The following is a 72,089-nucleotide window of genomic DNA, read 5'->3' on the forward strand; positions in this document are numbered from 1 at the left end:
TCTTGAGAGGGCTCAACCGTGTGGAGACGGCGGACTTCTCGTCCGCTGGTTGCTAACGTTACAGGAATTATACTTGGCTCCATCTTACTCATCCATCTTACAAACGTACCTGTATGCTGCTATACCTGTAAGTTGGTCAGTGACACGGTGCATATACGAGATTACTAAAATCGTACTGGGGATGGAAAAAACCTGATCGGTAAAAATCGACACCGGTATTTTAGTTCTGAATAACCGGTATTTTGCGGTATTTATTTGGTCCTCGTCATAACAGATGTTTTACATTTTTTTTTACTAACAACTGGGTCAAAACCAAAATATCAATTAGCCACAGCAGCAATGGTAAAATTTTTGGTTTTTAAATAAACCTTTTTTTATGAAAAACGAGTAATTTTTATTTCTAGCCCGCGGTTCTAGGCGCTTCAGTCCGGAACCGCGCTGCTGCTGCGGTCGCAGGTTCTAATCCTGCCTCGGGCACGGATGTGTGTGATGTCCTTAGGTTAGTTTAAGTAGTTCTAAGTCTAGAGAACTGATGACGTCAGATGTTAAGTCCCATAGTGCTTAGAGCCATTTGAACAATTTTTTTATTTCTAAAATTCCAATGTTTTGAAAAAAGGGGGGAAGCGATCCGCCGTATTTTAATAACAATGTCGACAGAAACGAACAACAAACACATGGCGTAAGAATTGAAAAGCAATTTCTGAGACAATAATTTACTTGCAACCACGTGGCATGGCCTGTTGGATGGTACACGCATACATGCAGTGAGCGGGACTTGTCCCATTTTGTTTATATCGTAGTTTCTCGCTGTTGTCGTTGGACATCAGTTGTATTACAGAATGGCACCATCCCTAGTTTGGAAACATTTTACAAAGTCCACTATCAATGAAGAATAATGCTCTATTTGATTTGAAACATTAAGAACGGGAAGACCCACAACAAATTTGCGACGTCATATATGCAGAAAACTTAAAACTTTACAATTCATTCATAGTTTACATTGAAAATAGAATGTAGCTGATGTGTGTGTCTACATAATACGCTTTTATCTGCTTGTAGCCCTTCGAAAATTGCAAATGAACACGAAAAATAGAGTTCTATAATCTGTTTTCGCCCTTTAGCACTGACTATTCGTAACACCCGAATAGCGGTATGCTGCTCGATTACGAGATGACTTTTGAGCAGAGTTTCAGCAAACTAGTATCACAAAATTGTTAAGGCTTTCGTGGCTACTTGTTGACAAACTGCATATTGGCGTCTGTCTCGGGTTCATCGGCCGACGTTCATCTAATGATTTTATTAGTGCTGGCGAAACGTCAGTAAAGTTATTAGCTGAACGTTGGCCGAAGAACCCGAGACAGAAGCCAATAGGCAGTTTGTCAAACTAGTAACAGTAGGGAACAGCGGTGATTTTCTGTAGTATTAAAACACATCACTTTTCTAGAAAAGCAGCCAACAGTGGGTGGGCTAAGTTTTCTTTTACTCGACTAGTTAATTTAATATTTTGATTCTATGTGTCCTGAACTTGAGGAGGTCAAGATACTTCAATCTTTGCTCGATTTCTACTTTTATTGCAAGATATAATACGAATTAATCACAGAAAATGGGTTTTCAGAAACCCATTACTTTGAGTCGTTTTGACAGTCAAGTTAAACTGACGTTCAAAAAGACCGATATAACGGAAAACCTATTGTTTCAGCGGTAACAGCCATCCCAAAGGCGCAAGCAGGAGTGTCATGGGGGCAACTTCCTCCCCCACCCCCATCCCCTTTCCCCTCTCCACCGAAAAGTGTTCTTTTTCTCGCGTCATTCCTCGCACCACTGACATACGTGTCAACACAGTGATATTTGGAGACATTCTGAACGTGTAATGTAGCCTATATTGATTAGTAGGGGGGACAGTTGAGAGAACCCTTTGCACCCATAACTCTAAACGACACAGAAGTAATCTTTTCTCCTTCCGCAAAGAATCTGGAGATAATTCTAGACAGCCACTTAGAATGGAATGAACACAAAGTGGCAGTTTGTAATAAGGCATCAGCGTCACTTCATTCACTACAGAAATATAAAAAGGTATTTCCTTTAGAGCTTAAAAAAAGCTCGTTGAGTCACTAACACTTGATTATGTTCAAATGTGTGTGATTTCCTAAGGGACCAAACAGCTGAAGTCGTCGGTCCCTTACTACTTAGACTACTTATACTAACTCAAACTAACTTATGCTAACAGCAGCACACACTGGCCCGAGGGAGAACTCGAACCTCCGGCGGGAGGGGCCGCGCAATCCGTGACATGCCGCCTCAAACCCCACGGCTCCCCCGCGCGGCACTTGATTATGGTGATACTGTTCCCCAAGCACGTTTGTATGGGAGCTCACGCCAGCTGGAACTGAAGATGAATGCTTGTATACGTTACATTTGTGACGTACGCTATTGCGACCATATCACTCCTAGATGTTCACAGTTAGGCCCTAGTATGGTTTCGTGCCCATAAGCATTAGGACTATCATATTCTATGTTTGTTGCAGCATCTTCTCAATCATTGCACTCCCTCTTATCTATCTTCAACTTACAACACTGGCTGAACAATACAGGAGAAACTCCCGTTCGCAAGAGGTGTTTAAAACCCCTTTCTGCACTATTGCATTTAAGTATCAGATGACTTTTGTTATTTGGGCAGCAAAATAACTGATAATGACTGAAGTAGACAGGATATAAAGTGTAGACTGGCAATAGCAAGAAAAGCGAACCTGAAAAAAAATTCGTTATCATCGAATACAGCTTTAAGTGATAGGGTGTCTTTTCTGAAAGTATTTTTATGGAGTGTTGCCATACATGGAAGAGAATCTGGATGATAAACTGTTTGGACAGGAAGACAACAGAAGCTTCTGAAATGCGATGCTACAGAAGAATGATGAGGATTAGGTGGGTAGATCACGTAACTAACGAAGAGGTGCTGAATAGAAGTGGGGAGAAAAGGAACTTGCTGCACAAACTGGCTAGAAGAAGGAATCGGTTGATAGGACACATTCTGAGACTTGTAGGGGTCACCAATTTAGTATTGGACGGAAGTGTGGGGGTTAAAAATAGTAGATGGAGACCAAGAGATGAAAACAGTAATCAGATTCAGAGGGATGTAAGTCGCAGTAGTTATTCGGAGATGAAGCGGTTCTGGGCAGGATAGAGTAGCATAGAGGGCTGCAACAAGCCAGTCTTGTCTGAAGACCACAACAACACACCATTATGTAACACTGGCATGTTCTCTAAATCATTTTCTGTGTCAGGAACCCGATTTGGAAGAATGTTCCTCAAAATGTCAGAGAAATTAAATTCCTTTCAAACTTAAAAAGACAGCTAATTGTTCACCTTCTAAGACAACAGGCATCTCTGCCATATACTAAACTGCAGCTCCCTCTCGTCAATCCACCCCGCCGCCAAAACTTTTCTCTCCCACTTGTCGGTAGGGTAGTCCGTTCTACACTTTCCTAACAGCCACTGCCCCTGTCATTTCAATCATCTCCTCATTTCTTATCCCTTCTCCTTCTGATAACACTAAACGTTGCTCCAAATGTGCCAAACTGATCTATATAATTCTTAATGCCCCTTACTATTATTTTCATTAATACTGTGAATTTATGGTAATATCTTTGGTACGTGATGATCTTGGATGTAACAGAGGGCTAAGAGCCAACAAATAATTAAATGAAATAACGTTTTTGATTTACTTTTACGATGCTGACACCTCTTCGGGAATGACTATGAGGGGTTGTAATGAATTACTAAACGATAGTTACTGTACATATTTTATTACTGAATGAATGCATTTATTTTTACGGTGCTACTAAAAGCTAAATAAATCCATTAAGCTGTTCCGCCTCTTAGCACACCATCTGGCGAGAACTGCAGAGAGCGCCTAGGCCTACCAGTCTCTACAGCGAAGAGATGGGCGGTCTGCTATCTAAGTGCGACAACGCTATTTGCAATGTCAGTATTGTAACTTTCTACTTTTCTAATTGAAAGCCAAACTACAAAACTACACTTCTAGTCTGCGCTGTTTATACCTAAAGCTTATATTAACCTTCTTCTTTTGACTTCACTTTTCGACACGCGGGCATGCCCACCTCACCTTCATACGCCTGCGGGCACCTGCTAGCGGCCTCGCCGTAGTACCCAAAGGCATTTGTCGTCACAGGAAAACTGTTTTAAAAAGTTTCATGGTAGGCGGGCTGTCTGAAATTATGCGTCATTCCGCGGACGTTTCCGACCGCCGTGTTAGTGCTTTCAATTCTACGAGTTTACGATTGTACTTTATGAAGTTCTGATGCACTTGCAGAACTGAAAGATTTAACACCCTGTTGATGATCTGAGATGGAAACCAGCCATGGAAGAAAGACGTGTCTGTATTTTCATGCAACTTGTATATCATGAAATCTTATAAAATCGTTTGACAAAACTATTCCGCCGTTCAGTGCTATTATTCATGCAATTGACAATGCCAAATGGCCCCAGGTTCGAGGAGCTTCCAGTAGCGTTGTATCTTCAACCGGCGATGTTTTTTCTCATGTTACTAATTGTGAGTTGGCTTTCACCTCCTGCAACTCAAATATTTCGAAATGTTTTGACCAGTATGAGGATTGTAATCTCAGGTCGGTTTTGGGAGCGGCGCAACAGAGGATGTGGTTTGACTGAATTATTTAAAAATATGTATTCTACCATTGCGATTTGGTAATCGCTGTATGCTGTATGATTGATCTGAAAAACACGGATTTCTTATCTGAGTCACTGCAGGTTCCGCGACCACAATACGTAAAACTGAACATTACAAATTAGTAACGAAAACACGTTAGTAACGGACCGGTGCTACATCGAAGTGTTGTGCCTTTCCTGCTAGAAATCCTGAAAGATAGAACTTGCAGTACAATAAATATTCAAATAAACATGTGATCTGGTGGATTAATAAGAACGAAACACATAAATAACTCATAATAAACTCGTATATTATGAAGTCATGTACAGTTACAGCCGACGATGCTTACGCTGAGACAGCTGAAAGCAGAAAGACAAGTACGTACAGCCAGGCTTTTACTAGATGCTCTCTAAAAAATTTGAAGGTTGCACCTTCTTTTATTACTCACGCATACGAAATCGTTGACATTTATATCGATACTAATATTGATACATACACACACACGGAAAATAAATTTTTTGGAAAGGTGTACTACATAGTTAATGTCAAAAACTTCTAGAAGTATGAATATAGAGATTATTCGCATGTTCTTGTAAGTTACTACACCGGCAGCAAAATAATATGTAGCGTACTAATTTCAGACAAACTATTTCCTCCCAAATCGGTATATTGTAGCTAGTAGCTACAGATCATAAAGTGGAAGCACTTACATGTTCAGTCATTAAACAATCAAGTCCTTGACTAATTTTGAGTTCTAGTTTGTAATAAATTGTGCTGCTTTTTCTTCACCTCTCCCCCTTTCACAAAACCAATGCGAGTTGCCGCCTCCCAGTTCAAACTCTGGCTGCGTGGATGGTTGTAGGACTAACCTGGTATTCTGAGCTCCGCTGAAGCCGACCAGTTCTTTATAGCAAAATACATTTTAATTCGGCTGTTTTTTTTTGTGGCCTGATAAAAGTTTGTAAAACCATTGTACAGTAAGGAGTGAGGAGGCGTAGCTGTCCACACACTTGACTTGACTTTTGGGTGTGCAGATTTCACATCACCATCTGACGATCTTCGCTTAGCTCTCCCTCAGTTGCTCTAAGTCGCTACAAGAAAGTGCCTGGATGTTTCCCAAAAAAAATGTCCAGCTTCGTTCAGGTCCAGTTAAGCAAGTATTCAGTCTTTAATGGGCTGGATGTGGCGGGATGTTCTGTAATACTTTCCCTGCCTTATTGTATGAGAATGTAACACCTGCTGTTTTATATTTGGTAAGTGGAGTTTGTTTTTGAAAAAATACCAGGGCTGCTCGGAAAGTAACGTCCGATGGATCGCGAAATGGAAACGACAGTGAAAATTCGATAACCTTTGCAGAGGTTTGCTGGGCAGTGTCTCTAGTACGGATGCCGATCGCGCCCTTTCCACAGAAAATGAGCACGTAAAGATGTCTAGAACAATAGTGTCTCTCTCCAAGTATGGTTGCCCGCTGCGAGGTTCCGCCTGATCTCACGCAACCCCACATAACATACCTGTCGTGCATTTTCCTTCTTCGTGACAATTCTAAACCGCAAAATGCAAGGACGATGAGAACGCCCGTGCAGCGTTTTCTATGGGAAGTGTTTGATAAGCCACAAAAAATGGTTCAAATGGCTCTGAGCTCTATGGGACTTAACATCTGAGGTTATCAGTCTCCTAGAACTTAGAACTACTTAAACCTAACGGACCTAAGGACATCACAAACATCCATGCCCGAGGCAGGATTCGAACCTGCGACCGTAGCGGTCGCGCGGTTCCAGACTGAAGCGCCTAGAACCGCTCGGCCACAACAGCCTGATAAGCCACCATACAGCCCGGACTTGGCTCACACTGAAGTTCATTTCTGCTCACACGAACTGCTGGCTATGCAGACAACAGTATGGCACAACGAACTGCAGACAAGCGTAGAGAAGTGGCGGATAGGACAGGCGGCAGCCTACTAATACGATTGTATTGGAAACTTGGTACAACGCTGCGACAAATGTCTAAGTCGGAGCTGCGACTGTGTGCAGATGTAGCTGGAAGCTGTAGCAAATTGTTGCAAATAAAACATTTTCGATTTTCACCTGTTTCCTTTTCGCGATCGATCGGACCTTACTTCCCGAATAGCCCTCGCACTATTATCCTACAACAGCATACACAATAATATAGTAATGGTAGTTTTACTGGTTATTAATACTGGCCCTTCTTTTGAGAACATGGCACGTCATTAAACAGGACTGACGCTAATGTTTCGACAGACATTCAGGTGATACAACCATCGTCTGTTCACACCACACCGTGATGGGTTGGTGCGATTTTAATGTCAAGGTTGTTTTTATTTTTACTGTTTGTTTCCATACGTGATATAACCAACAAAGGTAGGTTATTTGGTGCCACAAATCTCTACCATCCGCATATTATTTGCTTATATTCTACGTAATCAGCGGAGAAAACAGGCCAGATTTTCCTTACCCAAAAAATCGGTTATTTGCACACTACGAACATCCGCAGCAGAGGTAAACGCACACTATGTTTTCCGTTTTGTTTGTGTATCACATTCGGAAACAGATTGTTTAGTAAAACGATATGGGTGATACGGAGGAGAGAAAATGTTTTATAATTGCCCTAGCTATAAATCGTATTTCGGACCCGCTGTTCTCATCTCCAATTCGTGTATTGCATGATTTTTCGGAGTTCGTCATAAAGGGAAACTACATTTGTTAATGACGTGCCTTCTGGTGAAACGATTATGTAGGACTACAGTAAAGGAGGTTTGATGCAATAGTATAACGAAACTGCAACCCACTAAATCGAGATATAACGTTTTTATTTCTGTACAGAAGTTAGTCTACTTGAGAGAGACCTAGAGACCGTAAGGTGCCCTTCCATTATGACTGGCTCCCATATGAGTTTCTTGACTTTCTTAACCGCTCTCATTTTAGTCATACCTAATGCGGATGGAAAAGTACTTCATTTCATGCATATATAACACATGGTGCCTAGAAAACGTATGTTGCATCGCAAGCAGTGTTGCTACTACGTTTTTGCAGGTGGTGAACTGGTGGAAGAACTTTTAATGTGAGTGAATTCCTCAGGGACCAAACTACTTCGGTCATCAGTCCCTAGACTACTTAAACTAACTTATGCTAAGAACAACACACACACCCAGGACTCGAACCTCCGGCGGGAGGGGCAGCGCAGTCCGTGACATGCGCCTCAAACCGCGCAGCCACTCAGCGCGGCTGAAAGAAATTTGGTCACCGACAATCTGTCTGCCGGACTATTACGCAGGAAAATAGCCATCCGCCTGTATCAGTACACCGACATTCATGCAACAAGTTCGAAATGTTCATTAAACTAGGTACACCATTTCGCAGCTAATGGCGGAACACGTAAAGAAATAATTGTCGGGGTATCAGTGTCGTTGACGCATGCAAATGAAGAGAGTTCCATTTTAATAAATAAAAATAGAGCACATCAAGATGGGAAAAGCGCAGAAACTCCTCAGATGTCACTGACATTTTCATAACTGTCATAAATTCAGCAGTGAGATATCTTGCTGTTAAAAATTTGAGAAATGTAGACCACGCGTACAGTTTTCCTTTCTGGTATTTTATATGCTGATTTGTGGATGCACAAGGTCGATAAATAAATGTTGTGTTCATTATGGAACGAGTAGTATTACTTTCATGATTGCTATTTCTGTATATAAGATTGTTAATCGACCATACTAACTAAAAATCTTCAGAAGCGTTCCGGAATAAGTAGGCTGTTTCATTATTCACACAGTTTTGGACTAAGACAAAGTTATATAGTTGTACATAACTAAATATAATCTATCAAAGAGGTAAAATAAATTTTTTGTCACAACACTTTCACGACGCTGTAAGAAAGAAAAATATAATAAAAAGGTAGAACTGAATATTTACAGCCGATGTGCTGTAGATATTTAGTATCATGTTTCATATTTTCTTTGCTGCTTACGGTAATGTAACACCTTCAGTATCCATCTTCCGTATAAACTCTTTGTACGACATTTCAAGTGGTCATGCGACCTCAGACCTGTTCTTAGACGCTATGACCGAGCGGCTCTAGACGCTTCAGTCCGGAACCACGCTGCTGCTATGGTTGCAGGTCCGAATTCTGCCTGGGCATGGATGTGTGTGATGTCCTTAGGTTAGTTAGGTTTAAATAGTTCTAAGTCTAGGGGACTGATGACCTCAGATGTTAAGTCCCATAGTGCTTAGAGCCATTTGAACCATTTGAACTTATTCTTACGCCATTCTTACGAGGTACTTCCCAGACCCAGAAGGCTACCACAAAGTTTAATATTACATAGATGGTTATCAAATTTATTTCGCACGGACAACGAAGTGCAGACCAGCGTAGAGAATTGGCGGAAAGCGCAGGCGGCAGTCTGAATGTCTGTGGCGACATCAGCGCCAGTCCTGTTGCTTTCAGTCAAAGACGTATCCAGTCATATATTTATCACGTTCTTCGATCTCGATAGCCATTTATATCCTTGGAAGTTCCAGTTTTACACACATGACAAATTAAATTTTGAGATAATATTGGGCGACGTACCACTATCTGATACCATTATTCTGTACAGCAATTTTGGTGCTTCCATCACAAGCAATGTCTGAATGGCTAGTGTCTTTGTATTCACCCTTCATAAAGGAAAAGTGAATATAGTTTAAATGGTTTCGATCATTCCTTGGCGCTCTTGGAGATAATCAGTGCAACAGACCGCGTAGGTGACAGACATGAATAATATTGATTTTGGACCGTAATATTTTTTACTATTGCACTCACCCTCTGTTTTGGTGGCACTGATCTATAATACCAATTCACGATATGGACAGTTATGCACTTCAGCTAGAAATAGTATTCTCATACAAATTTCCTACCTCACTCTGGTTCAAATGGTTCAAATGGCTCTGAGCACTATGCGACTCAACTTCTGAGGTCATCAGTCGCCTAGAACTTAGAACTAATTAAACCTAACTAACCTAAGGACATCACACACACCCCTGCCCGAGGCAGGGTTCGAACCTGCGACCGTAGCGGTCGCTCCGTTCCAGACTGCAGCGCCTAGAACCGCACGGCCACTCCGGCCGGCCTACCTCACTCTGATCTCGGAACAATTTTTCCCAGTCATCTTTAGATGTTGTTAAAAATTCAACGGAGAGTCGTAATCTCGCTACTACATGACAGTCACATATGAGCAGTTAACAGCGCGCACCTTATGCGTCAGTTGTAGAACGTTACTAAGTTTTTCACAAGCTGTACCTCATGGCAATGATGATGATCCTATTTAGTGCCAGAAAGAAATTTTTGGACCAGTTCTGATTTAAATCCAACTGTACAATCTGTAATGTCTTGATTCTTACATTCTCAATAATTTAATGACAATATTACGGATTTGTTTGTACAACATTGTTTCAACATAAGCATGGCGATGACACATGGCCATCGAAGGCGTCAGGTTTTTTATTTATTATGTTACAAAAATGCGGTGCTCTGCAAGATGTTCATACATGAAACATTCATGAACTAAACAATTGTAATTGTTGTAGGATCACAGCCTCCTATAATTTTTTAAATTACTTTATATTCGCCATCGACTGTACTATTTATTTATAATATCCACTTCCACTACTCCAGTTTCCACCTTAGGCTATTTGCAAGTGGCTGTAAGTGCTGAAAACATTGCGGTGGTCAATAGAAGCAGTTATAAGGATAGGAGCATCTATGGGTCGTGTGAGCCTTTGTTACGTAGACCATCGGTGTGTAACACGTGGGATAAAAATACATGAAACTAGATTCGTGGTTACCGTATAACTCGGTAACGAACACCTTGAAACTTCTTTATTTAAGTGAGTGTGTCTGTAATTAAATTGCAGAATGACTGAGACGATGAAACATCTACGTTATTTGATTCTGAAACAGCTGAGTAAAACTGAACGTACTGAGCCTACTTTCTGTTTGCTTTCTCTTATCATGTCAACACTGACCCACAATACTCTAGCGCAACGCAATCTGACTGCTCAAAAAAAGGATAACCTGACTTCAAATAATTAATTCAAAAGCATGGCCCTGACTAATAAGAAATCCTAACAATAACCTATACATTTCATTAAGCACTTATCTCACAAAAATCTTCATTACACGAACTACTGCAATACAGCGAGCGTCAATAAAGCCAGCTAAATAAAAGATTCTAACTACTAAAGCCACTAACTACTAATAAGCATGTGGTTAGCAAAGGAAAGATTTTGTTGCAAACCAAATAATGTATTTTTTTTTACCTTAATACTGTGACATCCAGTCCAAACACGAATATAAATCATCCATGACATTTAGTACAAAGATGTATAATCATGAATAATATTCAGTCTCCAAGTCGAACATGCACAGGTCGTTAGCCTACGCTAACACTTCAAACCTCTGCCCACCATCAATGCTAACTTCTCACATCTAAAATCCATCACTGGTGGCTGTTCACCTCCACCTGCTCAACAGTACTTCCATCACTGTTGGCGACTATTTTCCAACTGCCCAACACTACTGGCGATTAACTTCCAACAACGAGTCCAAGCAGACACAGAGTCTGCAGTCAGACATCCAACGCAAAGCGCTACACAGCGTTGCCAACACAGAAGCAGCCCACTTACAACCGTACTGATTTCCTTGGAGTTTGTTACGGCGTTATACAGAGTAGCAATGAAACAACGGTAAAGTAATGGCGTATTTGTTGCAGTTGTTTAGAACTGAGTCATACAAGAAACAATTATTCAAAAGAATTTAACTGTATAGTCTTCTTGATGTCAATACATTCTATCAGTGACATAATGAATGATGGGGATCAAACACAAAACGGGGAGATGTGGGCGGTGTGGGTGAATGCGCGAAGTGTAAGTCTGCGCTCCTGTTACACTAGTTGTGCGGATATACAACTCTTTTTTTTATTTGCTCGGCTATAAATTCAACAGCATTTAGATCGCTTCGCTGTATCCCCAACGTTAACGTGCCATCAACCATGGCGAAACGACTCCTTAGCTAATCCTACACTGTGCCTGGGTACACAGCAACTTGTTACGACCCCCTTGTGGACACTCGTGCGATGAGGGGCACACATGCTCTGGATCCCCCTGCGACACGCATGGACCACGCCTAACGCCGCGCGGCCTCTTCTGTAAACAAGGAGCTTCCCCGCCCTTCACCTCCCCACCGCCGCTCCGCCCCCGACCACTGCCAAACAGGAGCGGCCGCCGCCACCGCCGCCGCCGCCACAGACTGCAGCCGCGAAACATTGACGTCGCCGGGTGTCGACGCCAAATACGGGCACGACGCGCTGAGTTCATTCGACTACACCATGCGAGGGATAGTCATAACGTTCCAGTCATCATCTCGAAAAATCAATGTGCAAGTGTGAACTTGGTGAAGCTGTCCACACCGGGCGCGCCTTGCTTGTGTCTAGGCGCCTTGCGACTGGCCAAGCGACTCACCGCGCTAAACAAACGCCAGTGGACTTGGATAGCGGCTGCACTGAGTCCCGGGTGTTCAAGATAGTTGCAAGGCGCGTCACTAGATGAACGGTCGTATTGGTCCTTGCTGACCTCCCGTCTAGGGGCTTCGAAGATTATACTATTTGATAGGCACTGCTGACTACGTCATTTGATTTATTTCCATTTGTAATGGTACCTGAATTACGTAACCATTACGGCACCTCACCTCAATCTCTCGATACCAGCAATATTCTACTGTGTTTCTGTAAAATAGTTAACATATTTCTGTGACAACATTCAGATTTGATTTCATTAATGTAAAGGTAGTTCGATACATCGATATGTATATATTGCATGGATATTATTCTTATGTGTAATCTTTCTTTTGTCACTATGATCTTTGACGTACTTGTAACTCTGATTCTTGGGCGCGTAAGCGGTTATTAGAGAGTCAAGCTTTGGTCGTCATGTTAAAAAGACGCAAATTGTAGTCATTTTATGAAATGTGAACTTTAACGATGAGGAAGATATTTTCAAGTATGTTTTATATTGTGAAGTGATGTTTTGGAACGAGTTACGTGATATTGCAACAAAAGTAATAAAAAAGAACTGTAACTTAAATTTGGAGTGCTGATTACTTTTTTACATCACCATTGTGCTAACTTGCAAAAGTTTAATCTTCAAGAATGGTTTATGAAACACATCTATAAAACTTTTGAATATCGCAGAATAACACCTAGGCCTCTTTGCATCCGAGCTTGGAATCATTACTACCTAGATTTTCGACGATGGAGCCATGAGTTCACAACGAGACCAGCGTGGGAAACACGAAAAGATGAGTGCCTAGTTTATCCATTATTTCAAGAAATGACTTTATTAACTGTGCTCTTATGACACTTGCCACATAATATAACTTTGTTGTTGCCCGAAAATGCAATATTTAGCAGCGTGAGCAACACTACAATCATAATTAATTTTTGAACTTTGTTGTGGTAGGGTTGTTAGACATTCTACCGTTGATGACGAAGCAATAATATCGGCAGTTTTCAAAAGTGAAATGACATCTTAAACCGATCCAAGTTTTGCAAAAATTAAATTTTGGATTTTACTTTATAGTGTAAGATTTTGCAAAGTGGAATTTCAGCCATATATGCGAACAAACGCTGAAAGAACAGAAGATTAATATTTTAGCTCCTATCCATGTCCTGTCCCAGTATTTTAATTTTCTTTTCGGTCAAGATCGAACAGCTACATTCCTTTGCTCGTAGACATTTTTCTTTTCCTCTGTGGCTCAGATGTGTTAACTGTTTGAGGAACATCTGGCAATTGCTGTGACTGAACGTCTTGAAACAGAGTAGCACTTCCATCTGTTGTTGACAGGCTTTCGCTTCCTAAAATACGAGAATTTCTCTGTTCGGGGTCCATTGGAGTATTTTTTTTTTTAAATTGTAACTATTTACAGAAAGTACGAAGAGCTTGTGGCAATGTCGTCAACTCCGTTTCCACTTCGTGCAGATATACCCACAAGGGAGACTTCTCACCGCACGTCCCTCAGATTTAGTGACGAGATGGCCCAGTGAGCAGCCCACCAAAAAATGTTCACACAGATGCGTGAAAACTGGAAGAAGGTGTACTGAACTGTGAAAAAAAGAAGGAAAATCGAAACAGTGAAAAATCTAATAGCAACCATGTGGTATTTGTGCGGTCACGGTGTTAGACTGCAAAGGGGGACAATGGTGTTCAAATATCCCTCGTGCCATGGGCTCTGAAACGCATCCCTTAAGAGCTATGAGCAATTCTTTATCTTCGATACTGTGAAACAACTTCTACTATAAGCTCTTTGCTTTCCATATTCTGGGAAGTGGTAGTATGGACCGAAACAAGAAAAAAAGTTTAGTGAACATGTGGTATAAAATGCATGCCCTAACAGCTATGGGCGCTTGTCCATCTTCACTAGTTTCAAACACAACTCTTCTAATGAACAAGTGCTCATAGCTCTTAAGGTATGCGTTTTAGACCATATGTTCACTGGACATTTTTTTCTTGTTTTGGTCCATACTACCATTTTCCAAAATATGGAAAGCAAAGAGCTTGCAGTAGAAGAGATTTGCTTCTCAGTATCGAAGATAAAGAATTGCTCATAGCTCTCATGGTAAACGTTTTAGACCCCATGTTTGCTTGAATTTTTTGTTTCGAATGATCATTCCTGTCGTACCCCTGAATATTGACCATCACTTCTCAGAAAATTGTTAACTGTCCGTCCGGTCATTCACGTGTTTGTTCGCAGTATTCAAATTTGTGTCTGTGTCGTGTTTTAACGCCCGTTTACAACAGCGAGTTTTAAGGAATGGACCTCCAGACGTACCTCCTATTTGTTCTACATAAATACCACATGTTATGACTCTTGCGTTCCATATTGAAAGCTTTCACTCTTGAGTTCCTTTACTGTAAAGAAGTACACACACGATTGTTTGCAGTTTGTATTTCTGTGAGAGGTCTATGCGACATATCACTTTCACTTACGACGATAACATGTTGTTACCACATGACTCATATTCTATAACCAGTGTATAATATGACGAATGCCAAGACTACAGAGGGAGAACAGAGACGTCAGTGACCGGACACAAAATTCATAAATTTGTGTGAAAATATGGGGCATGAACGAGATTTGAATACGAATCTCCCGCTTTGCAGTCCAACACCGTGAGAACACAACCACGACACCGTGGTTCTCGCAGTTCACTCGATGTTGCAGATCTTGAGCTGGGATCATTCACTGTTTCTGTTTTGCTTCTTTTTTTTTCACAATTCAGTTCACGTTTTTTCTGTTTTTATGCTTGATCTGTGTTCAGTCTTCGACGAGCTATTCACTGGGCCATCTTACCACTAAATCTGAGGAAGCTGAGATGGGGAGTTTACTTTGTCAGTAGGCATGTAGGCATACTAGCTCTGTAATTAGTATTTGGTATCTGTAGTTTTTCTGTGTTTGTCGATTTCGTAAATAACCTAAAAATGTGTCTTGAAATTCTTTAAATCGTTTGTACAACATATTGATTTCATGACGTTCGCTTTCCTCGCAATTAATACTATGCACCAAATATGACGGTAGTTTCTGCAACAGCTCATATTTGAAAGAAATATTTTCTGCCAGAAGCTTGTTCTCAGCAGTGGGAGAGACACATCAACAGTGAAAGCGAGCAACACACCTATGGAGACTGGCATCTGTGCTTCAGTGTGGCCACAAAGTATCCAGGCTCTTGGCGCCAGACGAATGGCGAGGTAACTAGGCGCCAAGCGAGAAGCATCCGGCGTGGCGGTAGCTTCAGTCTTTTTATATATAATCACCTTTCAGAACGACACGCTTTTTCCGACGAGAGAACTTGGTGCAGGAAGACATTTTGGCTGTTCATGAAACGCCCCACCTCGAGAATCACCGCGTCTTCAAACGGATATGCCTGCACGCGTGACGTGCTCCTTCAGTAGGGATTACATTCTCAGTGACGTGTCAACTTTACAGATACCTCTCATTCTGAACAAAACTGAAAGCAGTCATACCCACAGTGATAAATTATAAAATCTACTACTTACCCCGTTGTATGTTGACTTCTTTATCTTATTCAGGTAATGGTTGTTGGAGTAAGGCTTTGTCAGTTCCAAGAAGCTACTTGCAAAGTAGGTCCCATAATTTTTTGTCTTCTGTAATTTCCACTATAAACAAGCAAACTTTCACAATGAAAAACCAACTTGCACAGAAATGTGATACATGAATATAGACTACACATACTTGTCCCTCTTTTACAACAGTCCAAACGTGTCTGTCTATTAGGCCTAAACCCGACTACAGCTAACACAGTGACACAATATCTCTTCTCGTCATAGAAGAACGGAAGTACTACAGTTTATAGCGGAAAGTATTTACATAGCTGACGGCAAAAGTATTTAAATTTACTTCACGCAGGTTTTTGCACAAATATCACAAAATTTTGTGAGAACATTATTTTAAACTACTCTGCGACATTACCATATTTTTTATTTTTGTTAATTAACTACATAATCTTTCAGTTCCGATCAAAAGAAAACAATAGTTCACAAAGAATATTGCTTAAATAGAAATCGATTTACACAAAGAATAGTCTATTTTTTATGAATAAAGTGATCAATGCCAACTGGTTTCGTAGATTTTTTAATGTTCTATAAACTTGATTACATCACACACAAAACTGTTTCTTCATTCGATGAAACAGGTTTAAATCGTTGGGAACTACGCCCAGAGAATAGGCATGGAGAGGGGGGATGGGGGGGGGGGGACGAAGCAAAATTTGATAGCCCGTAGTAGAAGTATGTGCGATTGCGTCCTGTACAATATGCACCGGGGCCTTGTCGAAGGGCAAAAACACCGCCTGGGACAGCTTCCCATCATCATTCGTCTCGTCAGCTCGTCAGCTTCCCGCAACCTCATCAGGGTTGTCAGTGGTATGCTCTTGTTACTGTTTGCCGTTATCAGAGTAGTCTGTTAGCAACGCACCCCCACCCCTCCCCCAAGAAGAAAAGACACTCTGCATGCTTGGGTTGTCGACTTTTTCGACAACGGCGATTCAGTGGCACCCCCCTCCCCCCCCCCCCCGAAAAAAAAGACACTGTGCATGCTTGGGTTGTCGACTTTTTTGGCGATGGCGATTCAGTGTGTTTCCACTGAATACGTTATTCTGTTCTCTCGGGATCACAGTGGTATACCGATACATCCAGAAATCATCCATGGTGATCAGGCGGCTGAAGAACTTATGTGGATTAGCCTGACATCCACAACATTTCCGCAGCTGATTCGATCCGGGGGAGTTTCTGGATGGTTGTGAGCAGTCGTGCAACAGAGCAGGAGTAGAACTTCGTCACATTCAAAATGTTGTGCAAGATGTTGAAAACTGATCTATTATTGATTTTCGTTTTTTTTTCACTATCGCTTCGCTTGTGATAATCCGGTCTTAGAGCACCAGAACTTCCCGTTTTCTTGCGATTCCTGTTTCTTCACAGAGAGATGGTCTGCCATATCGTTTTCGTCATTCAGACCTGTTTTGACAACACTGGAAGCGTCCGTCTCATACGACGATGCACTGTTTTCGTACGCTTACACCAAATCAGCCCGGGTTCTTGCAACGTTGTTTCTCTTGAAATACAGAAAACGAATTACCGTACGACAGCCCACTCTATCAGTAGGCTGTATCATATTGTCTCGGCTCCCCCAACGGCGTGCTACGGTACAGTGGCGTGCGGATTCGAAAGCGTACCAAGACTTCAGACATGTATTCGCAAACATATAAGAAATGAATTACGTAACTTCATGTCATCGTAGGATCCAAATCATCACTGTTGGAATTAACTCCTTGAGAAAAAAATTCGGCCCGCTGGTCACGGTAAGCAACTTCGTCCTGTGGATTAGTTTTAATCAGTTTCAGGAATTAGGGCAGTTAAAAACTTGCAACTCTAGAACTGTCCGTTTCACATGGTTGGGCTCACGTACAAAACACCTGTAGCACACCCAGTTAGTTTACAATCGATTCTTTTTTATTTTTTCATTCCACAAAAACATTTTAATAGTGTCCTATATTTAGGTAATGTGGCATTACATTTAGTGAACATTACTCAGAGACCTGGACTGTAACATGAACAGTAATAATATAGTGAAAACAAAATTCTTGAGTAGCATATGAGACCCCTGGTGAACTTGAACGTCACTAGAGTCGAGACACATCTGCATCTTAAAAGACTCTGAAGCTCAATACCAGACCTTAATAACGAAGAACTGTGTGCACTTGAAAAGTCTATGAAGCTCAATATCAGACCTTAAGAATGAAGAACTATGAACAACTAATCGTGAAAATGACTCGAAGCGATACGTGTCGACCTTATGGGATACATTCCGAAACCAGCTATCACATAAAATCATCGTGCCCAACGTAGAGGAAGAGTGGCCATATGAACTGATGCAATATATGTGTTCATAGCTTTACTAGCGCATAAGCAGATCCCTTAGAGTACTAGACCTTTGTACTGCGTTACTTATTGACTATAAACGGGTACTGTATGTTGTGATGAGTTGTAACGTATGAACACACAGCTACAGTAGCACCGGCATAGTTGATCGTCAGGCCGAAAGGTGGCCATGCGTAGTAAACGAGCGTTGTTCCTGCATCATGCGAATGCTAGAAAATAAAACACCTCAAACTAAACTTAAGCGCAGCGAACAAAGACGCCATTCGTTTGCGACAGGGGAACACTGAGATCATATCCGTCACAATCCTACGGTGCTGCGAGAGTGTAGGAAAGAAAATACCATAAAAATACCGTAGAATATCTGAATCGCATTAAAATCCTGCAAGTAACATATACTGACACCCAAAACAAAACAGTCATAGCGCTTAAAATAATAATGACAGTAACAACATTACTTCAAAGGTATTAACTGTACATGACAGCCGACCGCGGTGGTCTAGCGGTTCTAGGCGCTCAGCCCGGAACCGCGCGACTGCTACGGTCGCAGGTTAGAATCCTGCCTCGGGCATAGATGTGTGTGATGTCCTTAGTTTAGTTAGGTATAAGTAGTTCTAACTTCTAGGGGACTGATGACCACAGATGTTAAGTCCCATAGTGCTCAGAGCCATTTTTTTGTACATGACAAATGGCAATCAAGGTTGACTGGATCAGGTAAGACTTCTGACTATTGACGTAGAAATCAACGTATCCTAAAATCCATTCATTTTAGTAACAGGCACAGTTAAATGGGTCTCAAGCACTCTTGCTGTGGAAGTAAAATTTTTCCAAGAGACACTAGCTTCAGTTCTTTCATAAGCAGGTTAAAAATTAAATTTCAGAAAACTTGTCCTCATAAGAGCGATACCTGGAATTCTCGACATGTAACAGCTGTTCCTTTCAATATGTGCTTGATGACAACAACATTTCTCAGGGACTCTATGTTTATTAAACAGAGGCCCCCGTGATGTCCACTAAGTGTCGCCACAAATGGTCCAAGTGACAAGCTGTTGAACTAAAAATATTCTTTGCGCCTAGGCTGAATTGTACAAAAATACTAATCCATGTCATCCGAGACTAAAATTACGCAAAGTATACCACCTTAAGTGTATCACGGGTACGTGTGCTGTCAGTGGGAAATTATTCTGATAGAATAAAAGTAGCTAAGTTTAACTTCTATGCGAAGTCATGAACATGTATCTCTTTAAGCGGTTTCCCTCTGTACTGAATCCAAGAAGTCGGCTTTTTGTCTTCCATTTCACTTATCACGCCAGTATTCTACACGAACAGAATGTCACTCAAACAAAATTATATTTGAGGATGTGAATATATTCCGTTTTATTCCAAGTGAGAGACGGTCTATTAAGTATGAATGTGTAACTAATTTATTCCAATACAGAATCCGGTTTATCACTCGGTTTCTTTATTCAAAACTTCAAATTTGCCTTGTGTGTAGGTCACAAGTAAAATGTAATCGGAAAAGTAGCAAAAGCTATGTCTTTTTTTACGTTCATCCTATTTGCAGACAATCCATTAACAGACTAATTCCGTGTATATATCAGTTTTGTAATCTATTGCAAGAGACGTTGTGGTGTTGAAATGTTAATTATGGAGAAAGCATATTATCTTGCTCCCCTTATGCCTATAAAAAGGACATGCACTACGTTATGATTCGCGCGTTTTATTTTAATCTTATTATGTCACAATTCGTTTCGAAAACCTCGGCTCACAGTACTCCCCTCTTAACAATATTTCTCTAGCACCCGCATTTGGAAATGCAAGTGGACACTGTTTCTGTAGATTTAATGGTGGTACATGAAATGAGTAAGTTTCCAGATGCGTTTGTTGTATGCTGTTATTCACTACAGTGGGCTCCTTCGAGTCTTACTGATAAAATAAACCAGTGTCTAATGCTTCCCGTACGGGTCAGGCTTTTTTATTTGTTGCCACTTCGGCGATTGATGTGTCAGTTTCATTGCTCGTATTCAAGCAGATTTTCATTTGGCCTCACCAGTCTTAATGAGCCCCGTTCCAGACCTCACAACCCGGTACAATCCAAGGTGGTCACCGAGGTATCTAGTGAAAAAAATTCCATAACGATTATGAAATAAGATTCAAGAAAGTCCGTGTCGTAATGATCGTTCGTTATTGGTCCGAATTCCACCGAAGATATAACAGTCGGTCACTTTCGTAGCCGCCATCAAAATTTAGCATTTGAGGCGCTGAGAATCGTAAGGACCTAAGGCATACTGTCATCAATTTTGAGACTTAAGTATATATACATGCTCCTGACATCTTTTGACCTTACGATGAACCAGATTTATTTATATCTGCAGGCTCCACAGCATGTGTGAACATCCATGACAAGCTATGTCAAGTGCTTCTCGGATATTCATTTCCACACAGGCACAAAGCAAAAAGGATAATTTTGTTGCTCTGCACTACTCAGTTGTTACGTAGGGTTAGAAACGTAATTTAGTGCCCACATAATGGACACGGTAGTAGCATTCCTAATCCGAGGCGTATCCGCATTTTTACGTGGACTTGAAGTCACAGAATGTGCTTGACGAAAATAGTGATAAAGAGGACCGTGAAATGTTGAAATAGGTCATAATTGCGTGTTTGGTATATTTAGTAGCTGTTTCTTTTGTTCTGACTATAGTTTCACATTAATTGCAAAGTTTTTTAACTCGAGAGACACTACTACCACGAGCCCATACAGGAAATTTTGTAAATTAAAGTTAATAATAAACGTGGTGCCAAATTTTAATTAATATTTCATAACATCAAGTGGGTATATTATTTTTTGTAGAAAATATACGTCGCTGAGACTTGGTTAATAAACAAGTCAGTCCTGTGAGATTGATGATTTCTTAACAAAATTATTACAAACATGTTTTTCTCAAATCTTTGTGTCTATGCTTTGGTTCTTTATGATTCTCTATGTTTCTTTTTTTTTTGTGACGAGAAAATGAATGGCGTATAATAAATCTAGAGAACTCTTTTCAGCGATCATTTTGTCATCTCTGCAGTGACGATACCCATGTTTACAGTGCATTTGAGGTTGTGTTAATAGCCTCGTTTTCCTGCGTAGATGTGCTTCTTCAGTCGGATTATTAATCACGTACCCTGCTTCGTACGACTCAGCGAGTTACTTCGGCCGAAACATATAAATAGCTATAAGGGGCAGTGTATAAATCCCAACTGCGCAGTCTGTGGATTAAAAATGTGCAGGTAACTACGTCACTTAGGGCTACATAAGCCACTATCCGCACAGGATGATTAATCACATTTTGTCTTTACTGTTCTTGATAGTACGACAGAGGTAAATCAAGAGTGTTTTGAAATCATAGCCCAATAAGAACGATTTTCTTTTTCTTTCAGTAGCTTATTGGTTCCAAAATTCGCCATTTAACACAACGCATATACGTTGTTAACTATTTTTTACTTGTTTAAAAATCTCGCACTTCCATAATCCACTAACTTCTATCTGTTTATAACTGTGATTGTTAAGGTTATTGATAGGTTTTAAATACGTAAATGAAGTTCGGATATTAAGAAAAAAAGCCGTTAAGAACAATGACCAGACCCATGAATCGAATCAGTAATGAGGTCTGACTGCGAAGTGTTTATATAGAAAACTACCTAAATATTGAATACTTTTTGCACAACGATGTGCAGTGGACATAGCAAACTAAATTTAAGTAAACGTGAGCAGTCGCACCAAATGTCTCACCAAACATAATGATGTGCAAAGCAACGTGGCTTATAGACCCATGACACGCAGTGGGTATGCCGACCCAGTCTGTTATAACAACTCACAGATTCGTGGCATCAAATAAGCACAGTTTCTATCGAATAAACACTGCGTCTTTGAATACTGTGTCAAATCTAACGTGTATTTTTTCTGCTGAAAACGATACAAATAACACGCGAAATATAATGTTTTTACTGATTACTGCTCTTGTTATTATTAACTGCAGTAACAAAACCGTAAAGATTCTACCAGTTGTCGAAGGCGAATAGGACGTTCCACAACAAGTTATCATATTCCAACTGCTGACTTAAGCCGGAGAAAAAAATCAGTGTCGAAAGGATAATGGCGTTCAATAAAGCACAAATGGAACATTTTTAAAAACTTGGAGACTCTGGAATCTAAATATAACTTTACGTCCCATCGAGTCTATAATGAAGACGAAACGAGAATACAGACTGTACAGGGAAAATTGCCGAAAAGTGTCGCAAGAAAAGGCCGAAGATGTATAAGTAAAGTAGTGGCGGCTGGTAGAGGTGCAACAGTTTCTGTGGCTTGCTGAATGAGGGCCACAGGATATTACCTATCGCTGATATAAATCTTCAAAAAAATGGGGAAAAAAGGAACGCAGCGCTAATCAATGGTGCCTCTCCAGGTTCAGTAACGCAAGTGTCAGAGAAGGGGTACATGACAAAAGGCCGTTTTTATTGGATGAGTCCAGCATTTCCGGAAATATGTGAACGCTACCTCAGACAATCCAGCGTTACTAGTTCAGCCGTATCACGGTTTATATTTATCAGTGGAGGAGTCCGCAGCTCGTGGTCTTGCGGTAGCGTTCTCGCTTCCCGCGCACGGGGTCCCGGGTTCGATTCCCGGCGGGGTCAGGGATTTTCTCTGCCTCGAGATGACTGGGTGTTGTGTGTCATTCATCATCATTTCATCGTCATTGACTCGCAAGTCGCCGAAGTGGCGTCAACTACAGAGGACTTGCAATACGGAGGCCGAACTTCCCCGCATGGGGCCTCCCGGCCAACAATGCCATACGATCATTTCATTTCATTTCAGTGGAGGAGATAACATTCTCTAAAGAAAATAGCATTCACTTACTCAGTTTGACTCCACACAGTAGCAAAAAGACCCAACCGCTGGATTGCCGTTTCTCCAAGACTTTGAAGATAGTATATGACGAATTATGCGATCAATGGTCAGTGAACCACGATGCTGGTGGTATAACAACATATGAAGTGGCAAGTCTTCTTCCTCAGGCCTTTTCAAGAGTAGCAACGGTGAAAAGAACCTCTAGTGTAGTGGAATTGTTCCAGTAAAGAAGTTCGTTTCCACATAAGATGTTCTATCATAGCAGGTAACTAAGCAGCCACAAGCTGATAATCAATAGAATGAAGCAGCTACTCCATCAGTGCCGATACCATCTGTCTCTGTTACGAACAGCCGAGTATAATCCGAATCCATGTCATCTGACACCAAAACGCTCCGACTAGCAGCTGAATCCAGCGGTTTACTACTCGCATCAACAGCCTAGTAGCAGCTGAATCTGTACCATTTATTTTTACTTATGAGATGAACAACCGTGTACCACGTGGCCCATTTCCTCGACTTCTGGTATCAGTAACAACCGACAGATCAAAGAACAAACACAGTGTTAATAACAGAAATATCTACTCATTCTACAGAGGATTAGCATTCCATATGGAGCCATGAGAGATGCTACGTCTTGTAAACTTCCTGCTATACGAACATTCACCTGCTGATTTACATCTTCTACCGAAGTGCACAGTGCCGCCAAAATGGCGGAACAACACACCAAATTTAAATTTATTAGTAGAGCAACAGTCCCTCACGGATGATAGACTGAAGAAGAACGCTGTGAACAGAACCCTGTTCAAAACTAGCAGTAAGAGAAAAAAAAGGAGAAACGATACTCCCATATGACGTGTAATTTGTAGAATCTCGTTTATTATATCTGTGACACTTTGGCCTACCTCACTTGATTATTTTATCCATCCCTTGATTACGTTTTAAATATTACATGTTATCCAAGGGTTTGTGCTAGGTTTTGACATTTAGACTAATTTTCCTCGTCCGCATTCACTACCTTAGCTATCAAAGCTGCATCGTGCGATTCTTGTTATTACTACTGCTGGTACGGCTTGATGAGTATTTAGTGTGTCGGTGAACGTTTTTTAGCACAAAAAGCCACGGCTCACCTTGTCGCACAACGATAAACGTGTAGAAGAACATTGGAATGCCTTTATTGCACTCTCAGTAAACTTTATATTTGGGAAATAGCACCCAGATTGTTACTAGAACCACAGACGCGAATATAAAACTGTGCAAAACTGGGTGAGGTTTGATCAATATGTGTACTATTGCAAGGTTGTTTATGTTAACGATGCTTCAAAGGCCCTTGTCCGAAATAAGTCAAGAAACAATGACTGTTCTCGCTGCATCCACTGTTAGGTTATTTTTATTCACAAGACCAGTTTCATTTTTAAATATAATATCTCATTAGTTCATTCCATATTTAGTCGCATAGCCGAAATTTACTTTTTCGCTAACAGTGGCTGCAGAACGATCATTACTAGTCTTCATTATCTGTAGTATTGTTTTTAATTTGCTATAATTCTGATATTCTGTATTTTTTTTTATTCTCTGACGCTATATTTTTTTCTAATAAAATGTCCCAATTGTTACTACACAAATCTCGAATGCCCCCTGGTTTACCGAGCGAGGTGGCGCAGTGATTAGCACACTGGACACGCATTCGGGAGGACGACGGTTCAATCCCAGCTCCGACCATCCTGATTTAGTTTTTCCGTGATTTTCCTAAATCGCTTCAGGCAAATTCCGGGATGGTTCCGTTGAATGGGCACGGCCGATTTCCTTCCCTAATAGGATGAGGCCGATGACCTCGCTGTTTGGTCCCCTCCCCCAAATCAACCAACTAGCCAACCTCCTGGTTACTTTATACACTTGTTGTGTTATTCCGTCCGAAGACTCTAGATGCAGCACTCCACGCTAATCCATCTTGTACAAGCCTCTTCTTCTCTGCACATCTACCGCAACCTATACCCATTTGAACCCGCTTACTGCAGCCAAACCATAACGCCATGCCAGAGTGAGATTTTCACTCTGCAGCGGAGTGTGCGCTGATATGAAACTTCCTGGCAGATTAAAACTGTGTGCCCGACCGAGACTCGAACTCGGGACCTTTGCCTTTCGCGGGCAAGTGCTCTACCAACTGAGCTACCGAAGCACGACTCACGCCCGGTTCTCACAGCTTTACTTCTGCCAGTATCTCGTCTCCTACCTTCCAAACTTTACAGAAGCTCTCCTGCGAACCTTGCAGAACTAGCACTCCTGAAAGAAAGGATATTGTGGAGACATGGCTTAGCCACAGCTTGGGGGATGTTTCCAGAATGAGATTTTCACTCTGCAGCGGAGTGTGCGCTGATATGAAACTTCCTGGCAGATTAAAACTGTGTGCCCGACCGAGACTCGAACTCGGGACCTTTGCCTATCGCGGGCAAGTGCTCTACCAACTTGCCCGCGAAAGGCAAAGGTCCCGAGTTCGAGTCTCGGTCGGGCACACAGTTTTAATCTGCCAGGAAGTTTCATAACGCCATGGTTTCCCTCTATAATATTTAACCCCATTTCCCCCCGCCCCTCCCCCCCCCGGCACACGCACACACACACACACATACACACGCGCGCGCGCGCACACACACACACACACACACACTCACACACACACACTCACACACACACACACACACACACACACACACACACACACACACTTCTTTCCATTACCACACTTCTTTCCCTTGATACCTCAGGAATCAGTACCATCAGCCCAATTCCTTCTTTTAGTCAAGTTTTCAAGTTGTGTCCCATACGTAATACACTCAACCCATTCACTACCAATTATTGTTCACATTTAAATACATTAACATATGTTTATTTTAATTAATATCGTAATCAGAAGTAACAATATGAAAAAATATTACCCGCCGTTCCTTTTTCCAAAGTGAAGGGAGCTGGGACATATGGAGAAAAACTGCAAGACATACAGAAAACAGTCTCACATCAGTAGATAGAGTCTGCAGTTCACATTATAGGTGCTCAATACAGGTATCCCTTGCGATGTGGCAAATTTAGAGTCGTAGATTTGTGAAACTACAGTCTACTATCGTAGACTACCATAAGTAAGAATAGACTACGGTAGTTTTCTCAGTAGCTTTGGACAGTGGATGTCATACCCTCGTTACCTGTGTGTTGGGTGTGTCGCACATTTATCAGGCATTACCTAGTAACGATCGCTTTATTTACGTGTTCGATCAGTGTCTTACTAAATTCCTCTAAAAACCGGGAGTGGTGAACTGTCTATAAACTGAGTGAGGATATACAGGGTGATTCAAAAAGAATACCACAACTTTAAAAATGTGTATTTAATGAAAGAAACATAATATAACCTTCTGTTATACATCATTACAAAGAGTATTTAAAAAGGTTTTTTTTTCACTCAAAAACAAGTTCAGAGATGTTCAATATGGCCCCCTCCAGACACTCGAGCAATATCAACCCGATACTCCAACTCGTTCCACACTCTCTGTAGCATATCAGGCGTAACAGTTCGGATAGCTGCTGTTATTTCTCGTTTCCAATCATCAATGGTGGCTGGGAGAGGTGGCCGAAACACCATATCTTTAACATACCCCCATAAGAAAAAATCGCAGGGGGTAAGATCAGGGCTTCTTGGAGGCCAGTGATGAAGTGCTCTGTCACCGGCTGCCTGGCGGCCGATCCATCGCCTCGGGTAGTTGACGTTCAGGTAGTTGCGGACAGATAAGTGCCAATGTGGTGGCGCTCCATCCTGCTGAAATATGAATTGTTGTGCTTCTTGTTCGAGCTGAGGGAACAGCCAATTTTCTAACATCTCCAGATACTGTAGTCCAGTTACAGTAGCACCTTCGAAGAAAAAGGGACCAAAAACTTTATTGGCTGAAATGGCACAGAAAACGTTCACCTTAGGCGAGTCACGTTCATACTGAGTTGTTTCCCGCGGATTCTCAGTGCCCCATATACAGACATTGTGACGGTTGACTTTCCCGTTAGTGTGGAAAGTTGCTTCATCACTAAACACAATCTTTGAAACGAAAGATTCATCTGTTTCCATTTGAGCAAGGATAAAATCACAGAAATCGATTCTTTTAATCTTATCAGCTGCAGACAGTGCTTGAACCAATTTCAGACGATAAGGTTTCATAACTAACCTTTTTCGTAGGACTCTCCATACAGTTGATTGTGGAATTTGCAGCTCTCTGCTAGCTCTGCGAGTCGATTTTCCTGGGCTGCGAACAAATGCTTGCTGGATGCGTGCTACATTTTCATCACTCGTTCTCGGCCGTCCAGAACTTTTCCCTTTGCACAAACACCCATTCTCTGTAAACTGTTTATACCAACGTTTAATACACCACCTATCAGGAGGTTTAACACCATACTTCGTTCGAAATGCACGCTGAACAACTGTCGTCGATTCACTTCTGCCGTACTCAATAACACAAAAAGCTTTCTGTTGAGCGGTCGCCATCTTAGCATCAACTGACGCTGACGCCTAGTCAACAGCGCCTCAAGCGAACAAATGTACAACTAAATGAAACTTTATAGCTCCCTTAATTCGCCGACAGATAGTGCTTAGCTCTTCCTTTTGTTGTTGCAGAGTTTTAAATTCCTAAAGTTGTGGTATTCTTTTTGAATCACCCTGTATAAAGGGCGGGGTAACGTACGGAACATTTTTGTTGTGCATACTTATCCTCCTATCTGTTATTTACAAATAAACAGTATTTATAGCAAAACTGAAACTGTCAATATGTAATTCAGATTTATTAGAAAATTTGTTAGTTTGTAACTTGAAACAGAGGCATGTTATAGTAAAAATTAACAAAGCAAAACATATTTATTCAACAAAAAGCTAAAATAAAAAAAACTCATAAGAAAAATGTATCAAATGGTTCCGAACGCTATGGGACTCAACTGTTGAGGTCATCAGTTCCCTAGAACTTAGAACTACTTAAACCTAACTAATCTAAGGACATCACACACATCCATGCCCGAGACAGGATTCGAACCTGCGACCGTAGCGGTCGCGCGGTTCCAGGCTGTAGCGCCTAGAACCGCTCGCCCACTCCGGCCGGCAAAAATGTATCAAACATCGCTTCAGTATTTTGTGGATCGTATATAAAACAGGCTTCTGTTACTCATAAAAAACTTTCGCGTCTATCAATAATAACAGGAAGGTCTTACCTTTGACCATGATTAAGACCGTTTTATTGAGTACAAAAGTAAATGTCTTGGCTACATAGAAGCGTAGAAGTTAGGCGATCAGCTAATTTTTGTTACTTATAAAATTCAATTTATATTTTGTAAGGATAAAATTACACAATGGACTGACATTGAATGATGTAGGGTTCTAATTCTGTACAAAACAAACAGAAACGAAAAGAAGTTGTCGGCTGCCACATTCTCTTACACATTAATTCATGTCGAGACAGCAGCCCGCATTACAGATCTGTTCATTGGGTTGCCTATCAGCAGGCGCGTACTAATTCGATGCCAAAACTTGAAAACAGCACAACTTACATGTGCAAACTGCAACTACAAGAATTTTTTAACCCTTAGCACGCCTTCCTTTACCAGTGGGACATTGACAGGTAGCAATAACACGCTGCAAACTTTCACTGTCACTCTGATGACATATTGTGAGACACATACCTACCAATGGTAGTGAAAGATTTAAACAATATAATTTTAGAACTTTGCGGTTTCTGTCTTTTTGTGTGCAGGAAGCGAGAATGAGTGACCCGTTAAGAAGGAGTAGGGCGCCAAATATTAGGGGGACCGGAATGTACTGTCGTCTCTGCGCATGTCGATATTTGTTTATAGTTGCCAGCTCATTATATACTTCAAAGCCGTATCAAAGATATTTTAAGGTTAAAATTACTTGTTAATCGTATGTCTTTTAATTTTTTTTTTTTTTTACTTTGGCATTTATGGTCAAATGGCCATTCAGATAAGAGGTGCGTATCTGGCAATGTACAGTTTTGAATTCCACAAGGGTAGTGCCGGCCGTCGTACCGAGCAGTTCTAGGAGAATCATTCCGGAACCACGCTGCTGCTACAGTCGCAGGTTCGGATATTGCCTCAGGCATGGATGTGTGTGATGTCCTTAGGTTAGTTAGGTTTAAGTAGTTCTAACTCTAGGGGACTGATGACCTCAGATGTTAAGTCCCAAAGTGTTTAGAGGCATTTGAACCATTTGAACAAGAGTTGTAACGCAGCAATTGCCACCAAAAACGTTTGCGTTATTTATACAAGTTCATTAGTCGTTCGCAAATGCCAAAGATGATTTTCTAACTTCAGATCCGACAATTTTGGTCCATCCGACTCGTATCAATAAGGAAGACCAACAACTCATGACAGTGACATACTAAGAGCGGAAGTGGAAGCAAATCGTCTCAAATAATCGAGGAGCTGTCGAACACTCTTAAGCGCCCTTGGTCGACCGTCCAAAAACATTTGCCGCAGATTGGTAAAGTAACAAAAACAGGTGTACCGACGCCGCAACTTGCTGCTTCAGCGGCACGAAACAGAAGTGTTTTTTGATCGCTTGGCCACTAGAGTTTAACAGTGGGTCCTTTATGATTATACAAAACGCAGAAGGCAGTGGCTCTCTGCGAATGAATCACCACGAAGTAACAGCTAACCCAAGTTTACACCCCGAAAAGGCGCTTTCGTGAGTTTGGTGGAGTCGTTTATTTCGAACAGAACCTTGACAAGCAGCGAATGCAGAGCTTTACTGTGAACAACTGGATCGAGTAAATCAATATTTAACTGAAAAGTGCCAGCGATCGTCAACAGAAAAGGCGTTGTTCTGCAAAAGTTAGTGAAATGGGGGTGTCATTCCAATCGCTACAACATTTTCTAAGTGGCGAACGATTCGGAACTTCGGGTAAAGTCGAAAATGCCATTCTGGAATCCTGAAAAAAATTAAACTGGTTTCAGAAAAAAAATTTTGCTTATAAAACAATTGATCTCTATCGTTCTGGCATTGGAGACTTGTACGCTAGCTGACAAAAAGTTGTGGATATGACGACGATTACAGTAATTATTAGAACTAAAAAGTTGTTAAAAATTTGTCTGTTTGAATTTAATGTAAGGAAACGATATTACTTTCTCGTCCTGCTAATATGAGTACATTTCTCGCCCATAGTCCCAAAATACATACTGAAAACGCAATCTGACGATCCCGTCCCGGAACACGTTATCCAGTGCTGCAGCGCGTCGCATCGCCCACGTCACTGTGACATTCATTACTAGCGATGGTACTCCCACGGAGCGAAGCATTCGCTGTGCCTTGTGGTGGGACAGTCACTCGGAGCGGCAGCTGGCGCCGGTTACAGGCAATTAGGGCCCACAAGCAGTGGCGGAGGGCCACACTTCTTTCCTCGTCCTCATTAGTCGAGTCGGAAAATTTTCTGGCCGAAAAGAAAAAAATACAAGGGAAGAACAAATGCTAGAGCACGGGAGAGGGAGGGCGGAAGCTGCCGGATACCGGACATACTTGTTTGTTTTTACGCGGCCGCTTCGCAGCATCTGGCTCGTCCAATCAGAACGGCGCTGAGCGAAGCGAGTGGCGAGCGCTGAGCTGATAACATCATCCCAGAGAGCTCGGAGGCGAGTTGGGAGAACACCACGTCCAAGAGCCAGCCAGCGCTCTGCCAGCAAGTAGGCGCCACGGGATGGCTCGTGTGAAGACGACGCTGCCCGCAACCACCGGAACAGAAAGAATGAACGGATCTAAGGACACGCCTCTGCTAGTCCATCAAACGAGCTTAGGCACTGGAAGACAGGCACGCTGATAAGGTGGACCTAATATCTCCTTCTTCTTCTTTCTCTTTTTCTTCTTCTTCTTTGGTGCACAGATATCGACTTAACATAATACATCTACTTATACATTTATACTCCGCAAGCCACCCATCGGTGTGTGGCGGAGGGCACTTTACGTGCCACTGTCATTACCTCCCTTTCCTGATCCACTCGCATATGGTTCGCGGGAAGAACGACTGCCGGAAAGCCTCCGTGCGCGCTCGTATCTCTCTAATTTTACATTCGTGATCTCCTCGGGAAGTATAAGTAGGGGGAAGCAATATATTCGATACCTCATCCAGAAACGCACTCTCTCGAAACCTGGACAACAAGCTACACCGCGATGCAGAGCGCCTCTCTTGAAGAGTCTGCCACTTGAGTTTGCTAAACATCTCCGTAACGCTATCACGCTTACCAAATAACCCTGTGACGAAACGCGCTGCTCTTCTTTGGTTCTTCTCTATCCCCTCTGTCAACCCGACCTGGCACGGATCCCACACTGATGAGCAATACTCAAGTATAGGCCGAACGAGCGTTTTATAAGCCACCTCCTTTGTTGATGGACTACATTTTTTAAGGACTCTCCCAATGAATCTCAACCCGGCACCCGCCTTACCAACAATTAATTTTATATGATCATTCCACTCAAATCGTTCCGTACGCATACTCCCAGATATTTTACAGAAGTAACTGCTACGAGTGTTTGTTCCGCTATCATATAATCATACAATAAAGGATCCTTCTTTCTATGTATTCGCAGTACATTACATTTGTCTACGTTAAGGGTCAGTTGCCATTCCCTGCACCAAGTGCCTATCCGCTGCAAATCTTCCTGCATTTCGCTGCAATTTTCTAATGCTGCAACTTCTCTGTATACTACAGTTTCCTCTGTCCTGTGCTTCTACCTTAACCTGTTGGTATCTTCGTTCTTTTTTAGGGTGCCTTAGCAGGTAAAAACGGAACCGCTAAAGGGTCACTCTGTTGTCTGTCTGCTTGTCTATATGACTGTTAAGAACACATTTGCTCATGAATGGGTAGACTTTTCAAGTCGAAATTTATTTCACACACTAAGGTCTACGATACCTTGACCGAGTAAAAAATGGAAGCTTTTAAGTCAAGGCGATCATAAAATACGCCCATTTACGTCACTTATTTTGATACTCTAAAAAGCACTCATCAATACCTATAGGTACTTCCCGTTCATCTAGAATCACTAAATTTGGAAAGAAGCAAGGTTTCATAGCATAAATAAAGGAAAAAATCCGAAATTTCTCAATTTGTAATTATATCACACGCAAAATATTTCATTTGTCATTTGTTACCCAGCTTCAGAATTAATCTTGCCAGTATCAGTGTCGGTAACAGGCAAAAATCGACGAGATTCTCAATTCCCGAAATGGATGAACTGTCTGTGTTCTGGCGTAACCGCAAGCGCCGGAACCAAGAGGAAGGACGCAAACCAGAGAAGGCAGTGCGGCGACATCAGCCAATTGCCTGCTGACCAGAACGTCACCACTATAGGAGCGACATCTGCAAGAAGTGAATATAAGAGCCTCTCCTGCCAGCCTCGGCCTGAGGTTAGTGGACAGTATTCGCAGAGTATTAGCAGAGAGTCCTACGATATCAGTTATTAGTGGTCCATATCCATTGCTTGTTTGGACATTGTCTGCAGCGAAGAAAATTACTTGTTTGCATGTCGCCCATCGCTTTCGACACTCCTGTAACTCACAAAGTTAAGTATTGTCAATCTGCGTTATTGAAATAAAACTACTAGTGTTATTTGCTTGAATTGTTGTATAGCATTCCGAGAACGCAGCATCCCTTAGGCACCCTATCGCGACGACTGCACAGAACCCCACAGTCTGTACACATAATTACGTTTGTATGGAACCCTCCGAGCGCGATTTCTAATCGCACCTTTTCAGTTTTTTATAAATGTCATCCAGCATTCCAAATATTCTCCCTCTCTTCCATGCAATATTTCCCTAGCGACCAATTTCTTAGCAGTACGTGTTCCAGCCCAGAGGTGTCCTTCGTCCAGCCATTTACAGTAGTTGTCTTTCTTCTCCAGTTGTCAGAACTATTTTCTGATTCGTCATTCTGCAAGTGAATTTCACTTAATGAAATGTTCTTAACTACTTACATGATTCTCTCTGCAACATGACGTAGAGAAACCGCCAAACAAGGGCTTATTGCCCTTAAACACATCAGTTAATTAAGCATTGCCTAAGTTTCTTCTTGTACGTATGCCCTTTAACTTACATAAAACAATTGATGTGAATGTTCCCTCATATTTTACTGTCCGCAGCTAAAAAGAAGGAGCACGAAAAAATGTGGCAGCCAATAGTGTGTTGAGTGTGACGTCGTCTATGGCAGAATAGCACGCCCTTCCGCAGAAACATTGTTATTAATATAGCTGTATCAGCACTGTGCGATACGTCGTCAGCGGAGTAGTAGTTGTAGTGGTAGTTTTATTCATCTGTAGATCACTTTTGGAAAGGTATTGCACACGACTTGGAATTACAACTTAATAACAAAATAACATAATTCATATGGACGGGCATTTACATACTTAAAGGTCTAGATGGCACAAGGATGGAACAACTAGCCGGGCATGGCCTTAAAGTAGGATCCATGGTGGCATTTGCCTGAAGTATATTACGGAAACCACGGAAAATGCGGATCATATAGGTAGAGGCAGGATGAAGATTGGAGCCTCCGACCACTCGAATACAAGACCACTCTTTTCGAAAACAATGATACCTCGTTCAGTTTATACCTTGTGCTCAATACTGATTGCAGACACACACTCCATCAGCTGATATCAAGATCGTAGCGGCCATGTTCGCTTATTAATTTTTGCATCGATACTTCCCAGTTGCAGTATGAAAAATTGAGTCAACACCTCTCTATAGTGAGTGAGATATGGAGCTCAGTAAGAGGATAAGTTGCTAGTAGGAGGGTCGTTCAATATGTAACAAGACACTTTTTTTTCTGAAACCAGTTAAATTTTTTTCAAGATTCCAGAATACCGTATTATTTCCCATTCCCGTGGCTACAAAATCCTATTTTCTTAACAGATTCTCCGATCAATGCGAGCTGGTACTCCCGCATGGTACCACTGTACTGGTCGACGTCGAAGCCAACGTTTTGTTGCATCAGTAACCCTCCATCGTAGTGCTTCCCGAGTATTTTGATTGTGATCCGTCGATCACTTCGGACGAGAGTGTCCGCACGTTCCAACATTTCAGGAGTCACAGCTGTGTGTGGATGGCCGACACGCGGGAATCGAACAGGTTTGTGTAAACTATTTGCGATGATGACAGATGTCCATCGACTTATCGAGCTTTTGTTTACTGCCATGTCTCAAAATGGCTCTGAGCACTATGGGACTTAACTTCTGAGGTCATCAGTCCCCTAGAACTTAGACCTACTTAAACCAAACTAACCTAAGGACATCACACATATCCATGCCCGAGGCAGGATTCGAACCTGCGACCGTAGCGGTCGCGCGGTTCCAGACTGTAGCGCCTAGAACAGCTCGGCCACCCCGGCCGGCCTGCTAGGTCTCCGTAGACATTCTGCAAGTGCCTATGAGTATGTGCGATGTTCTGGCTTTCCACCAAAAGAAACCCAATGACTCTCTCTTACTGGAACGCGCCTCCATCACAGACGCCATTTTCAACGCAGTTTGTAGTGCCGCCATTCGTCGGAACTTCATGAAACTATAACGACTGACGCAGAAATATTCACGCTTTTTTTCAGCCTAAACTGACAGAGACAAAAATTTGTCGGATTACTTAATGAACGCCCCTTGTATTATACATCGCATAGCTTTTGGACCGAAGTTTTCCAGAAAGATAAAAGAAAAGAAAACAAGAAAGAGAAAAAACATAATTTGAAAGTTGTGTGAATGGGTAAATATTTCATATCATTATTATTATTTATAAGTGTCGTAGTTTTTACCATACTGAAACTCTGTGTCGCATAAGTACTGCCACCATAATAACGCTCAAATTCTTCATTTTTGTGGCCATGATATTGGTAACTGCTAGACAAGAAATTCTAGTACTGTGCGTACAACACTTGATAAGTGGTTGTTTTGGTCACAACATACATTTCATTGTATTCAACTGAAACCATGATTCTTTTGGGAAATGGAGGGAGAGGGGTGAATCATAACTGTCCCTTCAACTCCATCATAACCAGTTTACCTCCTCGTGCAACAAGTGACTCTTCTAGATAAACTTTTTCAAGACTCAAGCGATAGGACGGACTGTCCGTAGCTTCCGACACAATGACTTCTAAAATTACTGAAAAGGGCGTTTATACATTCAAGAACAATTAACTTCGGACTATTGGATAAATTAACGTGTAAGCACTACGAAATAACCAAAAAGAAAACGCCAACCGTAGGTTAAAACTACTAAAAGTACCAAGCGATGGAACATGGGGATTGCATCTCTCCAAGATACTTCACGCTCTCAAATCCTTAATCTTATGCCAATGTTACGTAGAATCTGGCCCCTCTCGAACACCATGCATTCCGCCTCACCTTCCAATATCCGACTACCGCCTCACTTGTGACAAACCTCTGTGTAAGACGGTAGACGCATGTGTTGAATGGTGACTAAAAGTAATGAGTGGTATCGAGAGGTAACGTGAAATTGATTACATATTTTTTTAGATTTCCAGAATGCGTTTGACATTGTCCCTAGAAAGTGACATCTTTGTGTGCCCATGAAGTGTCGTCTCAGATGTGTGATTGGATTCTTGATTTCGGCACTTCACAGTCACGTTGTGATATGATACTAGATGTGACAAAGAGGAGTTTCCATTTTGAGGACGAAGGCGTATTCTGACGTTATGAGGCCGTGATACTGAAGTTGTTGGTACATTAGATGTCCTAACTAACTCACTAGTAAATAAACGCAAGTCAGAGGTAATTTTTTTAATTATCTTAAGTCCTGACCTCCTGGTGACGTTCTGCTCTCCGTAATGACTGATACCTTCTGCATATTAATATTGTTCTTTTTCTTTTATTGTAGGTTTAGTTAAACAATAGATGTTGACAAGATTGAAGAGAGTGCAAGAGTTAGAATGTAATATTGTATTTCGTTTGACTGCTTGCCCCCACTATCTCTGTATCTGTAAAATACCACAAAACAAAGACAAATATCGACGGTACCCTCTGTGTTTGTTGTTTGGCAGAAAAACTAGTTCCATCCACTCACTCTACCCTCTGTGGACAAGGCTAATGCCCATGCCCTCAATCTTGCATTCATTACAGCTCGGCTTACTTTTTACGGCAGCGATGGTTGTATGTTAACAGTGATAAGAAAGCAGTCTAGATAGGTTTACTATGAAGAGTTAGCCGATATGCACTACGTGTATGGATTGACGGCACGCAATGGAAGACCGGGACAATGTCGGCAGACACGACACAGTACTCGAGTGTTCAAGTTTATCGCTGGTGCGTCACAGTACACTCTGCCGCTATGGTGGTGCTCGACATGTTGAACAATAACTGTAACAGGGCAATTCTACATTTGTTAGTACTTGTACTGTACACCGACAGAACAGTCTGTGATAAGTGTACCTGTTTCACCTGAAGCGTGTTGCATTACTACATGTTTTGTGATGTACGTTTTCGTGATTGCATATTGTGCGCTTGGTGTTCTGGGCGTCTTTTCGCATACTACTTCTGTTCTACCGGTCATGGAGACTTCCGTAGTATTTGGCAGCTATTGTTTTACCTTTCGCGAGACAATCAGTAAGAAGAATTCCCTTTTGCAACCCCTCTGAGAAGGAGAGGTAGATTTCACTTTGACGGAGCAGGGCAACCAGCTTCCGTACAGGTACCAACTGCCTTGATTCTTTAGTTATTTCTGGTGTGAAGTGGTGGGACAGCTTATTATCCACAGTAAGAAATCGTCCATAATATCATTCGATTCCCTTCACAAAACTGTCAGAAAATTTTTGAGAAATTCGTATTCGCTTTTGCTTCCATTTATATCTACATCTACATGATTACTGTGCATTTCACAGTTAAGTGCCTGGCAGATGATTCCTCGAACCTCCCTCAAGCTACTTCTCTACCGTTCCACTCCCGAACAGCGCGAGGGAAGAACAACACTTAAGTCTTTCCGTTTGAACTCTTTCTCTTATTTTATTATGGTGATCATTTCTTTCTATGTAGCTGCGCGTGAACAAAATACTTTCACACTCTGAGGGGAAGTCGATGACTGAAATTTCATGAGAAGATCCTGCCGCAGCGAAAAACGCTGCCACCCCAATTCGTATATCATGTCCGTGACACGCTCATCCCTATTTCGCGATAATACGAAACGATCTGCTCCTCTAAGAACCTTTTCGATGTTCTCCGTCAATTCTATCTGATGCGAAAACCACGCTGCATAGCAATACTCCAAAAGAGGGTGGACAAGCGTAGTGTAAGCAGTCTGTTTAGTAGACGTGTTATATTTTCTGAGTGCTCTGCAAATAAATCGCAGTCTTGGTTTGTTTTCCCGCAACATTATCTGCCTGATCGTTCCAATTTAATTTATTCGTAATTGTAATCCCTAAGTATTTAGTTGAGTTTACAGTCTTTAGATTTGTGTGATTTATCGTGTAACTGAAATTTAACAGATTGTTTCTAGTGCTCATGTAGATGACTTCCCACTTTCCATGAGGGATAGTCACGAAAACATGTAAACAAGAAAAATGATGTTTACACTGTTTGTGGCAGAGTACTGACAATCGTCGCGTTATAATACAGTAGCAACATCGAGGTTTTAAACTACGGCATTCGGTCCCAGAAATACGTGTTGGATAAGCAACATGTAAGATCTCATGAGATTACGACTCTACTGTACGGGTTAGTATTAGGAGGGCGAAGAAGTCAAAAGTCTAGATCTTCTTATTTCGTGTACCATTCGTATACGAATGACAATGATAACAGACTTCAGCAATGTTTATTGTTTCATGGAAAACGTCAACAAACAACGAAACAGATAAGCGTAACTAATATGTGATTTCTAAAAGGTGTATTGTCTGTTGACCTGCAGGTGACTTCGTTCATTCGCCTGAGAAAACGCTGAACGGTTAGCGTAACTTCGTCTTGTATTGTAAATTCTACAGGAATATAACAATATTTTATTGAAGTCAGTACTTTACCTTGTACGAGAGTATATATAAGTTCGTGTCTCAATAGAATTGCGCATTTTGTGATTGAATAGGCAAGAAAAGTTATTTATAATTACTGATATCTGTGAAAGTTGTTTTCCTTATAGTTAAAGGGAGCAGCGCTCCTACTCGTAAATTTCATGGACTTGGGGTGCAAAAACGGTTTATAGTTTCAGCCACTGGATCTACTGATAACTGGGTGTTAACAATTACGATACCCCAGTTTCTGTTACGGTAAAAGATATAACCCGACAAGAATATGGATTTGTGTGATGTGACGCACGTAATCGCTATAACAGCCATTGACGAGACAATGTTTCCTTTCATTTCTGATACAAGCGATAGAACTAGATGAACAATTGTAACAAAGCTATCTTTCCAAGTAGTGATTGTCACCCTAATAGACGATACGATATTGGCTTCATTTCCTTAAACTAGGAATGGAGCTATGCTGTTGCCCAATAACATGTAGGAATCACCATCCTAACAGGTTCTACGTCTGCCAAATGCAAAAGAACGCAAAAAACCCAAGACTGATGAAGTTTTACACCAAGTCGAAAGTAAGCACGAAGTTCAGTGCGATGTGCGTTTAATAGTTTCCACAACCCGAAGACTGGAAAGTTGCACTAGTCACGACGTTTCCCTAGCAAGGAAACATGACTAATCCGCTGAATTACAGAGCCGTATCACGAATGTCGATCTGCCGTAGATTTATGGAACACATACTGTGCTCGAACATTATGAATTACCTCGACGAAAACGATTTATTGACAAATAGCCAACATGAATTCAGAGAATATCGTTTTGGGGAACACATCTTGCTCTTTACTCTCACTAAGTATTGTGTACTATAGGCAGGGGACGTCAAATTGATTTCATATTTTTAGGTTTCCAGAAGGCTTAGACACCGTTTCTCACGTGGATTTCTAATCAAACTGCGGGCCAGTTGTGCGACTGATTTCCTGCAGAAAGGTAGCTGTTGTAATAACTGACAGAAAGTCATCGAGTAAAACAGAAGTAACATCTGTGACTCCCCAAGGGAGTGTTACAGGCCCTCTGCTGTTCCTGATCTACATAAACGATTTAGGAGACAATCTGAGCAGCCATCTTAGAATGTTTGCAGATGATGCTACCTTTTAACATCTTGTAGCGTCATCAGATGATCAATACCAACTGCAAATTCATTGAGACAAGACACCTGTATGGTGCAAAAAGTGGCAATTGCATCTAAATAATGGAAAGTGTGAAGTCATCAACGTAAGTACTAAAAGGAATCCGCTAAATGTCAGTCACCTGAATCTAAAGGCTGTAAAGTCAACTGAATAAAAAAAATGGTTGAAATGGCTCTGAGCACTATGGGACTCAACTGCTGAGGTCATTAGTCCCCTAGAACTTAGAACTATTTAAACCTAACTAACCTAAAGACATCGCAAACATCCATGCCCGAGGCAGGATTCGAACCTGCGACCGTAGCGGTCTTGCGGTTCCAGACTGCAGCACCTTTAACCGCACGGCCACTTCGGCCGGCTCAGCTGAATACTTAGGGATTACAGTCACGAATAAATTAAATTGGAACGATCACGTAGGTGACGTAGCGTGGAAAGCAAACCAAAGACAACGATTTGTCCGCAGCTCGTGGTCATGCGGTAGCGTTCTCGCTTCCCACGCCCAGGTTTCCGGGTTCGATTCCCGGTGGGGTCAGGGATTTTCTCTGCCTCGTGATGACTGGGTGTTGTGTGCTGTTCTTAGGTTAGTTAGGTTTAAGTAGTTCTAAGTTCTAGGGGACTGATGACCATAGATGTTAAGTCCCATAGTGCTCAGAATACTTAGAAAATTGGCAGAATACTTAGAAAATGCAACAAGTCTACTACAGAGATTGCTTACACTACGCTTGTCCGCCCTGTCTTGTAGTATTTCTGTTTGTCGTGGAATCCACATAAAATAGGATTTGTGGAGGACAGCGAAAAAGTTGAAACAAGAACAGCTTGTTTTTAATTATGGCGAATTAAGAAAGAGAGTGCCACGGATATGATACACGAATTGGGATGGCAGTTATAAAAACAAAAACGTTTCTCGCTGCAGCAGGACCTTCTCATAAGATGTCAATCACAAACTTTGTCCTCAGAGTGTGAAAATATTTTGTTGGCACCCACCTACGTAGGGAGAAATGATCATCATAATAAAATAAGAGAAACCAGAGCTCGCGCGGAAATATTTAAGTGTTCGTTTTTACAGCTCGCTGTTCGAGAGTCTAACGGTAGAGAAGTAACTTGAGGGAGGTTCGATGAACCCTCAGGCAGGAACTTAATAGCGAATAACAGAGTATTCGTGTAGCTGTAAATGAAGATGCGTAATGGAAGAATTTCTCCTTCAGACGCAGCTGCCGCCTTCCTTGAAGACTCTGTGATTGACTCTTAATGCAACGCTTCCCTTGTCAGAGGTTACGAAATATGGTACGAGGAACAATCTTCACAATGTGATGGCGTGTCAACACTCAACAGTCTGACAATGAAAAATATTTGGACTTTGAATACCTACATCGGTTCGCAGAACAGTCATAACACTGGATATGTATGTAATGCGCGCGTCCTAATAAAGTCCCTTGAATTTGCTTTCTCTTGTTTACGTAGTTGTAGTTTTATCTACCGTCTCGTGCCAGACACTGTCATGCTACGAAGGTTCGAAGTATCTTACTGACGGGCATCAGACATGTCTCCAGCTTTTCATCAGAGAGCAACAGGCGCGCCTGTGCCGCGCACAACTTTTTTCGAGGCAGTTTCTTTGCAAGTTCTCAGGCGCCTTTGGTCGCTGTAAAGTAGCATTCCTGAGCGTCCAGTCAATTACTACGTCGTTCATGTCTGAGTGCATGTTAACCGAGACCAGCTGCACCGAGCTGTTTGGAATTCAGGCGGAGGCCCGCTTCCAATTGGCGACTGGGAAAGGCTGCGAATGTGAAAATCAGGCGGCCGTGCTGTCTGGCCGTGTAGCTGTGTCCGCTGTCGCTGCACAGTACTCGATGATCTCTGACGAGCATCACTTGGGTACTACGTGATGTGTGTGGTACTGACGGACGTGTAGCGTAGCGGAAAAGAGAACTGCTGTGAAACCAAGATGCTTGCGATCATTAAGTGACAGCTCTGATGATGGACGTCTGTCCAAGACTGTAGTACGTCGGGAGGACCACGTGTCAGTACTGTGTACTTCACTAATAACGGAACACTATTGTTACCAGTCAATGCGATACACCTAGTCTGAAAAGAACTTACTTGTGCTAGTACCCATGTGAACCTCCTCTTCATTCTCCGGAATGATTCAGCGCTGGAAGACAATAGTGAGATGTTATGCAGTCAGCACAGTGGTCTTCCTCTTTACCAAACTGGAGCCATCATTTTCCTTTCAAATATATTCGCCTTTGCGAGATTAAGTAGACCCTGTCATGGAAATTCAAACAAAAGAAAATCCATTTCCATCCCTCCAATATATATTTTGCTTTCTGTTGATATCCATTCTGCGCTTTGACTTTAGAATTCTACTCCTCTGATGAAGTGCCTTCTGCAGCTCGTCATAACTGCTGCCTAATAAAGCTATATCATCTGCAAAACGGATCACTCGAGGCATTTCGTATGAGCACGTCTGTTCCAGTATCACATAAGTATTTTGTTAACTAGACGATCACGTTGAACTATATTCCTGGCTTCCCATAAATCAAGAAAGAGCTCCACCATCAGGAACTTCCTGAATCTCGAGAAATGAACACGATAGATGTTCGGGGGTTACATGGATTCTTTCAAAGGAGATGTTCCTTTTATTGCTGTTGTTGTTCTTATTGTTGTTGCAGTCTCTGCATTAGTACCGCAACCTGCTTCAATTTTAACCTTCTGTCTGTATACAAGGCTCGGTGTCAATCTGTTTTAGGCTACGTTCTTCCCAAATTATTTCCTGATGTATCAGTTCGTGTGCAATAAACGGAAACCAAACTTTTCTCTAGCCAGTTTACGTCATGTGTTATTTTGTCTCCAATTAGATGTTACGGCTCCAAAAAACTGATCATATGCGCTTCTAATACCATAGAACCCCGGTACGCATAAACTCTTTTCACTACATCAATACTCCCAGCCGCAACCGAGGTCGTTAGCGCCAGCTTGCGCGATCGCACTCGACTCAGAGGTAAGCTGGTTCGAGTCCTCTTGGTGGATGGAATTTTCACTGCAAATATTTTACTAGCAGGGAGGGGTAGCGTAAAATTCCCGACACCAGCCTTTGGATCAGTGACCTGTGTTAAAATACAAAACTCACTGCAGAATTTCATGAAGTGATGATGATGATGTTTGGTTTGTGGGGCGTTCAACTGCGTGCTTATCAGTGCCAGTCCAAATTCCCAACCTTTGCTCAGTCCAATCTCGCTACTTTCAAGAACGATGATGAAATGATGAGGACAACACAAACAGCCAGTCATCTCGAGGCAGTCATGAAGTGAGGGAATATGGATACTGTGGTGTCACCGCTAGACACCACTCTTGCTAGGTGGTAGCCTTTAAATCGGCCGCTGTCCGTTAGTATACGTCGGACCCGCGTGTCGCCACTGTCAGTGATTGAAGACCGAGCGCCGCCACGCGGCAGGTCTAGTCTAGAGAGACTCCCTAGCACTCGCCCCAGTTGTACAGCCGACTTTGCTAGCGATGGTTCACTGTCTACATACGCTCTCATTTCCAGAGACGACAGTTTAGCATAGCCTTCAGCTACGTCATTTGCTACGACCTAGCAAGGCGCCATATTCAGTAATTAGAATGAATTCTGAACAGACAATATTGTGAATCATGTACCGTCAAGAGCGACGTTCATCATTAATGGATTAAAGTTAAGTATGAAACTAATTACGTCCGCTTTCTGAATTTTAATTCCTTGTCGTGTTCCAGACCTCACGTCAGTATAGTTCTTCCCTCCTCACGCCAGCCTGCGTGAGCTAAAACGCGTGCATTTCGGCCTCCACTAGTAACACGGTGTTGGCTCTTCAGCCAACACAACAGATACTACAGATAGTGATCAGTTGGTCGGGTGTGGAAGTTTTCGCAGGTTCGAATCCTTCCTCGGGCATGGATGTGTGTGATGTCCTTAGGTTAGTAAGGTTTAAGTATTTCTAAGCTCTAGGGGACTGCTGACCACAGATGTTAAGTCCCATAGTGCTCAGAACCATTTGAACCATTTTGTGGAAGTTTTAAGCTCTGCGGTCCCTCGGTCTGTTCGAGAAGCCATGAGCCTTAGCCGGCACTGATTTTCAGCCTCTCCCCATCATACAACACAAACAAACATAACACTGTACTCACCTACATTATGCAAACTCACACACGACAGAGCACATATCTACAAAGAAAGGGACGAACAGTGCGTGGAAGGAGAACACCCTTTACCACTCTTCCGTGGGGTATCCCAGCCAACAACACATGTGACATTTACAGTTTTTTTCCGCTGTAATGGCCTGTGGCGACTATACTTCTTTCCTACTCACAGTGCCACCTGTTCCTAGACGTTTTAATTTTATTACCATATTTCATTACGAAATCTTGTGGTATTGCTGACAGCCCACGACAAATGTTAGAAACCGAAGTGGGTAAGCTACGGACTCAGCAGACCAGCTAAGTCGGAAAGGCGACGCAGCACTGGAGAGGGCAGTACACTAGCTAAAGGAGGGATGGGATGTGTGTTTGGTAGGGGGGGGGGGGGGGTTGTGGGGAAGGGGTAAGGGACAGAAGTAGCACCCGGCCGCACGCTCGTTACGGAGGCTTCTGGCCTGCCACGTACAGCTAATTAGCCAGAGCGCCATGGCCGCCGGAAGCAAAAACAGCGAACGAGCCGCCTTTGCTCTCAATATTCCGCACGCTGCCCACGGCCGCGGCGCCGCTGTTTACATTCCGCACAGTAGCCGCCGCTGCCTGCCCTTCAGGGCCGCTCTCGGCTCAGCTGCCGTTCCTACTTCAGCCGCGACACGCCTGCATCGCCACCACAGAGCGAGCTGGCATGCACCCGAGGAGAGCTGGCTTCTGCGTCTGCAGGTACACCATCCAGAATCGAGTGTAAGTTTCTGCGAATTTGAGGCCGACGTGCGGCCTGCGCTGTACGTCGAGAAAGCCTCCCATACAGTATACATATCCGGTATAACCTCAGTGTTAATGCCCTGAAAATGTTCCGCTTTTTATACAAAATTTCCACCCGTGGAAGAAGAGTAATGTGATTTAACTTTTATTTATGACATGTTCGGAAGAAGGAAAGACTTTCGTAGCTCATCGATGCATATAGAGGGCCTTAAACGACCTTTTAACCATGGATCATTAAAGGATTAAAAATGTAACATTGTTACCAAACCCTCGTTAATTCTACCGCCCCATGTTTTATTCAAAGGAAGTCATAAGTTATAGTTTATGCACCAGTCAGTAAGATCTCCAATGATACGTCGCAACCAAAATAAGTACAAAATGTGCTGTTTTACATGCTATTTTTGTACTGACAGTATCAGATTGGCGGGAAATGCGAACTAGTACCAACTGCAATCATGAATTTCACGAAGGCTTAGGAAAAATGACATTCATTACTCCTCATTAAGGTTGTCTTTAGCTCAAAAAGAGGTACACAAAGCTGTGACAAAAATTTTTGATCACATCTGTATAACTTTTTCCTTTTTGTAATAAAGAATACTATAAAAATTTAAAAACTTAGAAACGTTCAGAATGCAACTGTATGTACAAATTAATTTGCGATGTGTATTTAAAATGACTCGTTCCACATCATTACGATTCATTCTGCGAAATGGTCCGTGGAACGTGTAACTAACTAACTTACTAGTAAACTAGGGTTAGCTAATATACTGGTGTGCAAAATTAAAGCAAGAAACCGATATTTCCAAGGTTGCGTTTATTTTGGCACAAGACAGTATACACAGGTGGAAACAACGTAACGAATACAGAACGTAAACAGATGCAACATGCATAATGGTAGACAAAAATGTTCTTTGTTTTTTCCAAGTTAACGGATTTGCACACACATTCTGGCAACTGGTTAATGTGCTCAGTATGGGGTATGACCACCCCTGGCAGTAATACAGGCAGGACAACGACGGGGAATGCTGTGAATCATGTCATCAGTCTCATATTGAGGCAATAACGCCCGTTCCTCCTGCAGAGCTGCTCGCAAGTCTTGGAGAATGGTCGATGGAAGTTGAGGTGACGCAACACGTCTCCCCATGCATTCCAGACATGCTCTATGGGATTCATATCGGGAGAGCAAGCAGGTCACACCGTGAGTGGAATAAGTTCTATTTCCAAGAAAACATCAACCACCCGTGCTACATGAGGTCGAGAGTTGTCGTCCATCAGTATGACGTCTGGCCCACAGCACCTCGCAAGAACCGCACGTGAGGTCCCAAAATGTCATCATGATATCTGGCAGCAGTTAAACCTTGCCGATTCACCCGTCCAATTTCGAGAATAGATGTTTACGTGTTCAACGTAATCCCTGCCCACACGATTAGGGATCATCCTCGATATTAGTCTCTTTCCTCAGTGGTTGGGTCCCGATATCGAGTGCCACGTTCCCTCCAGATGCGAATACGTCGAGAATCACTCTCCAGACCAAATCGTAAATCATCTGCGAAAGAACATTGGCACACTGTTCTACCGTCCTGGTGGCATGCTGACAACTCCACTCTAGACGTTACCTTCTGTGCAGACGCGTCAGAGGTATACATGCAGCAAGTCTCCGACAATAAAGGATACGCTGCCGAAGCCTTCTCTACACCGCCTGACTCGATACAGTACGTCTATTGGATACTGCTGGGTCAGATGTCAGTTACCGTGCAGTACTACGGCCGTACCGTTGTGCCCATACAGGCAAATGAAGATGCTCTATCTCTGATGTCAAAAATCGTTAGCCCTACCTTGGTGTTCGGCAAACACTTTCGGTCACTATAAACTGTCGCCACATCCGAGAAACAACAGAACGCTTCGCATTAAGCCATCGGACGACATCAGTTTGCGACCGTCCTGCTTCCATTCTTCCCATGGCCCTCCACCGCAGAGGGTCTAGAAGGCGTCTTTTCTGTGCCATACCGCACCGTCTGTGACTGTGTACGCAGGAATTGTGAATGAGGAACTACCCTGCTAACACTACTCCGCTTATAGATGCCTTGACGTCATCGTTGGCGTTGTTGCCCGTTGACCGGAATGCCACCTTCTGTGCAGAACACGATCCTAGGGACATCTGTTGACAGTGCTTATCATTGTATCGTGAATTGCACACAGGACGGTGAAATAGCGGATAGTTGCTTTAATTTTGGACACCAGTGTACAGGAGTACGCCAATCTGCATCTACATCTACATCTACATACGTACTCCGCAAGCCACAATTCTGTGCGTATCGGAGGGTACTCTGTACTACAACTAGTCGTTTCCTTGCCTGTTCCTCTCGCAGATAGAGCAAGGGAAAAATGACTGTCTGTATGCCTCCGCATGAGCCCTAATTTCTCGTATCTTACTTTCGTGGTCCCTAAGCAAAATGTACAATATGTTGGCGGCAGAAGGGTCGTTGTGCAGTCAGCTTCAGATGCCAGTTCTCTAAACTTCCTCAGTAGTATTCTGCAAAATGAATGTCTCCTCCTCACTTGAGCTCCCAAAGCATATCAGTAACCCTTGAATGCTGATCGAACCTACAGATAACAAAGCTACCAGCCTTCCTCTGAACTGCTTCGATGTCATCTTTGCGGATCCCAAACACTCGAGTAGTACTCAAGAATAGGTCGCACTAGCGCCCTATATGCAGTCTCCTTCACAGGTGAACTACACTTTCCTAAAAGTCTCCAAATAAACCGGAGTCGGCCATTCGCCCTCCCTATCAAAATCCTGACATGCTCGATCATTTCATATCTCTCCGCAACGTTACGCCCAGATATTTAAACGACGTGACTGTGTCAGGCAGGACACTGCTAATGCATCGTCCGCATTAGCTTACATTTTTCTGCATTAAGAGCCTGTTAACACAACATGAAAATATACTACATCGTCTCTCACAGAGAGACCGCATGCACTGCGGATGTAGAATCCACGGTGTACAGCCTAGCAGCCACTTGTAAGAAGGCACTGTCAACAAATTCAGGATCGGCAGGTGTCTCGAAGTTCTCAAAAGATCGGACCTCCCTTAACCTGCTGCAATGTGCATGTATAGAAACAAACATATCATCTACCAATGGCACAGCTTGTCTAAAGAACGAAGCCGCTGCAGCCAGAACGTATTCAGTTAACTCAGCCTGCGTCAACTACGACTATAGGGAGTGTTTGTGAGGACTTAGGATCTGAGAATGGAACCATGATAAATTGTAATTAGCTTCAGTTCGAAAAATAATTGAAGATAATTCCATATCACTTTTGATTATCATTCATGAAGTTAACTCGAAATTTTATGTGGTGAAATTAGATGTGTCCTCACGGGACGACGTGGAACACAAAAGACCAGATCATCAAAAATAGAACAAAAGTAACTCCATACAATCTCTCATCCCCACAATAATATTAAATAACTGGGATAGTAACAGAACCCATGACCACAATTCACAAATGAGTTAATGACAGAGCGATACTGATCCTTGAACACAGAGCAAAGCCTTTCGCTCGTAACAGAGCTAACCGTGCTCATTAACAAAGCACGTCTGTAATAATTCGCCAAAGAGCGCTAGGAACCAACGCTGTGACTACAAATTCCCGTATGATGCAGCGTAGAAATGGTCCTCGAAGTAAAATCATGAGACAAACTCGTCGAATAGAAACAAAAGAACCATGAGAAATGTACGCAGCGTCAACGCTATTTGACTACCCCATCGGTCGGCGGAAACGCAAGTTTGCTTTGCCTCTCCGTGAACATAGGCACAATAACTCAAACCAAAGACTACCTTTTCCCGGATTGGTCAGTAAGGTATCGCTCCGAAGTAACGCGTATATATATATATATATATATATATATATATATATATATATATATATATATATATACGCTATGCAGGCAAAGATGGTGACTTCACTAGCAAACGAAAACAATGGTTAGCGAATCTTTGCACATCGTTAGGGGATGTCAAATTGATTCCCTATTTTTAGATTTCCAGAAGGTACAAAAAAAGGTACAAAAAAAAGGTACAAAAAAAGTGAAAATAGAAGGAAACAAAACCAAACATTCAACACAAACCAAAAGAGATTTTACCAAACAATAGATAACACACACATTAAAATAGACAATCCACCAAACATAACAGACATGGAACACTTCTGGAGCAACATATGGTCAAACCCAGTACAACATAACAGGCATGCACGGTGGATACAAGCAGAAACAGACTCATACAAGATGATACCACATACGCCTGAAGTGATAATTTTGCAACATGAAGTCACCCGAGCAATTAATTCTACGCACAATTGGAAAGCCCCTGGAAATGATAAAATAGCAAATTTCTGGCTAAAGAAGTTCACCTCAACGCATTCACATCTAACTAAATTATTTAACAGTTACATTGCAGACCCATGCACATTCCCTGATACACTTACACATGGAATAACTTATCTGAAACCTAAAGATCAAGCAGACACAGCAAACGCAGCTAAATATCGCCCCATAACATGCCTACCAACAATCTACAAAATATTAACTTCAGTCATTACACAGAAATTAATGACACATACAACACAGAACAAAATTATAAATGAAGAACAAAAAGGCTGCTGCAAAGGAGCACGAGGATGTAAAGAGCAACTGATAATAGATGCAGAGGTGACATATCAAGCTAAAACTAAACAAAGGTCGCTACACTACGCATACATTGATTACCAAAAAGCTTTTGATAGTGTACCCCACTCATGGTTACTACAGATATTGGAAATATACAAAGTAGATCCTAAATTGATACAGTTCCTAAACACAGTAATGAAAAACTGGAAAACCACACTTAATATCCAAACAATTTCAGATAATATCACATCACAGCCAATACAGATTAAGCGTGGAATATACCAAGGAGACTCATTAAGTCCTTTCTGGTTCTGTCTTGGTCTGAACCCACTATCCAACATGCTAAAGAATACAAATTATGGATATAATATTACTGGAACATACCCACACAAAATCACACATTTGCTATACATGGATGATCTAAAACTACTGGCAGCAACAAATCAACAACTCAACCAATTACTAAAGATAACAGAAGTATTCAGCAATGATATAAATATGGCTTTTGGAACAGACAAATGTAAGAAAAATAGCATAGTCAAGGGAAAACACACTAAACAAGAAGATTACATATTGAATAACCACAGTGACTCCATAGAAGCGATGGAAAAAACAGATGCCTATAAATATCTAGGATACAGACAAAAAATAGGAATAGATAATACAAATATTAAAGAAGAACTAAAAGAAAAATATAGACAAAGACTAACAAAAATACTGAAAACAGAATTGACAGCAAGAAACAAGACAAAAGCTATAAATACTTATGCTATACCAATATTGACCTATTCATTTGGAGTAGTGAAATGGAGTAACACAGACCTAGAAGCACTCAATACACTTACACGCTCACAATGCCACAAATGTAGAATACATCACATACATTCAGCAACAGAAAGATTCGCATTAAGCAGAAAGGAAGGAGGAAGGGGATTCATCGACATAAAAAACCTACATTATGGACAGGTAGACAATTTAAGAAAATTCTTTCTAGAACGAGCAGAAACTAGCAAAATACACAAAGCAATCACTCATATAAATACATCGGCTACACCACTGCAATTTCATAACCACTTCTACAACCCTTTAGATCACATAACATCAACAGATACGAAGAAAGTAAATTGGAAAAAGAAAACACTACCTGGCAAGCACCCTTATCATCTAACACAGCCACACATCGATCAAGACGCATCCAACACATGGCTAAGAAAAGGCAATATATACAGTGAGACGGAAGGATTCATGATTGCAATACAGGATCAAACAATAAACACCAGATATTATAGCAAGCATATTATTAAAGATCCCAATACCACAACAGATAAATGCAGACTTTGCAAACAACAAATAGAAACAGTAGATCACATCACAAGTGGATGTACAATACTAGCAAATACAGAATACCCCAGAAGACATGACAATATAGCAAAAATAATACATCAACAACTTGCCATAAAACATAAACTAATAAAACAACACGTTCCCACATACAAGTATGCACCACAAAATGTACTGGAGAATGATGAATACAAATTATACTGGAACAGAACCATCATAACAGATAAAACAACACCACATAACAAACCTGACACATACTCACCAATAAAAAGAAGAAATTAACACAACTAATCGAAATATCCATACCCAATACAACAAATATACAGAAGAAAACAGGAGAAAAAATTGAAAAATACATCCAACTGGCTGAGGAAGTAAAGGACATGTGGCATCAGGATAAAGTTGACGTTATACCGATTATACTATCAACTACAGGAGTCATACCACACAATATCCACCAGTACATCAATGCAATACAGCTACATCCAAACGTATATATACAACTACAGAAATCAGTAATTATTGATACGTGTTCAATAACCCGAAAGTTCCTAAATACAATGTAACATATACCATACAGTTAAAAGGAAGTCACGCTTGATGAAGGTCCGCGTCAGTTTCCATTTTTAACCAGACCTAAGGTCTGAGAAAAATAGACACAATAATAATAATAACCCAGGTAGATAATTTAAGAAACATTTTTATAGAACGAGCAGAAGCTAGCAAAATACACAAAGAAATCACTCATATGAATACATCGGCTACACCACTGCAATTTCATAACCACTTCTACAACCCTTTAGATCACATAACATCAACAGATACAAAGAAAGTAAATTGGAAAAAGAAAACACTACATGGCAAGCACCCGTATCATCTAACACAGCCACACATCGATCAAGACGCATTCAACACATGGCTAAGAAAATGTGACGGAAGGATTCATGATTGCAATACAGGGTCAAACAATAAACACCAGATATTACAGCAAGCATATTATTAAAGATCCCAATACCACAACAAATAAATGCAGACTTTGCAAACAACAACAAATAGAAACAGTAGATCACATCACAAGCGGATGTACAATACTAGCAAATACAGAATACCCCAGAAGACACGACAATGTAGCAAAAATAATACATCAACAACTTGCCATACAACATAAACTAATAAAACAACATGTTCCCACATACAAGTATGCACCACAAAATGTACTGGAGAATGATGAATACAAATTATACTGGAACAGAGCCATTACAACAGATAAAACAACACCACATAACAAATCTGACGTCATACTCACAAATAAAAAGAAGAAATTAACACAACTAATCGAAATATCCATACCCAACATAACAAATATACAGAAGAAAACAGAAGAAAAAATTGAAAAATACATCCGGCTGAGGAAGTCAAGGACATGTGGCATCAGGATAAAGCTGACATTGCACCAATTATACTATCAACTACAGGAGTCATACCACACAATATCCACCAGTACATCAACGCAATACAGCTACATCCAAACTTACATACACAACTACAGAAATCTGTAATTATTGATACATGTTCAATTACCCGAAAGTTCCTAAATGCAATGTAACATATACCGTACAGTTAAAAGGAAGTAACGCTTGATCAAGGTCCGCGTCACTTTCCATTTTTGACCAGACATAACGTCTGAGAAAAGAGAGAATAATAATAATAATGACAATAATTGGCCACTAGATGTCACGGGAGGCCTACTCGTCAGGCAGTTTTATGTGGCCAGTAGAGAAGAAGTAACAGCAGAATGGGTCCTTCGGAAGAGCTCAGTGACTTCGAACGTGGAGTAATTGCTGCATGTCAGTTGAACAACACATCCATCAAGTACATTTCAACCCGTCTAAAGTTTCCCAAGTCGACTATTGGTGATGCGAATGTGAAGTGGAAACACAAAATAAAAATCACAGCTGGACATTGCATGACTAGAAACTGCTGACTTGGAGAGAATAGAGTGAAAAATCACGGTACACCCTGTGCCAATTCGATGGAAGGATTTGGGTTTGGTGAATGCATGGAGAACGTAACCTGCAATCAGAGACAATCGCTTAACAAAAAGCTAAATGCGGGAGCACATGAACCAATTTTACAATACTGAGTACTGCATACAGTAAAGGACACTGATTTTTCAGGAAATCAGCATCTGTGAGGCAATGGTTTTGGCCAGTAAAACATTCCTGAAATGAACTGGCCTGCCCAGCGTCCAGACGTGCGCCCAGTGGAACACTATTGCGATGAGTCAGAAAGTCGACCTCGGTCCAGACTGCACTGTCCAATATCATTACCTTCTCTGGTTGCTACTCTTGAGCCAGGATGGGCTGTCAGTCCTCACATACATTCAGACACCTCACTGAAAACGTTCCACGCAGAGCTGAAGCAGTCACAAAGGCAAAGGGTGGACACACCTCATATTAATGTCCTCTAGTAGGTGCCCGGATACGTTCGATCAGATGTGTATCTACATCGATGTTTACAGCTACACTCTTAAAATCACTGTGAAGTGCTTGACAGAGGGTAGTGGGCATCGTAGCACTTAATAATTCTTCTTCCCGTTACTTTCGAGTCTGGAGCGAGGGAAGAATGATTGCTTAAATGTCTCCGAGCGTAGCATAATTATTCTAACTTCATCTTGTAGGTCCCTTCGGGAGTGGTACGTAGTTGGCTCTAGCCTGATCTTAGATTACCCACATAAAACTCGTCCTTGAAACTTTGTAAGTAGGCTTGACATCTACCTGGAACCTTTCTGACAGTTTTATTTTTCTATTCTGTTTCTGTCACAATTGTGTTCAAAAATTTTAATTTCTGATGACTAGTTTCCAAATGTTGTTGTTGATGTTGTCGTGGGCTTAAGTCCGAAGACTGATGCATCTCTCCATGCAGTGGTGACTGGTTTCTGACTGTGGTTGTTGTTGTAGGCTTCAGTCCGAAGACTGGTTTGATGCCGCTCTCCGTGCTACTCTATCCCGTGTAAGCCTATTCATCTCCGAATAACTACTGCAACCTACATCCTTTTGAATCTGCTTGCTCTATTCATCTCTTGGTCTTTTCATGCCTAAGAATGTGTCCGACAGCCGATTCCGTCTTCTTTTCAGTTTGGGCCACAGTTTTCTTTTCTCCCCAGTTCTATTCAGAACGTCCTCATTAGTTACGCGATCCACCCGCCCAATCTTCAGCATTCTTCTGTAACAGCACATTTCAAAAGCTTCTGTTATCTTCTTGTCAAAGCTCCTTATAGCCCATTTTCACTTCTACACACGGCTACACTCCACACAAATACTTTCAGAAATGACTTCCTAACATTTAAATCTATATTCGATGTTGAAAAATGGTTCAAGTGGCTCTGAGCACTATGGGACTCAACTGCTGAGGTCATTAGCCCCATAGAACTTAGAACTAGTTAAACCTAACTAACCTAAGGACATCACACACATCCATGCCCGAGGCAGGATTCGAACCTGCGACCGTAGCGGTCTTGCGGTTCCAGACTGCAGCGCCTTTAACCGCACGGCCACTTCGGCCGGCATTCGATGTTGACAGATTTCTTTTCTTCAGAAACGCTTTTCTTGCCATTCCTACATTTTATATCCACTCTACTTTCGCAATCAGTTATTTGGATGCCCAAATAACAAAACTCATCTACAATTTTAATTGTCTCGTTTTCTCATGTAATTCCCTCAGCATCACCTGATTTAATTCGACTACATTCCATTATCCTTGTTTTACTTTACGTTGAGGTTCATCTTGCATCTTCCTTTCACGGTATTGTCCATTCCATTCAACTGCAATTCCAAGTCCTTGTTTTGTTCCTGACAGAATTACGTCGTTGTAAAACTTACAAGTTTTTATTTCCTGTCCCTGAACTTTAATTCATACACCCAAGCTTTCTTTGGTTTCCTCCACTGATTTCTCAATGTACAGATTGAGTAACATGGTACAGGCTACAACCTCGTCTCACTCTCGTTTCCCTTTCACGTCCCTCGACTCTTGTACCTGCCGTTTTGCTTCTGTACAACTTCTGAATAGCGTTTTGCCTCCTGTATTTTCTACTACATTTTCCATTCTCAAACGCCTTCGATGTAGATGTTAGCGTTAATTTCCGATTTGCACCAGTGTACACATTTAAACAATCGTAACTGGTATGTTTGTGTATGTACAGTACAGTAATGCTTATTCAGGATCCAACAACTTCACGAAGACAAGTAGTGTAAGCTCCCTCCAAAAGCATGTGACAGTTTAATTTTTCAGATCTCTACGGTGCTCTCCACACTAACAGTTCGTGCTACTCTTCGTTGTACACATTCTGTTTCCCCTCACTGACCAACTGGCGCCGAGGTGTCGCTATATTTAGTCAGGATTAAACTATAACCCTGAAAATGGCTACACAGCCAAACTGTGCAGTAGTGAAAAATGCAAAGGGATATTTTAATCCAAGTAACAACAGCTAGTCGTCATTCATAAAATGTGTTTTCGCTATGGACCCCGTTGATTTAACTTCCTCTTAATAATTCGCGTCCATGAAGTGCAACCATAAATGTTTAATCGAACCTCAATTAGCACGTACGTGTGGCCGAAACGTTCATTTTCGGCAGCAAGTGTCTAGAACTGTTGAAGTTCTATCGTCAGCTGCAGGTGCCGAAGAAACATAACTAGTGGTGCGACGTAGCTGTTAGTACTGCCTCTCTAGGTACGCGCAGCGCTTTGCATCCTGCTGCGCGTTCCGCAGCTCCATGACGCCGTAAATTCCACACTTTTTCCTCGCATTCCCGCTCCAGTCACGCTCTTTCCCCAAGACCAGCGAATGTCTTAGTTTCGCGTCCTGACACATCGCATCGTGTCGCTGATCTCGTTTCCAGGTATTTTATCCCCGCCCGTTCGTCAGATATGGCAGTCCCATTTGTTCAGGAACGCAGCACCCGTCGCAGATAGAGAGCAACAACTATTTTCCGCCGGAATATACGAGTAAACTAGTAGTGTAATGTCTAATTATCTACGTAGCCTTATAGGCTAATTATAAGTGGTATTTCTAGAGCCAATACGTCCAGCGCTGTTTACTTTCTAGTTGTTAATGAGCTGCACCGTTTATCGGCCGTTAGAATAACACTGCTGGCACATAGATCTACTACTTTAATGCCAAACGTCACTGACATTACTGTTAGTATTACTTCTTAGCTGTGTAAACATTCACAACTAACGCCGGTATCAAGATGCTCTCTTCGCAATCCTCATGATTGCCTGCTTAATAGGTAGTCGAGAGGTCAATATAAATGCTAAATTATTCATTGATGTTGTTCATGCGTGCTGCTCGGTGGTCGAGTCGGTACTAGAATACATATCCAGAGGTCCTGACTCCAGTCCTCAGTTGGTCTTAAGATTTTCTCTGTTTATCGCTTCTTTCCCCACTGAATGTTTCATTAATTTTTTTATGGACTTAGCCAGCCTCCAATACATTGTACCCTACAATTGAAGAGTGTAACCCAAAACCATTTTTATATAAATTAGTCTTTGCATTATAATCCCTCAGTGTAGCTTTGTCAGTGCACGCAGGATATGGCTTTGTGCCATAGTGGTTAGTTTAGTTCATACAGTCATCACAAGATGGAAGCTTTGTTACGTTGCACACATGTTTACCCACAAGTTTGCTAAGTACCAATAGCTTATTTGAATAAAAACGGGATGACGACGTTCCTTTTTGCTTATGTTGTGTCACTTGGAGTCTTTGCCGTGCGATATAGACTTTGAGAAGAAGAAGGGGCTGTGCAAGGCGTTTGTACCTGAAGATGCACGTGATGCTGTAAGACACGCTACATATGTTAACAAATTTGAAGTCGTTGAGGGCCGCCCGGTGTGGCCGTGCGGTTCTAGGCGCTGCAGTCTGGAACCGAGCGACCGCTACGGTCGCAGGTTCGAATCCTGCCTCGGACGTGGATGTGTGTGATGTCCTTAGGTTAGTTAGGTTTAATTAGTTCTAAGTTCTAGGCGACTGATGACCTCAGAAGTTAAGTCGCATAGTCCTCAGAGCCATTTGAACCATTTGAACCAAGTCGTTAACTGGAAAAAAAATTTCATCAATTTTCAGTCCGCTGCTACAAATTTTAACAAATTTGAAGTCGTTGAGTTAACTGGATAAATATTTTATCGATTTTCAGTCCGCTGTCGATTCCTGGATAACAACAAAAAAGCTGCAGATCTCAAAGGTAACTGTGGTACGCTTCTCAGTGAGGAATCCCGGAGCCAAACATGCGAAACATGGCCACAGCGACTTTGAAAAATGTTAATGTTCTAAAAAATGGAGTGGTGGTTTCTGACATGAGAAATGTAATATTGAGCGGGATGATAGCGCAAACAGTATTTACCAAAAAAGAAAGAGGACTTTCTGTCAATGATACCATATGTGCATGAAAAATACAGAACATATTATGAGAACTTGTACTAAAGTGCAATGATTTGTACTTTGAGTTTCTTTCAAATGGTGTACTGATCCCAAGAATGAAAATACCTTTGACACTCAGGTGCTTTTTGAATAAAAGGGCATAGACACTTGGCTACGTTTAGTATTTCTGATTTGAACAATTCACACTACTTATATGATGCGCAGTGTCATTAATTAAATATGACAATCTACCTGCATAGTATAACAATCTATCTACATTTCATATTAAAATTTAAAATGAGAACAGCTGTGATACGTCTTTTTTTTAATATAACTCCTAAACAACTTTTGGTTACGCTTTCAATTTATAGTGAGCAGTATGACACACATACGCGCTCACACACACACACACACACACACACACACACACACACACACACACACACACACACACACACATACACACACACAGACAGAGAGAGAGAGAGAGAGAGAGAGAGAGAGAGAGAGAGAGAGAGTGGCACACACGTTCATTCACGGTCCAATCATATGATCGATGTCTTAGCTGAAGCTATAGGTATTTTATGTCAGATTGTAATTTATTCCACCGCTAAAAACTTGGAAATATGTTTAAACATGGACATATTATTTCTTGCTAGAAGCTCCATTCTGTAGTCTGGTTTTTGTCCACGAAGCACTAATCTAGATGCCGCACGGTTCCGCAGTGGGCAGCCGAAAATGATGAGATTGGTTTCCTCCTCCGCGCCACATTAACGCAGAGATGTGTCAGTTCGCTTCAGATGATCGCAGAACAGTCCGAACCGTTCTTGATTAAGGCGGAGACGAAATACGGTGACAAGGAAGTTTCTACAAAAATGGTTCAAATGGCTCTGAGCACTATGGGACTTAACTTCTGAGGTCATCAGTCCCCTAGAACTTAGAACTAATTGCACCGAACTCACCTAAGGACATCACACACATCCACACCCTAGGCAGGATTCGAACCTGCGACCGTAGCGGTCGCGCGGTTCCAGACTGTAGCGCCTAGAACCGCTCGGCCACTCCGGCAGGCACGTTTCTACAGTACATCCCAAAGGAACATTACGGTATATTAGCTTACTTCCTCTTAATAGTTCTCATCCAAGAAATTCTGCACTATTTGCTTAATGATTTTTGTGTGTTAAAAATATTAAGTTTTACCGTCTTTCGGTGCGCACATTAAACTGTAGGTCATTTAATAGCTGGCTGAGTAAGTCAGATCAAAATTTGAAGGAAAGCAGTGGTATGTCAAGTGCATTAGGACCGTGACTAATAAAATGCCGTTGGTTGTCAGATCAACCTTCGGATAGATAACAGCTATATCGTGTTTTTAACTCCTTTGCTCTTGCTAGTTAAAAATAAAGAATCTCCCGAGAAACGAAAGCAGAACGTCCTCACCACACGAATTGCCAACACACTCCGTATACCTGTAAGAATTAGGCTTTCGATTCCTAATACATAACCTCTGGGTCATCCGAATACATTCGTCGCTTCCCACCTTACGGTCTACAGTGAGATGTACGCTTTTGTTTTCATATATCTCTCTTGGCGCGTCATGAACAACTAACTTCACATCTCTTAAAACAAAATCAGTTTTTGCAATCGTAATTAAGACATGCCAATTGAAGACAGTGAGATGAATCAGCTGGTATAGTACAAATTCTGGGATGGTCTGCTCTGTATCTGCACAATGGTTAGTGTATGTTAAAAATGCTAAGTTACACCATCTATCGGAGTCCACATTAAACTGTATCTTCATCTATAACATTTTGTTTACTATTAATTGTCAGGTACTTCTGCAGGCTCAACTTATTACCGAGGAAACTTCACTGCACTGTCAGCGAGATAGAAATGCATATCTTTGTGATACTAAAGGGAATTTAAAGGCAGGAACGTGCGGGAAGGTTGTTAATATTAAATAGGAAATTCTTACATGTCAGCGTAGAGAAGTAAAGAAAGATTGTATCAATCTATCTTTTCAATGATGGCAACTAATATCTGCAGTTATGGCTTTGTTCTCATAGTGTGTTTGTGTGTGTGTGTGTGTGTGTGTGTGTGTGTGTGTGTGTGTGTGTGTGTGTGTGTAGCCTTTCTTTACCTGTATTCTTTCTTTGATGAATAGTCTTGTACCCTTTGTTTCCAAGCTGTAATCCATTCTTAATTTTTTACGACAAAAGCTTGTATTAAAACCTTCAGAGTCATAGCACTCATTTTCGTTCACCTCAGATAGGATGGCATGAAAAAGCGGCTCTTAAAAATCGACTTTCATTACTAGATCGAGCTACAAAAGTTAAACTACTGTTAACATTCTTATCAATATGATATACTATTTACCATGTATGACGAATTGAAATAGATTAGGAACATGAAGACGAATGGAAGGAAACGGAGAATGATGAAGACAACAGCTCTACACAAGCTTTGACCCGAGCAGTACCAATAGCATCTCCTCCATAGCCGACCCATGCTAAAGTAATCGCATGCACATTAATACTAACAGGGTCTTTCCTAACAGTCGTCACGTTCGCTTTGATGTTTCGGTAGATTTTCGTAAAATCATTTTTGCATTGTATAGATGTATCGGCCCGAAGAAACTGGCTCAGTGTCGACTTAAAAAGTCGACTTGTTTCTTGTTATAAACAAAATGTGTAATTATTTGTGCACAATCAAAACAGCGGGCCCCAATCAGTCTAGCACTCAGTTTCATGAAATGAAACAACAGAGTCAGCAAAACATGACAAATAATCAATATTCTAGCAGCGAAAAGTACCAGGCCGATTTACGTAAACATGCTGAAAATTATGTTGTACCCGAATGGATTAGTGCTGTGTCTATGTCGCTTACTCTCGATCAGTCTATAATACAGCGGATAACATCAAAAGACACAGTTAATTAACTGTGACCATGCTGACTAGGTTTCGAAAACGTGACTGTTTGGAATAATTATTTGTGTTCATTTGCTTCCAGTCACATTTATTTATGTTTATTTCAACTCATTGAAGCGCGTTTCGAGTTTGTTTTATCCATCAGCAGGCGTTTATGCATACGCGTGTTACTTAAAGATAAACAATCATAGTCTAAATTAACGTAGGAGTGTTCTGCAGCTGGAGTCGCTACTGGAATATTTGAGCGAAGGGTGCGGGCAGTGGGTGACTGAAAGCTGAAGTCCAATGCTGTCTTTCACTGGTGTAGAGCTGTGCCCCGTCATGGTGATTAATACCACAGCTTGTGCTGGATGCAAAATTCATGTGAACTAGCAGTGTGTATTAATCACGTGTGCTCCAACTCCATACTACCTACCCCAGAAAGCTTACAGAATGATTTTCAACAATGAAACCCTGAGAACGAGTGAGTCTAAGTGGTGAAAGATATTTTAGAAGTTCGGCCTACCCCCTCTCACGTGAAACACGTGACTGGCTTATAGGCAACACGCATTACATACAAACGCAGCAGGCGCTTACGCCGTGCAGCCTCTCAGGTCCATAACCCATAATAAAAGAAGCGTAGCGTGGCCCGGAGGCATCAGCGAACACTTTATCTCCAGCAAAAGTCGTTCTCCATGACGTGGTGTATCATCTGTAGACGTTTCTCACAAAGATTTTGAAACACCCTTTACAAAACACTCGGGTATCTAATACTTCCCCTCCATCCTATTCGTCGACAGTAAGAAATGCAGTATGCTTTCTGCAGAAGATTTACACTGAAGAGCCAGAGAAACTGGTAAATCTGCCTAATGTCGAGTGGGATCCCCGCGAGCACGCAGAAATGCCGCAACACGACGTGGATGGACTAGACAAATCTCTGAAGTAGTGCTAGAGAGAATCGATACCATAAATCCCGGAGGGCTGTCCATAGGTCCGTAAGAGTACGAGGGGGTGGAGATCTCTTCTAAACAGCACGCTGCAAGGCATCCCAGATATCCGCTATAATGTTCATGTCTGGAAGTTTGGTGGCCATCGGAAGTGTTTAAACTCAGAAGAGTCCGCAACTCGTGGACGTGCGGTAGCGTTCTCGCTTCCCACGCCCGGGTTCCCGGGTTCGATTCCCGGCGGGGTTAGGGATTTTCTCTGCCTCGTGATGACTGGGTGTTGTGTGCTGTCCTTAGGCTAGTTAGGTTTAAGTAGTTCTAAGTTCTAGGGAACTTATGACCATAGATGTTAAGTCCCTTAGTGCTCAGAGCCATTTGAACCATTTTTTTCTTTTTTAAACTCAGAAGAGTGTTCCTGGAGCCACTCTGTAGCAATTGTGGACGTGTGGGGTGACGTATTGTCCTGATGGAAATGCCCAAGTCCGTCAGAATTCACAATGGACATGAATGGATGTAGGTGATCAGACAGGATGCTTATGTACGCGTCACCAGTCAGAGTTGTATCTAGGCGTATATCAGGGGTCCCATATCACTCCAACTCCACACGCACCACACCATTACAGAGTCTCCACCAACTTGAACAATCCCCTGCTGACATGCAGGGTCTATGGATTCATGAGATTGTTGCCATACCCGTACGCGTCCATCCGCTCCATACAATTTGAAACGAGACTCCTCCGACCAGGCAACATGTTTCCAGTCATCAACAGTCCAATGTCGGTGGTGACGGGCCCAGGCGAGGCGTAAAGCTTTTTGTCGTGCAGTCATGTCACGAGTGGGCCTTCGCCTCCGAAAGCCTATATCGACGATTTTTCGTTGAATGCTTCGCACGCTGACACTTGTTGATGGCCCGCGGAAGGGTTGCACATCTGTCACATTGAACGATTATCTACAGTCGTTGATGGTTCCGTTTTTGCAGGATCTTTTTCCGGCCGCAGCGACTTCGGAGATTTTATGTTTTTCAGGATTCCTAATATTCACAGTACACTCGTGAAATGTTCATACGGGAAAATCCTCACGTTATTGCTGTCTCGGACATGCTGTGTCTTATCGCTCGTGCGCCGACTATAACACCACGTTAAAACTCACTTATATCTAGATAGCCTCCCATTGTAGCAGCAGAACCGACCTAACAATTGTGTCACACACTTGTTGTCTTATGCAGACGTTACCGAGCGTAGCGCTGTATTGTGCCTGTTTACATATTTCTGTATTTGAATACGCATGCCTATTTTAGTTACCTTGGTGCTACAGTGTACGTAGCCTATTACCAAAGGGATTAATAGAGTGTGGCTACGTGGATCTTTCAAGTTAGTGGTCCTTCTTGTGATGTTGTTGTTGTTGTTGTGGTCTTCAGTCCTGAGACTGGTTTGATGCAACTCTCCATTCTACTCTATCCTGTGCAAGCTTCATCATCTCCCAGTAACTACTGCAACCTACATCCTTCTGGATCTGCTTAGTGTATTCATCTCTCGGTCTCCCTACGATTTTTACCCTCCACGCTGCCCTCCAATACTAAATTAGTGATCCCTTGATGCCTCAGAACATGTCCTACCAGCCGGTCCCTTCTTCTTTTCAAGTTGTGCCACAAACTCCTCTTCTCCCCAATTCTATTCAATACCTCCTCATTAGTTATATGATCTTCCCATCTAATCTTCAGCATTCTTCTGTAGCACCACATTTCAAAAGCTTCTGTTCTCTTCTTGTCCAAACGGTTTATCGTCCATGTTTCACTTCCATACATGGTTACACTCCATACAAATGCTTTTAGAAACGACTTCCTGACACTTAAATCTATACTCGATGTTAACAAATTTCTCTTCTTCAGAAACGATTTCCTTGCCATTGCCATTCTACATTTTATATCCGCTCTACTTCGACCATCATCAGTTATTTTCCACCCCAAATAGCAAAACTCGTTTACTACTTTAAGTGTCTCATTTTCTAATTTAATTTCCTCAGCATAACCCGACTTAATTCGACTACATTCCATTATCCTCGTTTTGCTTTTGTTGATGTTCATCTTATATCCTCCTTTCAAGACACTAGTCATTCCGTTCAACTGCTCTTCCAAGTCCTTTGCTGTCTCTGACAAAATTAGAATGTCATCGGTGGACCTCAAAGTTTTTATTTCTTCTCCGTGGATTTTAATACCTACTCCGAATTTTTCTTTTGTTTCCTTCACTACTTGCTCAATATACAGATTGAATAACATCGGAGAGAGGCTACAACCCTGTCTCACTTCCTTCCCAACCACTGCTTCCCTTTCGTGTCCCTCGACTCTTATAACTGCCATCTGGATTCTGTACAAATTGTAAATAGCCTTTCGCTCCCTGTATTTTACCCCTGCCACTTTCCTGTATCGATCGAATAACATAAGAGATGCGCTTACGGCACTGTCTCAGTCCGGTATCTATGAGTTCTCCTCTTACCTATTCGTCGACAGTTACAAATGGGGTCTGGTTTCTGTACAAGATTTAGTAGTTTGCTGTACTTCATCCCTGATACTTCAAGATTCAAGTGGGTGTGTTTCTAGTCATCTAGAGACGTTTAGAACGTCCTACGCAAAATTTCGCATGCGTGAGAGTAGCCGAAACCTCAACGGTGGTCACCAAGCGCGACGGGTGTCCCGTTGCCGTCGGAGCCGGCAGAGGCTGGCCAGATGCGGGCGCAGTCGCCAAACCTGCCGCCGGGCCGGACTTCCAGTTTTCGCCGGCGGCCACCTCAAGGGGGCCACGGGCTGCCGCGCCGGTGCCGCGCTCAGCCAATTACGCGGCGGGTGGACAGGTTCCAGCGCACCCCACCCCACCCTCGCCCACCCCTCCCCGCCCTTCCCCCGCCCCTGACAAGCCTCGCGGCGTCTTATTGCGGCGGCTAATTCAATATATCATGGCCGAGGCGCACAAGCGGGCGAGGCTCCCACTTGTCGCTGTAATTTGACATGATTCGCGGCGACCAATTTAGCCTTTGTGTCAGATAAATAGACCCGGGCGAGCGGCGCTCTGCGTTCCGAGGCGTCCGTTCCCGGGAAAGCCAGCTGCCGCCTCCACCCAACACAGCTGGGGAGGCCACGGGATAACGAGAATCCAGAGCGGACACCTCCGTACGGAGTCTTTCAGTTACCCTTTCGAGGTACGAATCCGACCTTCTTTCGGCTGAAGTCAACATCAATGAGGATAATTTTAGGCACACCCATGATGGATTTAGAACTAACTGTTTGAATGGCAGTACAGAGGACATTTCCATAGTCGGAAAAACACACATAGACACAGAAAATGGTTCAAATGGCTCTGAGCACCATGGGACTTAACATCTGAGGACATCAGTCTGGATAGCAATGTGCGGTTGTTTGCTGATGATGCTGTGGAGTACGAGAAGGTGTCGTCGCTGAGTGACTGTAGGCGGATACAAGATGACTTGGACAGGATTTGTGATAGGTGTAAAGAATGGCAGCTAACTCTAAATATAGATAAATGTAAATTAATGCAGATGAATACGAAAAAGAATCCTGTAATGTTTGAATACTCCATTAGTAGTGTAGCGCTTGACACAGTCACGTCGATGAAATATTTGGGCGTAACATTGCACAGCGATATGAAGTGGGACAAGCATGTAATGGCAGTTGTGGGGAAGCCAGATAGTCGTCTTCGGTTCATTGGTAGAATTTTGGGAAGATGTGGTTCATCTGTAAAGGAGACCGCTTATAAAACACTAATACGACCTATTCTTGACTCGAGCGTTTTGAATCCCTATCAGGTCGGATTGAGGGAGGACATAGAAGCAATTCAGAGGCGGGCTGCTAGATTTGTTACTGATATGTTTGATAATCACGCGAGTGTTACGGAAATGCTTCAGGAACTCGGGTGGGAGTCTCTAGAAGAAAGTAGGCGTTCTTTTCGTGAATCGCTACTGAGGAAATTTAGAGAACCAGCATTTGAGGCTGACTGCCGTACAATTTTACTGCCGCCAACTTACATTTCGCGGAAAGACCACAAAGATAAGAGAGATTAGGGCTCGTACAGAAGCATATAGGCAGTCATTTTTCCCTCGTTCTGTTTGGAAGTGGAACGGGGAGAGAAGATGTTAGTTGTGGTACGAGGTACCCTCCGCCACGCACCGTAAGGTGGATTGCGGAGTATGTATGTAGATGTAGATGTAGATCAGTCTGAAGCGCCTAGAACTGCTAGGCCACACTGGCCGGCCACAGACACAGAAGCAACGTCACCAGGAAAAGGGCAATGTTGGATATTTGCAACATAGTAGCAAGTGACTTTACAATATGTTGCCCATTAAAGTTGCAGCACCATGAAGGCGGCGTCCAACAAACGCCAAACTGATACACACAGAGGTGAAAAAGTCAGGAAATGCTCCTAATATCGAGTCGGGTCACCTTTTCCCCGGTGTACGAGTATTGCAACAACTCGACGTAGCAATGACTCAACAAGTCGTTGGAAGTCCGCTGGCAGAAGTATTGAGTCGTGCTGCCTCTATTGTAATGTTGATGCACTAATTTGTTCTGAAATCGGTGCTGATATTCAAGACAATAAAAGCGGGTTAAAAGCTGTGAACTATCTGGGGAAGTTATCCTTGCATTACTGAGCAACTGTTTCACCAGGTATCCAGTCTAGCTTACCAAATTCCCAACCAGACTAACATTAATTATAATCTTTTAGTACTCATCTTACGATAACCGGTGATATATATATGAAAAGACAATTTAAATAAAAAGAAATAAATCAGTTTATATTTGGACATTTATTTTAACATTGATCATTGTTCCGTTAAAATTTCAGCATATTAAACTTGATTCATAACTAAACTGGTGCCTTATTTAGGATTGTGAAAATGTGAGTTTGTAATCTTACGGAACACATCAAATATGGAGCCAAGATTGGGAGACTGCATACAACACTGCATTCATAAAATAACACACGAAGAACGTTGAAACATATGCAAGAGGAAATTAACCACAGCCAACCGATTCAATTTTCATCCAAAGAAGTTACGTTGGTAGCGCAATCCTGTCCGTCATGGAATTACCACACACTGGTATACTAAATTCATACTAACTCTCTGTGAAATCTTCCCGGAAAGAGTAGCTGAGGGCTACTTTGATGGTTACACCACATGCTTCACGTGGTCAACTTGGTTTACACAAAGAGTGCAACTCCACAATAATTTTGATAATTAAAATAAATTACCTCGAAACGCAATTTACTAAAGAAAAACCTCAAACTGGTTACTATCGTCTTATTATTAACCTGATGGGTCAAACAATTGTATAAGCACGTGGTACTGGTCTCACAAAGTACACCCCACGTGGGTTGAACATAAAGAAAAGTTGCTATATTGAAAAATATTGTGAGGACGAGACTTTATAGTCTCACGCACATTCGCATTTAAGACTGATGTTCTTAGTTAGAGTTACGGATCATCCACACGTGGTTCCACTTTACTCACAAAGTAGTGACAAAGCAACTACTGGGAGATATTCTGAACTTCACACTCGAATTACACTGCGTTGCAATTTAAGATAACATTAGATATTTTAGATCTAAGCCTGAACTAAAGGTGATTAAATTTTCAGTTAAGCTGAAGTTAAGAAATCCATTGTCCTTCGGACTTGGCAGAGACGCGCTTAACCGGAAGCTTACCACTTCAGACGCTCGCCGCGGACAGACTGCCTGGGCCCCTACCGAGGGTGCTTAACAGATACAAACGGAAGTGACCAGAGAGGCAGCTTCCTATACCAACATGACAAGGGACGGACAGGACCATACTAAGAATAGAAACCTCTCTGCTTTTAGAAAGCGTAGCTACCTGTTCCGACGTTGGTCCTACTGTTCTCTAGCAGACAGGCTTGTCTGCTACCATCAAGCATGCAACTATAAACACATTTGCTCATTCATCCTTTCACACAGAAGGGAAGGGGAATGACAGTATCTTATTATATACAGTATATAAAAGAAAGCGGATGTAGGTTCCGTATGAGACTGTCTGACATGAATTACATATAAACTGTGTTTTAAAGTGTAGTAGTGTGACAGATCGTTTTTGTTTATGTGTAAAAGTAACACGTTCCACTGCTCAGTCTCCTCCCAGATAGTCAGAAACACCACAGTAAATTTAGAAGAGGAATTGATGCCGAAAATGACAACAGATTTAAGAAATTAACATGAAAGGAATCCAACAGAGACCTTTCACTATAATAAATGCAAAAGCGTTGCCGGTGCTGGATTTTGTGCACCAACTGTCATCTCGTTTATATCACATAAATGTTCGATGGGCTTCATGTCGAGCGATCTGGGTAGCCAAATCATTAGCTCGAATTGTCCAGAGTGTTCTTCAGTCCAATCGCGAAAAACTGTGGCTGGGTGACATGGCGCATTTTCATCCACCAAAAAGGAAGTCAATGAATAGCTGCAAGTGGTCTCCAAGGAGCCGAACATAAGCATTTGAGCTCAATGATCGGTTCGGTTGCACCAGAGGCACCAGTCCATTCCGTAAAAACAAAGCCCACATCATTATGGAGCCACCTCCATCGTACACAGTGCCTTGTTGACAACTTCGGTCCAGGGCTTCGTGGGGTCTGCGCCACCTTTCAATCCTAACATCAGCTCTTACCAACTGAGATCGGGACTCATCTGACCCGGCCACGGTTTTCCAGTTGCATAGGGTCCACCCGAAATGGTCACGAGACCAGGAAAGGAGCTGCAGCCGATGTTACGATGTTAGCAAAGGTTCAAGTGGTTCAAATGGCTCTGAGCACTATGGGACTATCTGAGGTCATCAGTCCCTTAGAACTACTTAAACCTAACTAAACCAAGGACATCAGACACATCCATGCCCGAGGCAGGATTCGAACCTGCGACCGTAGCGGTTGCGCGGTTCAAGACTGAAGCGCCTAGAACCGCTCGGCCATGTTAGCAAAGGCACTCGCGTCAGCGGTCTGCTGCCACAGCCCATGAACGCCAGATTTCACCACACTGTGCTCACGGATACGTTCGTCGTACGTCTCGCATTGATTTCTGTGGTTATTGCGCACAGTGTTGCTTGTCTGTTAGCACTGACAACTCTATGCAAACGCCACTCGTCTCGCTCGTTAAGTGAAGGCCGTCAGCCACTGCGTTGTCCGTTGTGAGAGGTAATGCCTGAAATTTGGCATTCTCGGCACACTCTTCGTTCTGTGGATCTCGAAATATGGAATTCCCTAACGATTTCCGAAATGGAATGTCCCATGCATCTGGCTCCAACTACCATTCTTCGTGCAAAGTCCGTTAATTCCCGTCGGAGCCCATAATCACGCCGGAAACCTGAGTACAAGTGTCAGCTCCGCCAATGCACTGCCCTTTTATACCTTGAGTATATGATGCTACCGCCTTCTGTACATGTACATATCGCTATCCCGTGACTTGTCGCCTCATTGTAGTTGGATCTACAAATTGTTACCATTTCAGCACAGCCGCGCAGAACGGGTTGGAGGAGATGTCGTGATACTCCTTTATCCAGTGTTGATACTGGGAGCATTCCTGTCGCCGTACTTCTCTGCTGCTACGTCGGAAAGCAACAGTTATAATTCCCGTGATAACTGTTCGTGGTGTAACATACGTCATCACACTGTCGGTGTGGATAATTCCCTTGCTGCAGACGAGTCAGTTTCGTGATTGAAAGTGCGTGAGATGGCTGTTCTATCCCGCACCGCCGAGCGAAAAATACTTTTGTACTTTCGGGCGCTAGACGCGTGGAGTCGTCGTTGGGATTCTGCATAGTATAATGTACGGCTCTCCTGAGCTCACAGATTCTATATTCGCATGACAGTAGTGCGATCCTGACAACCACGAGCATAAATATCGCGAAACAATAAACTAGAATGTCGATAGGCGGCGCAATAAACCACTATTTCGATAGGCGGAACCAGCAAATCACAATTTCGATAGCCCACCACACTGCCGCTTTCGAATTCGTTCTTGTAGAAGTTTCTCCGTCCAAGAGTCAAAACACGATTTCCCTGAAACAAACAACTTTCAGATGTGCTTTATGAATAATGAATCCTTTGCTCAGTCTTTCCTTATACATAGAACGTAGATGGTGTTATTTCTATTGGTGCAGTTGTGTTGAAATGCTAATCATATGTACATACAAGGCGGTTGTATCTTTCACGTCACTTCGACGTTTATTTCATGCCACCTGTCTGGTGTACCATCTCATCTTCCATATTTTATAAGATGTTTACCAACGAGGAACGATTATCCGAAAAAAAATCCAGTTCTATGTAGCTAAGGTTGGAAAAAAATTCAGCGTGGTGCAAAATTAAGCTACCACGCGTATACTGTAGATACTTTTAAAACTGTGATGCTTTACTCCGTGATTTATTAGTCAGAATTGGAGTTCATCATGTTACACAAATACCTAGGATTAAATTGATGCCGGCCGTTGTGGCCGAGTGATTCTAGGCGCTTCAGTCTGGAACCGCGCGACCCTTACGGTCGCAGGTTCGAATCCTGCCTCGGGCATGGATGTGTGTGATGTCCTTACGTTAGTTAGGTTTAAGTAGTTCTAGGTTCTAGGGGACTGATGACCTCAGAAGTTAAGTCCCACAGTGCTCAGAGCCATTTGAGCCATTTTTTCTAAATGCCGCTCTCATCGAAACATTAATAAAATTAGAGCAATAACAGTACGCATAAAGATTTGTAAAGAAATACGTTGACGAGACTGACTTGCTCACAGCCCATTCCAACCATCTCTTCATCTCCAACATCCAAATTTCAACTCCTCCTGCAATTAGTGGTTCCACTTCACCAACTCTGCAAAACCTCAGGCCATAACCGTAGTAAAAAACACCCGAGCCTTCCGATCCCTGCACCTATGCTTCACAGTCCACTGCCACCCAGTCACACTCACTAAAACACTGAAATACTTTAGACTAATACCCGATCCGAAACTAATCTGGGATCTCCAACAACTGACAATAGAAAACAAAGCCTATAATAGACTAAAACTGTTACAACTACCAAGAGGTCGAACATAGGAACTAAATGCCCCTACCCTTCTTCATACTTAAAAGACCCTCATGAGCCGTGTAAATGGCTCAAATGGCTCTGAGCACTATGGGACTTAACTTCTGAGGTCATCAGTCCCCTAGAACTTAGAACTACTTAAACCTAACTAGCCTAAGGACATCACACACATCCATGCCCGAGGCAGGATTTGAACCTGCGACCGTAGCGGTCACGCCGCTCCAGACTGTGGCGCCTAGAACTGCTCGGCCACTCTGGCCGGCTGAGCCGTGTATATCTGTGCCAATGCTACACAGACAACCAACCCTCCTAACTTTTACCATTCTCTCCAATAAGTAGGGCGCCATTCATTGCACCATGTCTTCTGTATCAGTCTGTCCTTCCTTTAGTAGTTAATCAAATATGCACATACAGTTCTACACTTAGTAAACATATACCTCTTGTGGATCTCAGGTCTATACTTTGTAAACATATACCTCACGTGGATGTCTCGTAAAACTGAGTCCCAACACTTCTTCCTTGAGAACTGGGGAACCTGACTTACAACCTAGCCTCTATTAACGTCCCACCTCCATTCCAACACCACGCCTTCTATACCTTTCCCAGAAAAATGTCAATCGCCTTCTACTCCCAGACCGCCAGACAATGAACTCATCCCAGAAATTTACCCCTCCTTCCAGCTGTAACCTATCCTTCTCATTCCAAACTTAACGGAGGATACAGCAGATCCATTCCTTGTCATAATCGCATCTCACTCCTGTCTTGACATCTGCATTCCAACTATCAGTTCCTTCTCACAAAGACACCCTCCTTTTTTTCAATACAACATTTTCTGCAATACCGTCCATACCCGAATCAAATGGTTCAAATGGCTCTGAGCACTACGGGACTTAACATCTGAGGTCATCAGTCCCCTAGAACTTAGAAATACTTAAACCTAACTAACCTACGGACATCACACACATCCGTGCCCGAGGCAGGATTCGAACCTGCGAGCGTACCAGTCGCGCGGTTCCAGACTGAAGCGCCTAGAAGCGCTCGGCCACTTCGGCCGGCCACCCGAATCCCAAGCTGCAGTTATCAGGAGTCCACAATACATCATGTAGCTTATGATTTAGATCATACATCACGTCATCGTCATCTTTCCATAAACGTCATGATCTACAGGTTGTTTTAACCTAACCTAACCTAACCTTTTGAGTCAAACTGAAGCAGGTGATTTAAAATAGAATGAACATATAAACTAGATCGCCGGTAAAGCAGATGCCAGATGAGATTCATTGGAAAAATCCTGAGGAAATGCAATCCGAAAACAAAGGAAGTAGATTACAGTACGCTTGTTCGCCCACTGCTTGAATACTGCTCAGCAATGTGGGATCCGTACCAGATAGGGTTGATCGAAGAGATAGAGAAGATCCAACGGAGAGCAGCGCGCTTCGTTGCAGGATCATTTAGTAATCGCGAAAGCGTTACGGAGATGATAGATTAACTCCAGTGGAAGACTGCAGGAGAGACGCTCAGTAGCTCGTTACGGGCTTTTGTTGAATTTTCGAGAACATACCTTCACCGAGGAGTCAAGCAGTATATTGCTCCCTCCTACGTATATCTCGCGAAGAGACCATGAGGATAAAATCAAAGAGATTAGAGCCCACACAGATTCATACTGACAATCCTTCTTTCCACGAACAATACGAGACCGGAATAGAAGGGAGAACCGATAGAGGTACTCAATGTACCCTCCGCCACACACCGTCAGGTGGCTTGCGGAGTATGGATGTAGATGAAGATGTAGATGTAGGTGGTAGTGGGTCCACAGTCGATTGCACTGAGATAGGGAACCATTGGTCGGAAATTCGTATTTCTTTTGTTACTGACATACACAGCGTACGCAAGAAAATTGCTCACACTGAGTGTTCAAAGCAACGACCGCTAATCTCAATATATGTATTCCTACTGCGCATACAATTCTACCGCACTGTCGCAAGGGTCCCGGGTGTCTGTTGCACACTGGAACAGGCTGTGGGTAATGAAAGCACCTGAACACCACGTACTCTCATAGTTGTATTGGAAGGGGAAGTCCTGTTGCATTTGCCCAGTGCTATCGACAGATCTCACACCTCTGGACTCTTTCCCCTGGGGTTACTTCTAGACGTTAGTGTAAGGAACTCCCTTACAAACGGATGAAGATCTGCTTGCTAGTGTCCATAATGCCTGCCTCCTGGTACAAGACGCACCAGGGATCTTTCTAGAGAGTGTGACAGAACTTCATTCGTTGTTGCTATGCATGTATTGGACTGGTGGTCGTTACTTTGAACAGTTACTATGAGCTACGTTGTCGTTACGCAATGTACACGGTGTATGTCCATAACAGAATAAACATACATATCCGACTACTGGTGTTATGTCTCAATATAATCGGTTGTGGACCTCTTATCACCTGTTTCACTTTGACCCCAATGTTCTGAGACACCCGGTGGGCTATATTTTAACGCCAATAATCGCTTTATTTTGTTCCGAACTATTTTATAAAAATTAATGGC

Source organism: Schistocerca americana, chromosome 3, assembly GCF_021461395.2.
Source record: "Schistocerca americana isolate TAMUIC-IGC-003095 chromosome 3, iqSchAmer2.1, whole genome shotgun sequence".
NCBI classification, from domain to species: Eukaryota; Metazoa; Arthropoda; class Insecta; order Orthoptera; family Acrididae; genus Schistocerca; species Schistocerca americana.